This window comes from Meles meles, chromosome 17 (genome assembly GCF_922984935.1).
Source record: "Meles meles chromosome 17, mMelMel3.1 paternal haplotype, whole genome shotgun sequence".
In the NCBI taxonomy this organism is placed as follows: Eukaryota; Metazoa; Chordata; class Mammalia; order Carnivora; family Mustelidae; genus Meles; species Meles meles.
The window spans coordinates 2,675,028-2,739,630 of record NC_060082.1 but is presented as its reverse complement, the minus strand read 5'-3'; the positions used below and the strand labels follow the sequence as shown (position 1 = coordinate 2,739,630).

The following is a 64,603-nucleotide window of genomic DNA, read 5'->3' as shown; positions in this document are numbered from 1 at the left end:
GTAGGTGCTTTTAGCAGTTCGATGACAGTCTCCAAAGCTGCAAACAACACGAATATCCCCAAACTGGCAAACAGATCAATCTAATGGACAAATGCCATAGGACGGACTCCCGCCCGGCGCTAAAGAGAAAGACAGGGCTCCTGGTCTCTGTGACTGCAGTGTCCCGCACAGGGACAGCTCGCCCGCTGTGGCTGGGGCGTCAGGAGGGCGGACTGCGGGGCTCCCCACGAAGGGGGCAGGGGAGCTCTTGGCGACAATGGAATGTTCTCTCTCGACTGTGCCGCTGGCGATTACGTGAGTGTGTGTATTTGCCAGGACTCAGACTACGCCCTAAAAAGATGCACACGACTCGGTGAAGCTTACGGGGACCCCTTGCCCTTGCTGTGCCCTTGCTGGGTCCTCCTCCCCCGGAGCTTTGCAGGGCTCGTCCCGGCACTGCGTTCAAGTCTCTGTCCAGAAGGCACTTCCGGAGAGAGCCTAGCTCCGGCCCTGTGCCCGTGCCCCCCAGCGCAGCGGTCCGCACGCCACCGCTCACTGTCCCTTCACACGACTTCCAGGCTCTTCACTGTCTTATCGCGGTGTGACCTCCCGTCACGGCGGCTCGTTTCCTCGTCCTCTCCTCCGAGTACGGCGCGGAGACCCCTTGGGTAATGCGTAGACCGTGCTCGGCGGAGTACAGCTTATCGCGGAGCTGGCCGCGGGGACGGAAGTCCTTCAGTCGAGGCTCCACCCGGACCGTCATGCGAGTCTGTCACCCGTCCTGTTGGGGGTGACGCCAGGCCACACTCACCTTTACTAAAATGACACGTGGCCCCGGGGGTGACCTAAGCAGGTCTCTCTTCTCTTCCAGCGGGAGGACCACACACATCGCAAGGGCTCAGCCCAAGCCAGGTCATGTTGTTCTGAGTGTCCAGGTCCAGAGGAGTTGCTAGGAAACCCCGGGAAGGACAGGGCAGGTGCGGGGCAGGCCGGCATGCTGCTGTGGCCAACTTCCTGTGATGAGGGGCCCGTCCTGGCCACTGAGAGCTCAGCCCAGCCGAGGGGGGGAGGGGGCGCTGGGGGTCTCCTGATTGTTGTCCCGCCTGGTGGCAGCCCAGAAGCCCCAGAGCTCTTTCCGTCCAGGCTCGGCCTCCGTGCACACCCCACACCACACACACTGGGGACGCCTCCAGTGACAGATAAGAACTCTGGTCCCAGAAAGTTGACAGCCTGCCCTTCAGGCAGTTGTGGTCCCAGGCTGGGTGGGGGAGGGGGTGTCTGTGTTGGGAGACAGACGGTGGGATCCAGCACTCCGACTGGCCCCAGGGTCGCCCAGGGTGTGTGTGGACATCCTGAGACTTGAGGTCAAAACACGCAATACTCCGGGGTCTACTGCTTCACATTTCTTCTGGTTTCTTGTCTGCGATTAAGGTCGCACGTCAAGATCGTAAGGTCGTGTGTTGAGAAATGCTGAGAAAATCACGGGGGAGCCGAATGGCGGTGACCCCGGAGGCCCAGGAGAAGGCCCCGCCAATTCCTCCCAGTCTTTTGGGGTGAAGCCAGAGCCCCGTCCCCACAGCCTGCTGGCAGCCGCGGGTTCCCTTCGCCTGTCAGCTAACAGAGGCGGGCAGCTGGTAAAACGTTACCGCACGTGTGTCCGTGAGGACGTTTCCAGAAGAAACCAGCGCCCGGGTCAGGAAACTGTGTAACAATCCCCCTCCCAGGGCAGGTGGCATCTGCCGATGGGTTGAGGCCACAGTAGAACAAAATGGTGGCGGAAAGGCGGATCCACCCCTGCCTGAGCGGGCGGTCCGCCTTCTCCCCGGGGGACGGCAGCTTCTCGGGTCCTCTCCCACCGTCCAGCGGGTGCTGCTACGGGACTCCTTCCTCATGCCGGGAAAGAGCCTGGTGTCCTCCGTCCTCTTCCAACAAAACAAACATTCTAAGGGATTTCTGCACTTTTTATGAACACCTAAACCCAGCATAGCGCTTTTGTTGTGGTAATTCCTGTCTTTCGCACCTGAGCTCTCTCTCTCCGGCAGTGGATAAGTACACCCGGGACCTGGCCACAGCCTCCCCTCCCCGTCCTCCCTCGGCCCCGTAGGCCGCTCCCCCGGGGCCGGCTGTCTGTGAGGTTTTCGAGAAAACTCTCAGCTGCCTGTAACCTCAGCTATACCTGCAGTTCTCGAATTTTGTCACCTGCCGATTTCCTGCCCCTAGTCTATACCCCTGATCAAAACCCAGGAAAATCCTGAAAGAGGCCCAGAAATCGGTAAGCACAGGGGAGCTAGGTCCAAGGTCAGGGTCCAGGGAGGAGGAACCCCATCTTTAAGTGGCTCATGAAAGCTCCCTTTAGGGAGTGGAGAGTAAGCCAGACCCTGTGGGGAAGGCTGGTGGGACCACCAGACACTCTGCAGACCCTCCGTCCACCCTGGGGCTGGGGCCACGCTCATGAGGTCACCGGCTTCAGAAGGAAAGGGCTCTCCAGTTTCTGTCCTTCACACAAGGCCCTTGAGAGCCAGGAGCCCTGTGTGGTGGGGACGGATTGAACTGGCCACCAGCACCAGGATGCAGAGACACAGCAGGGGTAAGGCTCACACGGTCCACAGGAGGAGGCACGTGGCGGCAGCGTGGCCAGTGCGTGAGGCAGGCCGTCAGGGTCCCAGAGGCAGGCTCTGTCACCAACAAGGTTTTCTAGAAGGGTCAGCAACACTAAGCACACAACGGAGCCCCAGAGCAAGAATTTTCTCGCAACAAGTGCTAAATGAGAGGCAGCTTGACAAAAATGCACGCCAAGCAAATACGTAACAGTTGAAACTGCCCATTTCAAAGCCTGGCTCTGGGTCACTGAGCCCCTGACAGACGCAGACAGTGCCCCTCTCACAGGCACCTGTCTCCCCGGGCCCTCGTCAACCTGCCCACCGCTGTCCGTCTCGGAGAGAGGCCTTGCAAAAGACAAACCAAAAACTGAAACGAAAGCATGAAGACCTAATCATCAAATGCCGCCACGTGGACTTGGAGACGGCCAGCGCCACGGCCCCGGGCCCTGCTGGGGTGGGCTGGGGACACCAGCTCGGACCCTCCAGGGCCCGTTAAGGGTGAGCCTCTTAGGGAAAGGTAATGACCATTTTCCCAAAGGCAATGTCAACCTTTTGATACTGTATGTCACAGTTTCTGAAGTTCCACCGGCTCCCCACTTGGAGGCAGAGACTTTCATGGTGTATTTCTAGGGTAATTCTACATTTTATTCTTTGGGAAAAGCTGTTCTCACAGGACTGCCGACCTAGGTAATACAGTGAGTTCTCTCAAACCGAAAACCCTGAAGACAAATGACAGGACGTGGCCTCAGCCTGACAAATGAATTTGGGGACGCTTCAGTCCACGGAGAATGAACTCCTTCTGTCCCCACAGCCAGACCGCTGCTCCGGTCTGGCCAGCTACACGTCATTGCAGAAGAGCCCTTGGGAACGAGAGAGAAAGGTGGGAAGAGGATGGGCTGGGCCGTGGTATCATGAATCCGCATCTGTGGGGACATCAGCTCGCCTCGGCACCAGGGAGGTTGCCGCTGTCCCAGCAGGTGCACGATCTACCCCCCTGTTCCGCTCCGTCTGTGAGCACTCAGCAACGGAGCACGCCCGTGTCAGCGGGAAAGGAGGGGTATAACAGGACTGAGCAACAGGGACTCACTGTCAAAGCCCACAGAGAGAGCCACTGGGTAGGGTGGAGGCAGGAGGCTCTGTGTTCCTCACCCTGGCCTCTCCCTGGTCCTCAGGACAACTGTCCATGTGGTGACAATCTTGCCCCTGCCGTGTCCCCACGGAAAAGCTGGGTCCAGAGCCCTTCAGAGGGAACATGCATGGTTTCCTTCCAGCTGGGGCAGGAGGGGCACAGAGTTCAGGAGGCAGCGTCCCCTCCTGGAGTCTCCTGTTTTGTCAGTCATGGTGGTGAAAAGGGGACGTGGTTGTAACAGGTTAGAGTTCCCTTAAAGCAAGGCACACATCCATTTCTTTACCTCGTCTGGGTCGGAGTGCCAGTGCCCAGGCTCAAGATGAGGAAGGCTGTCAGAGCATGAGTGCAATTTCCAGACGTGAAGCCAGAGTGCTCTCGCCCCCTGACATCACTGGACATTGCCTACCCCTGGGGGACCCCAAGCCCCGTTCACCCTAGGGCCAGCTTCCGATGGCGGCTGGGAACCTGGGCCCATCTCGGCCCCTCCTCACAGGCACCCTGAGAATCTGCTCAGACGCTGGTTAAACACTTCTGCCCGCAGGGCGCTCATTACCTTAAACATCGGACCGGAGTGTCCAGCCAAGCTGTCTGCATTGAGAGACCGCTATAATCCTTAGCAATGCCTTCCTGGAAACGTCCCCTAAAAGGCACACGATGCCCACTTCTCTCTGTATAATTGCTGGCAGCTGGAGAGCCACAGTGCGCCACAGATGGAGCAGGGAACAGGGGAGACGAGGGGCTGCTGACTCCATCCCCAGAGGGCTGACTGTATCCAGGAGGCGAGGAAGGTTTCAAGGGACCGCTCTGTGGGGCCGCAGTTCCACCTCATGCCACTGGGTGTCGCTGACGGTCCGGGCACAGACCACAGCGCCGGGCTCTCAGGTGCTCTCTAAATTCCCCAGCCCACCAGGAACTCAGTTTTGAGTTATAATAACTTTATTGCCACATTACCCCAAGGTGTGCAAATACAAAATTCGTACACATTATGCTTCTCTAATAACAACAAAAGCTTAAGGTATAAAATTGGAAACAGCAACACAATTCAAGCTAATGTTAATTTGATGTGCGTGATGTTCTCCGCTGGAAATAAGACGGTGATTCGGAATTTAATGGGACTCACGGGCATTCGTGTTTTCTGGTCCACTGGTTACATTGACTATAAACATCATCCACTACAAGTCATTTTTTAAATGTAGAGTTGACTCATTTTAAACCGTCTACTGGTTCTGCGAGGACCCGCTAAATCCGAGAACACAAGCTCACACTAACCCAGTTCATTCCTCTCCCACTTTACGTGCCCTCGCCGTACAGATCCACCAAAATGCTGATTAGCTTCGTGGTACTCTCCAGAGAGAGTGATATAAGGACTACTAATGCCTTCCTCCTGCTCTGCAGCCAACGAGATCTGGTCAGACCTTGGCGAGCAGGAACTACCAGGTCCCTCCCTCCTGCCTGCTCCCCCTCGAGGTGTGGCCTGGACCTAGATGTTCTACTGCTTTGCCCCTCTCGTGGCAGCCCTTGTGGTCTCAGGGCCCCACCGCAGACACCTCCACCAGCCTTTGCGCGAGAGACCACTGACCTCGGAACCGTGACCGGCTGCAGCTGGTGTCACCTATGAGGCCAAACATCTGGGTTCCCCTCCCAGCTGGGCTCAGCTCGGCTGTGCAGCCTCAGCTCTGGACCTCCTGATGCAGGGTCTGAAAGGAGCCTTTGCAGAAGACCATCGAATGCTGGACAACAACTGGGAAGCTGGGGGTTCATGAGGGCACCTCTGTCCCCTAGCCTCTGAAGTTAAGGTGGGAGAGGTGCCCCATCAGCTCACCTGAGCAACCAGTTCCTTCCTGTAGTGCTCCTGTACATGACAAGACATGCGAGGGTGTGGGTGGGCACCTGCTGAGAACAATTCCCAAAGAGCCCACTGTGGCTTCGACCTTGCTGCCGCTGCTCTGCTGTGGTTGGTCTCTGCCCGGACACCAATAAGCATCTCAAGCGTGGGGAACTCTTGATTCTAGATGACACAACTCTTAGCTCTATGGAAGCTTAGATACCCAGCTGTGATTTTGCTTTGGTAAAAAATAAAGAAGTAAATTGTGCAACTTCTGCAAAGCTCTTCATCCTCACCCAACAATTTCTCCCAGAAAGGTTTGCAGAAACCCATGTTTGCCAGCACGTTTTTCTCCAGGCTCTGCTCCTAGAGATAATACAATGGTGCCAGTACCCCAGGACCACCCAAAAATGAAAGGACACACACATATCCAAGGGGCACTGTTGTCACCGTGGGACAGAGCCAGCTCAGAAGGCCGGACCACTGGCCTGAGATGCAGGTGTTCCTAGCATATTCAGAGCAAATCCACAGAGAGTAAACGTGCATTGTTTCCCATCTAAACCCACCTGTTACAACAACTGAGTGGCCACACAGACATCCACATCTGGCCCCACTACATGGTCCTAAAAGGAAGATCCCAACTGAAAGGGGAGGCACAGTTTCACTCATAATATCCAAATGCAAACAGCACACCAGACTGTCCCCGCTCAAACCCAAGAAGTAAAAATCCTCAATGAGTCTAATACAGAGATGTAGGAAAGTTATTTTTTTTCTCTGGGAAACACAAGAAAATCTTGTTTATGCTTAAAATTGGTGACTTCTACCGTATGTATTTCACATCTCAATAAAAAAGTCACCCATGAGAAATGAACGCTGCTCTCCCCTGCCTCAGCGCCCTTCCCGTGCCCATCCCTCTGCCAGCTCCGCATAGCTGGACTGGCCTCCCGAGTCCTCTGCTTGGTGGCGGACCATTTGCTCTTCGTAATGAAGGACGGGTGCTTCTGTTTCTTTAATCCGTGGGTCTCTCTTCAGACGGACGCTCCGTGAGTGGCTGTCAGCTCATCACTGGATGAGTCCTGGACCTTCCACTTAGCGGAGGATGGCTCGCTTCTGGGTCAGTCCCCACCACAGTCTGATGGCCCTGGAGCTCGGGGCTTCTAAGCCAGTCTCAGGGACCCGCAAATTCTGTTTGCCTTGAAGGACGTGTATGTTTACACATTTATTCGAATGTACACCGTGAGCCAGCCACCGTCACAATCCAGATGGAGAACACTTCCATCACTCCCCAAAGGGTGGCTTTTTCAGTCAATCCCCTTCCCTCTGGCTCCGCCTGGATTTGGGCAACACGGGTCTGCTTTTTGACACTATAATCTAGTCTTGTCTAGAAATTTATGTAAATGGAGTGACCAGGCCTGACTCCTTCCACTGAGCACAGTGCCAGGGAGAGCCCCCCACGCTTCTGGGTGTGTTCATGGCTCAGTAACACTGCACCATAGCGAAGTTATCCATTCACCATGGACAGACCTTGGTTCCCGATCTGGGCCGTTATGAAACAGACACGAGGATCATGCGTGTCCTTGTGTGGGCACATTTGCTTGGGGCTGGGACGAGAGTGAGGCAAGGAGAGCACTGGGGACAGAATTTAAGGAGGCACCCAGCCTCGGGGCACTGCAAGAGCAGCTCTGGGGGAGTGAATTTCCCTCCCTGGGCACGTCTCGTCTCATACAGTCTCAACCCTCGGCTTTTATCTCTTCAGGAATGGGACTGTGACGTCCACAACCGAGATTGAGATGTTGGGTCATACAGTCAATGTATATTTAAAATTATATGAAACTGCCCGACCAGTCCCCAGAATGCACACACCACTTCTAGAACCTTCTGCAACGCATGGGAATTCTGGTGTCTGCACCTGCTCACCAACACATGGGGCTGTTCCAGTCTTCCCGTGCTGGCCCTCGTAGGTCTGTGCAGCCGTATCTCACTGTGATCTTAATCCTCGTTTCCCCAGTGATTCCTGATGCTAAGCACTTTTCCACATTTCAAGTAACTTGTCCACCCCTCAGCTGAAGTGTTTGCTCACATCATTTGCTCACTTTTGAGAGCCTAGTCCTCCTACCTCGTCTTACTCAGAGAGTTCTCCATAGAAGTCATGCATCGGACCCATGTTTTGCAAATATTTTCTCTGGTTCTGCATCCTCCCTTATGATGTCCTTTCTTGGTTTGAGTAAGTCATGTGCTAGTCATAGTTTCCTGGGAGTTTAATTCATAGTGTTGAATTTTGTCAGATGCTTTCTCTGGGCTTATTGAGATGATTAAAGGTAACACAGGGAAATACACTACACGATTGTGAGGGTTCAGCCAGCCCTGCCTTCCTGGCATGAACCCCACTTGCTCAGAATCTAGTATTCATTTTATATATTGCAGAACCCAATTTGCTGATATTTTGGTGAGGAAGTTGGTGTCTGTGTTCATGAGGAATACTGGTTAGTTACCTTATTTTCTTGTTTTATCTTTGTTTGGTATCTAAATCATGTTAGCCTGATACAATGAGTTAGACAGTGTTTCTCTTCTATTTTCTCAAGACACCTTTACAGAATTGGTGGTTATTCTGCTTTTTGTATTGAGTGGACTCCACCAAGGAAGCCACATGGGCCTAAAATTTTCTTTGTGTGAAGATTTTTAACCATAGACTTAACTTCTTTAACAGATATAGGGCTACTCAAATGATCTATTTCTTCCTCTGTAAGCTTTGCTAATTCGTGTCTTTCAAGGAACTAGTCTATATCACCAACGTCATCAAATTTATTGATAAGGGTTGTTTGTGATATTTCCTTATTGTTGCTTTGATGTGTGTTGTATCTGTAGCAATGTTCTCTCTCTTCTGATGTTGATAATTTGTGTCCTCTCTCCATTTTCTCCTTATTGTTTAGCTGGATGTTTAATGTTTTTTATTACATTTTTAAAGAATCAGTACTTGATTTTGTGGATTTTTCCTCCACTGTTTTTCTCTACTTTGTATTTCATTGACTTCAGTTCTTTTCTGTATTGTTTTCTTTATTCTGCTTACTTTGGATCTACTTTGCTCTTGTTTTTCTAACTTGTTAAGGTAAAAGCTTAGAAGATGAAACTTTTTTACTCTCTTAAATCAGCAGGTGATACTAGACTGTTTCAGCTACATCCCCAAATTTTTAATATTAAGATTTAATTATTGTTTCTTTATTGTTACATACTTCAAAAATATTTTTAACTTCCTCAGTGATTTCTTCTTTGACCCCATAGGTCATCAAAGTTTGTTGTCTAATTTCCAGATATTTGGGGGCTTTTAAAAAGATGTTTTGCATTTTTGACTTCTAACTTAATTATGTTGTGGTCAAAAAACATTTCTGTAATGTTTAAGTGTTTCAAAAACTATTGCAGTTTGTTTTATGGCTGAGAATATGGTCTATCTTGATGAGCATTTTATATGTGCCCTTGGAAGGTCATGTTCTGTAAATGTCATGTTCTGTAAATGTCAGTTAAGTCTAAGATGTCGGCATGCCAATCAGATCACCTATATTCTTACTGACTTTTTAGTATCTAATTGTGCTATTCATTTATGGAAAAGATGTATCAGAGTTTGCAAAATAGTGCCATTTTTTGCTTTAAACAATCATGACTTTTAAAAATTCAGGAGAAAGAAACCAAAATTATGTATAATCTTTTGTATGTATTTACATTTTTACCATTTCCCGTGTCTTCGGTTGTTCCTGCTGATCTGAGTTATCCTCTTGAGTCATTTCCCCTCAGACTGCTGGAGTCTCTGGAATTAACGTGTGAAGATAGGCTGGCATCAAATTTCCCTCCTCTTGTTTATCTAAAAATGTCTTTAGCCTTTTGTTTTTGAAGGAGTTCTTGCAAATTTTTTAGATTTCAAATGACTTTTTTTTCCCTTCAGTACTTCGTATAATCATTCCCATGTCTTTATGTGTGTATAATTTCTGATGAAAAGTCAGCTGTTATCACTGATCCCTTGTAGGCACCATGTAATTTTCCTGTGGCTGCTGGCCACAGCTCTCTCCTCTGGTTTTGCACAGTTCAACTATAATGTGACGAAGGGCCATCTTCTTGGAGCTTCCTGGATTTGAAAATTACCGTTTTCCATCAAATTTTGGACAAGTTTGAGTCTCTTTTTTATTTCTTCAAATATGTTTGCTGCCTTTTTGTCCCTTTTTTTCTGGTATTCCAATCACACATACGTTGGATTTATTCATACTGCACCATAGGTCCTTGAGGCTCTGTTCAGTTTTATTCAGTGTTCATTCTCACTTTCACTGAAGAGGAGCAGTCTTTATTGGTCTATCTTTTAGTTAATGAATTCTCTCTTTTGTTGTGCCTAATATGCTTATAAACAAATCAAAAAATATTTTTAATTTCAGTTATTGTACTTTTGAATTCCAGAATTTCCACCTTAATTCTTTTTTTTTTTTACAATTTCTACTTTTCCATTGAGAAACTCTGTGAGTTCATTCATCGATAGCATATTTTCCTTCCATTCTTTGAATATATTTGTAATTTCATTTAAAATTTTTGTCTGCTAAATCAAACATCTGAGCCCCTTTGAAATTTTATAGGTTGTGTTTTTTCACTGAATGTGTATCACATTTACTGTTTCTTTGCACGTACTTCTGGGGGGGAAAGTCTAGTCATTGTAAATAATGTATCATAGCATTTTTGGATTCTGTCATGGTCTTCTGAAGGTGATTGCTCTTCTAATAGGCAGTTAATTTGCTTAACTTGAGACTGGATGTGTTGTTACCCATGCAGTATACAGCTGCCCAGTATCTGCTCTTATGACTTCTCACTGTTGCTTTTTTAGCCTAGAAGACTAGGTGAGTCTGCAAAATGGGCGGCCAGTCAGGAATCAAGCTGAGATGGCTTCGCCCTCTCCTTGGTTTTCTTATGTTTGGCTATCCCCCTATTTTTGCCAGTGTCTCTGCCAGATTTAGATTCTGTTCTTTAACATTTCAAGCCTGTCTGGCTTCAGCTTTTTACCATCAAACTACACACCATTAGGGAATAAATTCAGTAAACAAAACAAATAAACAAACAAACAAAACACCTCACAGGTCTGGTTCTTCAAGGCTCTGTCTGTCCATAGAATGTCTCTCTCTGCTGTATGCCTGTTTTATTTTCCCCAAGGTCCCTACGGTCTCCTCCTCATGTGTATACTTGAGCTGCCAACCAAGAGTTGTAGAGACTTTATTTTCTGCATTTGGATCTCAATCCCTCTAGATTCTTACATGTCAATTTTTTCCTTTAAATTTGGAAACCCTGAACTCTGGCCTCTGGTACCTTTGGCTGGCAAGACTGTGCTGTCTCTCAATGCTGTGTTCCATAACCAGAGCTGGGGAAGAGGTGGCAAGGGGGAGGGCCAGGCAGTGCCATTAGCTACAGTCATCCCTTCCAATCTTTCACAACTGCCCAGCCAAAGTTCCTGGTCAGGGGCTCTGAAAAGGCAGAAACACAGAGAATCCAGGTAAATCTGCTGCCAAAACATAAGGGGTCTCCCCTGCTCTTCCTCCTGCTGCTGCCCCTGATGCCCCTGCCCTTTGCTGAGTGGCCTTGTGAAGTGGTGACCTCCTCTCCTCACCCCAGTTTGGAGCTCTCTGTGTGTTCTGTTCTCAAAGCTGAGCTGAGTAGGAGCAGGAGAGGAGCTTCTGGTACCTGTGACTGCTAAGTGACCTGTCCTTTCTCCCAAACTAGAAACTTCTAGAAAATTAAGTTCTGGACTATGTGGACTAGGCCCCTTTTTGGATAGATTCAGCTTAAGTTTGGATCTGTAGGGAACTAGCTGTAAGACATTGGGCATTACTTAATCTTCCAACCTTCAGTTTTTTCCTAATATCCTATAATAATGTCTGCCTATTTAGAACCGTATTAAAGTTTAAATGGAAGAAAAGCAATCAGCCTAGAGTCTGGCACATGGCAATGCTCAAGAAATTTGATCTCCTACTACAATTATGTTGAAGATAAAGTTGGATGCATCGGACCATGAAGCACTGTCTTACATCAAACTCTGGCACCGTCCTGGCTGGGGAGGCTAGATTGGACAATCTACATAACCTGCCACAGCTTCAGTTTTTCTGAAAATACAAATGACGTCACCCACCTCATACAAGGTGCAAGGACAAGATGACACAATACATACAAAACACTTGAAATGGGGCTTGGTACATAACGAGACCTAATAAATGTTAACCTATTGTTAATGTTAGTCCTCCCAAAACTCTGCAAGGCTTTATCATCCCATTTTATTGCTGAGGAGACAAAGATCTAAAAATTGAGAAACTAGTCCCAGGCTACAGGCAGTCACCAGTGAGCCAAGACTTCCATGAAGAGCAAACACACTGGTCCACACTGCCTTCCTCGACCGCAGGAGGACACACAGCTGTCTGGTTCCACAGCCCTCGGTGCCTGCAGGATAATACTTCCTACAGTGGGACTTGCCCTGCAGTGACTCCCTCCAGGGCGACTGCCCTGTCTTACTCCTCCCTCAAGAACCAGCGCCTGAAATCAGCCCGGCCCCTGGAAGCTGCAGTTGACCTGAAATGAAACAAGGTGCAGGGGTTGGAGCTCCAGAGGATGTAGGGCTTCCTGTGACCTGTGTCCCGGGTGTCAGAGGAGAGAGGCAAAGATGACTCCACTCCAGGGACCGAGTCTGGACCAGCAGGAGGGAGACGGGGCTGACGGTACAGAAGGGAAGTTGGGAGAAGCTGCTGGCTTGGGTCAGAGAGGAAAGTGGGGGAAGGGACACGCAAAGGTCAGGTTGAGACAGGTGGTGATGGAGAGACAAGGACCACTTACCTAGGCTTCTGGGCTGTGAAAATCCACTGATGGCTCCCTCCCCCGAACCCGTGGACTGGCTCGTGACCTGGCCTCAAGGTCCCTGCCCTGGACTTGCTCCTACAGGAGAGACCTGAGACACACCCAGGAAACCACAGTACTTAGGACATGTGCACAGCCACCTATCAACATCCAGGAAAGGAAAGGGAGTCCGGTCACTGTGAGGATGAGGAGCTCTGGATGAGGGGGTGCGAGGGCTCTATTTGGAGAGCTTCCTGGTGAAGGAGGGGGAGGGAGAGGCTAGCTTTGGCCAGGATGGGGCAGCTGGCTGCCAAGGAGGAGGAGAGAATCAAGGGATAATAGTCTTTGAAGGAAGATGAGGCTTCCTGCCTGAGGCTGGGATGCTGGGCCTGGACCCCTCAGCTGTCCATGGGAGTTACTGGAGGAAGAGACCATCACAGCTGTCCTGAGGGGCCCCAGAACGAGATCTCCAGGGAAACAGGACAAGAATAACCATTGCAGTGCACCCTTCCAGCTCAGCTGCCTTCTCTCCTTGTGGGGGCTTTTCCTTCTGCCTTGAGGACACCCACGGCCTCCTCCCTCCATCCTTCAACTCTGCACCGGGCAGACTTGGGGAGGAGGGACCACCAGCTCCCAGGGATGGGTGCTGGCTGGCCCCGCCAGTTGTCCACGCCCTCACCTTGGCCCATCGTCACGATCCCTTCCTCCTCTCTCTTCCCCCGGCATTGTCTGGCCTGACAGACAAGTCAGGCATCCCTGCCTATGTCCCAGTCCCCACCGTCCCCTCCTCCCAGCTCTGACCCTCTCCCCACAGCTGGCCGGGAGTCATATCACCCTGATGTGTAGGAAGAGAAAGCCTGGATGGGGCCCCCTCTCTCTCCCTCTTGGGCTGCTGGCCCTGGGCTATCCCCAGTAACTCCCAGGATGCTCTCCGAACTCCTACCCCGCCCCTCCACCTGGTGCACCTCAGCTCCACCCTCTGCCCCAACCCCTGGTCAGCTCCCTGGTCCAGGCCAGGCCAGCTGTGAGTCCCTGGGGGACAGGGGCAGTTCTGTCTCTGGGATTTCCCCAGCCTGCACCAGCAGGAAGTCTGCATGGAGAGAGAAACCTTATTCTTGGCTTCAGGCCAAAGTTCAGACCGGGAGCCTGTTGCCCTGGTCAGCCGGGGACTCCCAGTGACCTCTACTCTTCAGGTCCAGGGGGGTGAGGCCTCAGGAGCCCAGAGAGCAAGGTCAGGTGTGGGGCAAGAGAGAGAATGAGGTGCTGGAGGGCATGGGACCCCATGCTGACCTCCACCCCATCCCCCTGTCCTGTCTGACCCTGCCCTCAGCTGTCCAGCAGGGGGGTGGGGGCTCTGTGGTCTGCCTCTGCTCTCCCAGCATGCTCTGGGATCCACGTGTGTGCTTCAGGTGGGTGTAGCCAGAGCCCAGAGTATAAACAAGGCCTGTATGGCAGCACCACCTTCCCCACCCTCAAGGGAACCCCTGTGTCCCTAGAGCAGAGCAGGTAGGTGGGCATCCTCCACTTGGGTCCTATCCTGAGGCACCCAGGATTTAGGGGCAGGAAAGGACCTGGCAGCTGGACCAGTTTCACCTGGTCCCCTGAATTTAGCTGGATATCTACCAAACCATTCTGAAGACTCATGATATCAGCCTGAGACATAAGAGTATATATCTGGATCTCCACAAGGAGAAAAGTGACTGCTTTTTGCAAGGGAGGACATGCGGAGTCATGAATCTGCATGGAGATATTGGAAGATAAACAGAAGGGGGAGGGAGCCTCCATAAGTGGGATCCCAGAAAGTTATATAACACAGGAGCGCACTCTAAGAACCCTCAGAAATCTGCTCTAGGAGGGACATCCCTCTCTAAAAGGGGCTCTGGAGAAGAAAAAGCAGGATTCTAGGTAGAGCACTGTGGTCTCAGGATACGAGGGACCACAGAGCAAAAGACGTTTCCAAAGTGGTAGAAAGCCCAAGCAGTGGAGCCAGGAAACAGGTTATGGTCAGTGAGCCCAGGAAGAGATTCTCAGCTTGGATCTCCATAGACAACAAACAGGGCCAGTTGATAACTGCTCTTTCCTTGAACTGCCTGGAAAAAATCTGGAAACTGTGCCCCACAAAGGGCAAAAACCTGCCATGGCAGAAAACCAGAGAGGGCTTTAGAGCAGTGCCCAGACATGATCCAGGAACTCTGGGTGCATGGGAGCCAGTGGTAGCTCAAGGCTTTAGAATCACAAAGGGTAGCAGCACCCCGGGCTCCTGGGACTGCCTCTGAGAGAGTTGCTGTGGACACACACCACGGGAGGCTGCAGTTTTCAGCAGTGTGTGCAGAAGTAGAGACTGTATGTCCTGGAAGGTTAATTAAAAGGCAGACTTTGAATTTTCTGCTCTGTGCAAGAGGTTTCATTGCAGCCACTTTTGCTCTGATCCTCTAAAGAGGAGAGGAAAGCAACAAGGGAACAAAAACCACACAGAAGACCAGTTTCCACTGAGCCCATACCCCAGACAGGGGGTGGGGCAACTCCGCACACACAGGGCTACTTGAGAAACCTCATGCAGGCCCCTCCCCAGAAGACAGGCTAGAAGAAGAGCTGGACGACGATCCTGTGGACACTGTAAGACTGTAAAATCCCAATGCCAGGGGAAAACTATATATTGAGCTCCAGGTGTGGCCTCACAACTTATTGATTTTTCAGATAAATTTTTCCTTTTCTTTTTTTTTCTTATTCTTTACTTTTTCTCCTTTTTTTCCTTTCCGCCTTCTCATTTCAACTAGATGTTTATTATATCAACTTGTGTTTTCTACTAGCTTTTTAACTTGTATTTTTTCACTGCTATATTTTTATACATATATACATTATTGTAGTCCTTTTCTCACTCTTCAATTATATATATATATTAGATATAGATATAGATATAGGTATAGGTATAGGTATAGATATATATGTAAGTATTATTTTTCTTGTAATTTTGGGATGTAGCATCCTCTAACACAGAGACCAAAATATACCCAGGAACAACTGAAACACCCTGGTTTGTCCACACTGAGAGATTATAGCCTCACTTTTACTCCCCCCTCTTTTTTTAATTTTTAAAATTTTATTCTTGTTCTTCATTTTGGCTTTGTTTTGGGGGGTTTTTTGTGTTTTGTTTTTTGTTTGTTTGTTTGTTTGTTTGTTTGTTATGATGGTGGCTTCTGAGCACTTGGGATTTTGCTAGGGTGCATCTTGCTTGGGTTGTGGTTGATATTTTGGACTCTGCTTATTCATTCAACCAACCCTCAACAGAATGACTAGGAGTAAGAGCTCTCAACAAAGAAACAGAAACAGAGACAATGTCCTCTGCCACAGAACTAATGGATATTAATATAAGCAAGATGTCAGAGATAGAATTCAGAACAGCAATCATAAAGTCAATAGTTAGGCTTGAAAAAAAAAAACATTAATGACAGTACAGAATCTCTAAGGGCAGAAATTAGATCTAATCAGGCCAAATTTTAAAATGCTGTGAATGAGACTCAGTCCAAACTGGATACTCTAACATCCAGGGTAGAGGAGGCAAAAAAGAGAATTAGTTATCTAGAAGATAAGCTGATTGGTAGGAAGGAAGTCGAGGAAAACAGACATAGGCTACTAGTAGCACATGAGAAAAGGATTGGAGAGATTAATGATACCATGAAACATTCCAGTATCAGAATTATTGGGATCCTTGAGGAGCTAGAGAGAGAGATCTAGAGGGTATATTTCAACAAAACATAGCCCAGAACTTCCCTAATCTGGGGAACGAAACAAGTATTTGAGTCCACAAGGCAGTAAGGACACCTCCCAAATTAATAAAAATACATCAACACCCAAGCATATAACAATGAAGCTTGCAAATTTTATAGCCAAAGGAGGTATCCTGAGAATTGCCAGGAAGAGGAAGTTCCTTACTTATGGAGGGATGAATATCAGAATAACATTAGACCTGTCCACAGAAACCTGCCAAACCAGAAAGGGTGTCACGACATATTCAGGGTGTTAAATGAAAAGAACATGCAGCCAAGAATACTTTATCCAGCAAGACTTTCATTCAGAATAGATAGAGAGATGAAGAGCTTTCAGAATGGGCAGAAACTGAAAGAATATGCAACCACTAAGCCAGCCCTGCAAGAAATATTAAGGGGAATTATTTAAGTGAAGAGAGAACCCAAGAGTCACATAAATCAGAAAGAAACAAAGAGAATCTATAGAAGCAAGAACTTTATAGGCAACAAAATTTATAGGCAAAAAAAAGACGCTAAATCTGTATCTTTCAATAGTTACTCTGAATGTGAATCAACTGAATGCTCCCATGAAAAGACACAAGGTTTCAGACTGGATAAAAAAACAGGACCCATCCATATGCTATCTACAAAAGACTCATTTTGAATCTAAAGACACCTCCATATTGAAAGTGAGGGGATGGAGAACCATTTACCATGCTAATGGACCTCAAAAGAAAGCTGGGGTTGCAATATTCATATCAGACAATTAGATTTCAAACCAAAGAGATGTAGAGGGACACTATATCATACTTAAAGGGTCTATCCAACAAGAAGATCTAACAATTGTAAGTATCTATGCCCCTACACAGGAGCAGCCAATTATATAAACCAATTAATAAAGAAACATATTAATAATAAAGAAAAATATTAATAAAGGTACATTAATAGTAGGAGACCTCAACACTCCACTTGCAGCAATGGACAGATCATCTAAGCAGAAGATCAACAAAGGAACAAGAGCTTTGAAGGGCACATTAGACCAGACAGACTTTGAAGATGTATACAGAATATTACATCCTAAAACAACAGAATATTCATTCATCTCAAATGCACACAGAACTTTCTCCAGAATACACCACATACTGGATCACAAATCAGGTCTCAACCAATACTAAAAGACTGAGATTGTTGCCTGTATATTTTCAGATCACAATGCTGTGAAACTGGAACCCAACCACAAGAAGAAATTTGGTAGGAACTCAACCACATGGATGTTAAAGAGCACCCTGCTAAAGAATGATTGGGTCAACCAGGAAATTAAATAACTTAAACAATTCATTGAAATTAATGAGAACAAAAACACATCAGTTCAAAACCTATGGGATACTATAAAGACAGTCCTAAGAGGGAAATAGATAACCATCCAAGCATCTCTCAAAAAATTAGAAAAATTCCAAATGCACAAGCTAACCTTACACCTAAAGGACCTGGAGAAAGAACAGCAAATAAAATCTAAACCAAGTGGGAGAAAAGAAATAATAAGATTAGAGGATAAATTAATGAAATAGATACCAGAAAAATAGTAGAACAGACCAATGAAACTAGAAGCTGTTTCTTTCAAAGTATTAATAAGATCAATGTTTTTCTGGCCAAACTTATCCAAAAGAAAAGGGAAAGGACCCAAATTAATAAAATCATGAATGAAAGGGGAAAGATCACAACAAACACTAAGGAAATAGAAACAATTATCAGAAATTATTACCAGAAACTATATGCCAACCAATAAAGCAATCTAGAAGAAATAGATGCATTCCTGGAAACTTATAAACTACCAAGACTGAAACAGGAAGAAATAGACAATCTGACGACCAATAAGCAGTAAGGAAATTGAAACGGTGATCAAAAACTCCCCCAAAAAACAAGAGTCTAGAGCCAGGAGAATTCTACCAAACTTTTAAAGAAGAAAAAATACCTATTATACTGAAGCTGTTTCCCAAAAAAAATAGAAATAGAAGGAAAACCAAACCTGGAGACACCATGATGCCTGACTTCAAGCTTTATTACAAAGCTATACTCCTCAAGACAACATAGTATTGGCATAAAAACAGACATATAAATCAATGGAAGAGAATAGAGAGCCCAGAAATGGGCCCTCAGCTCTATTGTCAAGTAATCTTTGACAAAGCAGGAAAGATATTCAACAGAAACAATACAGTCTCTTCAGTAAATGGTGCTGGGAAAATTGGCAACCCACATGCAGAAAAATGAACCTGGACCATTCTCTTACACCATACACAAATATAAACTCAAAATGCATGAAAGACCTCAATTTGATACAGGAATCCGTCAAAATCCTAGAGGAGAACATAATCAGTAACCTCTTCAACATCTGCCACAGCAACTTCTTTCAAGACACATCTCCAAAGGTAAGGGAAATAAAAGCAAAAATGAACATTTGGGACTTCAGCAAGATCAAAAGCTTCTGCCCAGCAAAGGAAACAGTCAAAAAAAAAAAAAACAAAGAGGCAATCCACAGAATGGAAAAAGATATTTACAAATGACATATCAGATAAAGGGCTGGTATCCAAGACCTATAAAGAACTTCTCAAACTCAACACCCAAAAAAACAAATAATCAAGTCAAAAAATGGGCAGAAGACATGAACAGACATTTTCCAGAGAAGACGTACAAATGGCTAACAGACACATGAGAAAATGTTCAATATCACTAGCCATCAGGGAAACACAAATCAAAGTCCCAATGAGATACCATGTTATACCAGTTAGAATGGCCAAAAGTAACAAGACAGAAAGCAAAAATTTAGCGAAATTTGTTCGCTAAAGGGAAACTCTCTTACACTGTTGGTAGGAATACAAGCTGGTGCAGCCACTCTGGAGGACAATATGGAGGTTCCTCAAAAAGTTGAAAATAGAGCTACCCTATGACTCAGCAATTGCACTGCTGGGTATTTATCCCAAAAGTGTAGTGAAAAGAAAGGGCACATGCACCCCACTATTCATAGCAGCAATGTCCAAAATAGCCACACTGTAGAAGAAGTGATTTATCCTATAAAAAATGAACAGATAAAGAAGATGTGGTCCATACATACAATGAAATATTATTCACCCATCAGAAAGGATGAATACCTACTATTTACGTCAACATGGATGGAACTGGAAGGGATTCTGCTAAGTGAAGTAAGTCAAGCAGAGATACACAATTATCATATGGTTTCGCTCATATGTGGAACATAACAAATATCACAGAGGACATTAGGGGAAGGGAGGGAAAACTGGATAGGAAGAAATCAAAGAGGGAGACAGACCAGGAGACACTCTGGACTCCAGGAAACAAACTGAGGGTTACAGGAGGGAGGGGTGGGGGATGGGTAGCCAGGTGACGGGTATCAAGGATGGCTTATGTTGTGATGACCACTGGGTTTTATATACAACTGATGAATCACTGAACACTGCATCAGAAACTAATGATGTACTCTATGCTGGCCAACGGCACGTAATAAAAATAAAAATAACCCAAAGATATTAGGATATTACCAATTAGACAAAAATTATCCAAATATTGTATAATGAAAAATCTTTCCTATGAATTTTTAAATATTTCTCTATATAAACTTGATGACAATAATATGCTAATATAGAGTGGTTCATTTCACTGTCCTTTCTTACCCCCTTGGAAGTTGTTAAAAATGCATTTAAAAAAATAAAATATGACCCAAGTTAAAAAAAAAAGAAGCTGAACCCTGAGCCCAGCCTCACCCTGTGGGGTCCCCACCAGCCTGCAGCGGGTCCTGCATTGGGGCCTGCCAGGGCAGGGGTGAGGCAGATGCTCACTGGGGTGGTCGGTGGGGGATGGGAGCAGCAGCCTTCTCTGGCAGGACCTCGGAACCAGGCGGTGGGAGGCCGAGGAGCAGAGCTCAAGCAGGCGCGGCTCTGAGCCGGGACTGGGTCTAGATCACCTTCCAGGGATGAGACCAGACAGAGCCTGAGGCCCTTTGTCTGCGGTGATGCCCGTGGGAGGAATCCTAGGTTGCTTCAGGTGTGGTCAGTTACCCGCATCGGAGCTGAGTGTCCAGAGGAGAGTTGTCCCAGGTCCACCCCAAAGCTTCTGGAAGCAGAGTCGTCCTCCCATCCAGCAAACGTCCTTCTGCACCCACTCCCTGAAGGGCCAGTGTGACAGCTGAGGACACAGGATGGAACGTGTGTCCTTGGCCTCAGGGGCCTGGATTTCCTACGAGGCTCCAGACTGCCCCCCAGCAGGACTGGGACCCACAGTCAGGGAGGAAGGAGGTGTTGGTCCTGCGAGTGCTGTCCACGTTCATGATGCCCACGGGGCCTGGGACACGTGCTCCGTGAAGACATGAGCCTCAGCGCCCTGCACACAGCAGGCACTCAATAAATGTGCATGGCCTGAAAGACGCCAGGAGCACCTGCTCAGGGAATCATGGAGACCAGATGTCCCAGCCCAGAGGGTGTGTTCAGACTCAGAGAGAATTGTTACAGCAGCAGAGTGTGGTCTCTGCTTTAGGATATGGGTCCAACTGCTTCAAAGTCCAAATTCAGTGACACCCTGTACAGCCGTCAATGTCGATTCTCCCCCAGGTCGGGGTGGTGGCCCTGCTATGTGGCTCCAATCCGGGGAGCAGGTTCCTTGAGATCTGTCCACCCTGCAGAGTGGGGACAGGGACCTGTCTCCCCTCCTCACTCGATCCACAGGAAAGGAGCCCAGGAAGAGAAAGGAAGGATGAGCTGTGGGATCCTTACCATTCTGGGGTGGGCCAAGGCCAGCTCCATGGGGTCTAGAGAATCAGGGAAAGATTCTGACCCCAGGACGGCATCTCAGTGAGGGAGGAGTCCTTCCATCCCTGTTTGGGGACCAATGGCAGCATTCGGTGTGGAGTTCTGTGGCTCTGAGGGTCACGGGGAGGAGGACCCCAGGCCCGACCTGGGACGGAGCCACTGTCCCGAATGGTGATAGTGGCAAGGGCAGGACTCTGCTCCCACATCAATCCCAGGTGGGACACCAGCTTCTTGGTCCGGTTTTTCTCGGATTGCTGTGTCTGATACCAGGCCAGGGGCATCCCGCGATGCTCAGACCCCCACCCCCGGCTGCAAGATCGGGACACACATCCCTCAGTCATCCCATATTTGCTCCAGCGCCTGCGGGAAGTAGTGCATTTCTTGTTCCTCACCTGTCCCTTCCCACCCGATGGTCACACCGAGATCACAGGTTCCCTGGGGTTCATGGGGTTGGTCTCCTGTGGGGGAAGAATCCAGTGTCCACGTCGGAAAAGACGTGATTCACACTGACATGTCCTCACTGGACGTGGGCTTCAGGCTCCTGTGTGGAAATGCCAACAGGCCCTGGTTGAGGGAAGGAGTGTCTCCCTCAGGGGCTACCTGTCCCCAAGGCCAGTCCTGCATCTCTGAAAGGAAATGAGGGAAAGGGAAAGGCAGAAAGGAAGCCCCTGGGAACCTGGTCTAGTAGGAAAGCAAGCACATTCCTGATGCATGACATCTCTCCCCAAGGGCATTCTGGAGTCTCCTGGAGCACGAGTGAGCTCACCGACACACACAGGCTCAGGACTCGCCCAGTGACTCCAGCAGCAGCTCCCCATCTTCACTGTGCTGAGAGCTCAGGACTCTGGACCATCCATCCCTGTGTCCAGGGACACGCAGGGAAGGTGTGGGGAAGAGAGTCAGCCTCACCATGTCCGAGAGCCCGAGCTCCCTCAGCCCTGAATGGACTCCCTGTACCTCCAGGAGGGTGTCCAGCCCGAAGCCCAAGGTCAGCACAGAACCAATACTGCCCAGCACGTGTCCTCAAGCTCAAGGTCTTCAGCTCTCTGCCGACCACAGAGCTGTGTCCAGACAGGAAGGAAGTTTCCAGAAGAGCCTGAGTTTGGGAGAAAGCACTGCCACCCTGAGCTCTCAGGGTCTGCCCAGCAAGCCCCCTTTGTGGGGGGAGACCCTGAGAATGGCTGGGGGAGGAATCCTTGGGCTCCTGGGCTGACAGTGGACCCCAGACGGGGCAACCTTTACTGCAGATGAATAAGCTGGCATTTTACTTTGTGTGTCGTTCCTGACAGCATTGCGTCAGCACGAGCGTCACCACGTGTCTGCACGTTGGTGAAGATTATCGTAATTCCCAGCATGGAACAGAGTCCTGAGCACAAGACAGGACTTTGAGAGTCTCCCCTTGGGGCTGCAGGACCCTGCGGGGACTTGGGCAACATCCCTGAACTCAGGGGGAGAAGGCGAGGCCACAGAGGACCCACAGTTACACCAGGCAGGAAGGAGGTGATTACAGGGGTGTGGGAATAGGGGCGGGAAGGGGGTCAAGGGAGAGGAGGAGGGCAACCAGCACTAACAGAGGGTCGATCTGAAGGCATGGGATCGTGATCAATGGGTTACATACACATGAGGTCTCTAACCCTAACCCCAGGTCACACTACGCATCCCAACACCCGCGCCCTGATGGCCGCCCCCACGCACCGACCAGGCAGTTTATGGCCTCGCAGACCCCATGGTCTGGGTTCTCACGGGTTCCCTGCTCTTCTCCCATCTTGCTCCCCTCAAATCCAGGATCCCCGCAGCCCCCACGTCCACATGGTCGGGCTCCGGCTCAGCGCTCTCCCCAAGGATGCAGGTGCAGGGGGGCACACTGTGTCTGCAGGAGCTGACGGGGGAGGGGGTGGCCCCACATTTATTCCGAGCTCCCGGAGCACCTGCCATGCTGGCCGATCCCGTGTACAGATGAGGCCGAGGTTCGCCCGTCCACAGGGGACCAGCATCACGGTGGAAGCAGGAAGGGCAACTGACTGTGTGTCTTCCCGGAGCCGGGGAGCCGGCACACTGGGCTCCCAGAGACGGACCCGCTGTGCGCCCTCAGCATGGCCAGGCCGCTGGGAGGGAGCCGGGGAGCCACCCGAACCTGAACCCCGCAGACTGGTTGGTGGGGGGCAGGCGAGGAGCAAGGAGCCCCACTCTGCTTACCGAAGGCGGGTTCAGAATCAAGGTGGGAAAGAAGTGGGGTCCCAGCTGCTCTCCAGAGCCCTGCGGAGGCGGCCACACTCCAGACGGAAATCCCACGCACAGCGAGCTTCCCTGCTGCTTCCCGGGAGCCTGCTGGCCTGGCTGATGAGGCCGGAGCTGGTGTCGGGGGCCAGGCTGTGTGAAAACCACGTCCTGCCCGAGGACACAGCAGGCTCCCCGCAGACAGGGGCGAGCTGGAGGTGGCCCTGGCCGCCAGGTGCTGGTCTCATGCCTCCTTCCCAGCTCCGTGGCCCGGGGTGCAGGGGGTCCTGTGAACAGAGCCACAGGTGGGTGTGTCTGCCCCGTGGGGACCGGGGATGCTAGAGGCGGCGCTCCTGTTGCTGAAGAGCCCCCAGGAGCACTTAGCAGCACCCGCTGCCTGGGGGCCCAGGAGGAGCAGGGGGATGGGTCAGGGCCCCCTGGGAACCCACAGCTCACAGCGTCCACCTCCAGCTCACTCCAGGGCCGCAGTCCTTGAAGGGCGCACAGATGCTGGTCAGGTTCAAGTGCTTGTGCTCACTGTCTTCTTGGGTCTGAGAGCAGATACCGGAGTCTGAGCCGGACAATGTGCCTGCCTTTGTTTCCGCTAGACAGCAAGACGCTGGCATGGATGTGCCTTTGGACCCAACTCCTGTTGGGCTGAGCCTGGTCCTCAAGCTCTGGGTCACTGCCCAGGACAGGATAAATCATGCCCTTACCTGGTGACAGCGTACCTGACTGCTCAGGGCTCCAGGAGAAGAGAACAGCTCCCTGCCTTCCCCAGCAGCTCTGTGGGGCCCTCGGGTGGAGTGTCTGTCTCAGGGTGGGGGCCGGGTGAGTAGGTTGCCTGGGAAGCCACTGCGGGCTCAGGGACAACAGCATATGGTCACTGCGGCCGCCCGAGGACCATGTGTGCTCAGTAAACAAGTGTGAAGGGACAGCACAGATGGCTGCCACGTCCAGTTTAGCAGAAGACTGCTGGTCTCCCCCACAGGTATATGAGCCCCCACTGTCCTCATGGGGAAGGTTGGGACAGAGGGAGACAACAACGTCCCCTCTCAGATTGCACCTGCACCAGCCTGACACCAGGACCACCTGCCTTCGCTGAGCACAGGACCCCAGACCCCATCAGCAGGGGGAGGGCAGGAGCCAGTGTGGGGCGGGATAGGAGAGGCTGCTGGGGCACCGTGAGCTGCCTGTGGAGGGGTCAGCAGACAGGTGCCGTGGACGACAGGAGGGAAGGGTCTTACCCCAGGGAGCGGAGTCATGTGGGCAGGCTGGGACCATGGGGCGCCCTCTCTCAGGTCTCTGAGGGTCAGGGCTGGATGCTTCTGAATGGGAGCTATTTCCCAGTTATCTCCTGCTGGGGATTCCCCTCCTGGGTCCCATGGAGGGGCTCATTCTCAGGGACGCAGGTGGGGATCCCTCTGGGGCAGAGTGGTGTGTCTGAGCCCCTGGTGTGGGCAGAGACTGGTGCAGGTTTGGTGCTTTGTCGTCCCCAGCCCACAGAAGAGAGATGCTGAGGACTGTCCAGGCCAGAACCCGGGAGACCAGGGATAAAGGAAGCCCAGAGGAGGGACAGACTGGTCAGTTGGGTGGGGGCCCCCAGGAAGCTGGGCTGGCAGAGCCCTGCAGGGGCGCTGGACCTGGTCCAGGCAGGAGCCTTCTCCGCACCCATGGGCCTCCCCAGGTTCAGAGGAGATGGCGTTGGAATGACTGATGGGAGGTTAAGAGCAAGGGAAGGTGTCCGGGAAGCCAGACCGCCAGACCCCCAGGAGGACAACATTCATGCCCCAGCAAGGAGGGCGGTTTTCACCAGTCTCTCCAGGCTCACAGTCTCTGAGGGTCCTGGTCCCTCCTGGGAGACCAGCCTGGGCTGCTTCTCAGGTCAGCAGCCTGTGGGTCTGAGCCGCACGGGTGGTGCTGGCCCGGGAGTGACTCAGCCAGTGCAGGGGTGGCTGTGGTCGGCAAAGGGCCGCTGTGGACCTCAGAGGCTGCAGACGCCGCCACAGGCTTCTGTCCTCTGCCTGCGGGTGTGAGACAGGAGAGAGGCTGCCCTGGGTCAGGCCTGGCCTCCCTCCCCCTCAGTGTGCCTTCTCTAGGTGTGCAAAGCACTCAATTCTGGAAAGACCAGTGGCCTAAGAGTTCTGAGACCTGGGCCAGGCTCCACCCAGGCCTGGTGTCCAGACCAGGAGCTCATCAGGTCACCTATGGGTCCTGAATTTGCTCATCTGTGACATGGACAGTAACCCTGACCACTGCCCCACACAGGAAACAAGCTTGGGAACCACAGAGACCTGGACACACAGAGGACTGGTGACCTGAGCTGTCTTGCTGCACAGGGCAGCAGGAGGGGACAGAGATCAGTGTCTGCAGGTGTAGAAAGTCCTGGGGCTGCCCCAGCATGGAGTGTGTGCAGGCTGACCCTCCGGGGTCCCGGCCTGCAGCTGCTGGGGCTCCCTCATGGGCCCTGTGCCCCACCCGAAGGTGGGGTTTGCACAAGCAAACAGTTCTCACCCTGAGACGGCTCGCCCAGGGCTGTAGGGACGGGGACAGGAGCACAGCCGACTTGGTCCCCATCACCCTGAAGGGACCAGGGAATGAGCTAACCAGATCTGGACTCCATCCGAGGACTTTCTCCCCACAAGGCTCAGGGACGACCCATGGAAGGGATCTCCCATCACTGGGAGGGGGAAACAAGGCAGTGCCGAGGACTCTCTGGTCTGAGGGGCGCAGAGCAGTTCCGGGGGAGCCCAGACTGGATGCGGTGATCGCTGGAGGCCACACACTGGGATGGGACAGCGGCGGTGACGCGAGATTTCCCAGAGTTCCTTGTTGGGAGTCAAGACCCTGACTCTTGCTCTGCTGGGTGACCTCTGGCAGGAGGACCAAACCCTTAGGTCTCGGGCCTCACATCCATAAAATGAGTTCAACAGCCAACAGGCTGACCGCCTAGAGTGCGGAGCCCCGGGCCAGTCCTGGGGATCCAGCCTGAGGATCTGAGGGTCTGAGCAGCTGAGGGGGAGCCCAGGGGGCAGGGAAAGGGGCACCAGCCAAGGGTTAGTGTTGGAGCTTCTCCCCTAGGGCCCATGGGAGGTTTGGGTTCTCAGGTTATAGGAACCCCTCTGGGGAAGAGTAGGATGGACATGACCCTGTGCACATGGCCGTGAATCTGAGGCCGATGAGCCTGTGGCCAGAGGCGCGTGTCCCTGTCCAGCCCTGCTTGTGTGTGATCACGGCCCCAGACTGGCAGAGCCTCACAGGGCAGGGGGGCTGTGGGGCTGCTCCTGTGGGGGTGGACTTTGTCCTGTGTGGGGGGCAGGGCCGGCCCTAGGCTGCAGACAGAGCCCTGGGGACCAGCAGTGGGGACATGCCGTGTGTGCACTGGGGTGTGGGGGAGAAACTTCCCAGGAGTGTTTTGTTCTCAGGCTCCTAACTTCTCACCGTGACACCTGACAGTGAGGTTCCTAGAAAATCAGAAAGAAGATGTGACTCGTGAAATGGTGTAAAGACAGAGGACAGGCCCAAAGCAGGAGAGGCCCTGTGTCCTTGGATCTAGGAGATGACTCTGTGCCTGGCCATTGGCTGACACTGGCGAGCAGGGCGGCCGGGGCTGAGTGGGAGCCCAGGGACAGAGGTCAGGGGTCCTAGGGGTGCAGGCTGGGGAGGGGAGACCACCAGGCTGGTTGTGAGCACCGGGCCTCCTAGAGGGCGGCTGTTCCACATTTACTCTACAGTTATCTCCTGAGGCCCCTGCGGGTGCTGAGCTAACAGGAGAGATGGGAATGGTTTAATCAAGACTGGCCAGCTGTGTCCCAGGAACTAACAGTCAGACCCGCCCTTGTGGTGGGGAGGGGTGTTAGAGCTCTTCTCAGTGAAGCTGTTCCTCACAGGCCCAGGCAGAGCCAGCAGGGAAGAAGCTGGCAATGGGCGCCTGCTCAGAAGACCCTCACCTGTGCGGGGCCTCCTGGCTCCTGCGATTCACCAGCCTCCTCCTCAGTGAGTGGCCCGGGCCCCCTGGGAGGGAGGCCGCCGGGTGGGCAGGGAGGCAGGAGCTCCCGGGCTGGCTGAGGTCTGTGCTGAAGAACCAGACAGAGCAGCTCCGTGATGATGGAGCACACGCGGTGCGCTGGGTTAGAGCCCCCGGGGGGGACAAAGGGAACAAAGGGAGCTTTGGGCTGAGGCCAGGCTGGGAACCCTGACCCGGCTGCCTGGCTGCCTAGAAGGGAATCCCCTCCCCCTCCCAGGGTGGGGGTGAGACCCCGGAGTCTCCTGGGGAGAGGATGGAGGAGACAGAGAAGGGGCTGCAGGGGACCCGGGGTGGGGACGGACATCCCCCCCCCCCCCCCCGCCGCCACCGTGCACAGGGACCCGCAGCCTCTGCAGCTGCTGTGTGCAGGAGGAGCCGACCCCGAGTCCCCATCTGAGCTGGAGGGGCCGCGCTAGTCTGGCTCCTTGGGCAAGCTGAGGCCCCGAATCCAGGGACATTCTGTTTGCAAAGGAAGGAAAGGAGCCTCCAGAATTCAAGGGTCTGCACCACCTGCTGTGTGTAGGGGTGAGCCGGGAACAGGAGACTGCTGACCTGGGCTCTGAGTCGGGGTGAGCTGAGGCGGGCAGGAGAGAAGCAGAGAGGGCTCCAGAAAGGCAACTGTAGCACTGTGTTAAGCGGAGTCCCACTTTCTGGTTCTTACTTCATGGGAGACCGTGTGCTTCTGTGTAACACATTAAATAAGAACAAAGGAGAAAACACTAAGATCCCCAGAACTGTGAATTCTGAGGAGGGGAGGGGAGGCTGTTACTGTCTATAATGTTTGGTTCGAGTGAAACAGCCCTCCCTGGGCTGCAGGGATTCCAGGACGTTTCTGGAATCAGAGGACATTTGCAAACAGGGTCTTTCCTCATTAGAAAATGAGCCTGGCACGGCGCGGAGACCACGTTAACAGGTACCGTCCTGTCTGCGTGTGGGCTTTCTCCACTTTCCCTGTTTTACTGAGCTGGAGACATGCGGGAAGTTACACGGTGTCGTCGGTGAACATCGAGGTTGGAAGATTGAGAAAGAAAGCAAAGAAGGCAGGGAGGGAGGGAGGGAATGAAGGAAGGAAAACAGAGAAATTGACAAAATTTTATATTGACGGTGGGAAGTTAAGTTTCATCTAATTTAAATAAACTCAGACTCTCTTGCTCACACCCACCCCGCCCCTGACCTTCTGTCCCTCCTTGGGGTCAGCACCTTCTGCAGATCTGAGCACTGTCGTGTCTTCCTCCCGTCCTGAGTGGGCTTCCAGCTTCTGGGCCGCTCCTCCCCCACAGCCTGAGGACTGAGCCTCCTCTCTCCCGGGTTCCCCCCTTTCCAGCAGGTGCCGGTGAACCCTCAGGTAGCCCCGCGTCCCTGCCCTGCCAAAGCCCGCCAAGTACTTGAGTCTTCTCTCCCGGGACAATAGCTGGGGGGTGAGACCCCAGACCTGCTCAGAGTCCACTGACCAGACAGCAGTACTGGGTGGGAGGAGCCCTGTGCAGGGCAGGGGGAGCCTGGAGATGGCAGGAGGAGGGCAGGGGGAGGGGAGGGAAGAGCAGGGGGAGGGCAGGATGAGTGCTGTCAGGCAACTCACTGCAGAGGAAGCACTGGACTGGAGGAGAGGGAGTCCGGCTGCAGGTATGGCTCTGCTCTGGGTGACGTAGACCAGTCCCCCCACCCAAAGGATCCCTCATCTGTGAAAGGTCCCCTCAAAGGCCCTCCAGCTGTGACATCCTGGGAATCTGGGTCTCCCCCTGGACAGGACTGTCCTGTGGCTTCTCCAAGGCTTCTGCTCCATGTCTTCCTCCTGTCCTGTCCTCATCCTGTGTCCTGACGGGGATGGACAGCCGGGGAGCCTGCTTCAGCCCCTTCAGAACCCAGAGCCCAGGACCACCTGTGGTCACCTCCTCCCCCCTCCAAGGAGGAAAGGATACATCTTCGAGGCTCCCTGTAGCCCTCAGACCCTCTGCTGTCTCTGTCTCTGCTCCTGAGCGGGGTCTGCCAAGCTCCCGCCCCGGTGTGTGGACCCCGGTGTGCACCCGCTCAGGACAGCGAGCTGCCACAGGGGCGGGTGGGGGGGGGGTGTCAAGCAGCCCCTCAGGAACAGCCTGGAAGGAGCCACACAGCTGCTGCCCGTGGTCGGCAGAAACAACAGCGTCCGTGTTGCTGTCCCCTGGGTGGACCACTCTGACCCATGCGGGGGCCACTGAGAGGACAATGTGGGCTCAGAATTCCTGGGGAGCAGCCCGTGGGCAGGTACCGCCCTGGGGACAGATCTGCTGTCCCTCGGGAGCCCCGGGCACCGTCCCCCGGTCAGAACAAGGCGGCTTCTCTGTGGTTGGCGTCCTGTGTGCACCACACTCTGCATATTTGCACACGAGATGGGCCGTGGCCATGGACTGGGTGGGGACACGGGTGTGACAGGACACTGTTGTTCTTCCATGAATTCATGAGGAAACCCCGTCCCAGGAAGAGACAAAGTCCAGCCCTCTCCAGGCCACCAGGAAGCCCGATCGATCGACATAGATGTCCTGTGTGTGCACGGGTTCATCGTGTTTGTGGCCGACAGAGAGAAGACTCATGTCCTTCATGGTGCTGACTCTTGGGAGGACGTGCCCCCCTGAACTTCTGCTTGACTCAGCCCAGAATCCATAGGACAGCGTTGAATGAGCCCAGAATACTGTCCAGTCACGAGATGACGCCCTGAGGAGAGGGGACAGGCGCACACCTAGCGCAGGCGGGATAGACACTGTTGTCCCCCGCGCGTGGGAGAAGGACTTCTGGTCCTCCCTCCATCTCCACCACTCTGCCCAGCAGCTCGGGGGGCTCAGCCACCTGGGGACAGGGATGGGACAGGGGCCACGGAAGCCAGCTGCTGTGGACAAGCCAGGAGTGTCATCTCGGTCAGGAAGGCCCCGGCAGGACTTCGACTCCCCGTGGCCACCTATGGGATCGCACCCTGGACATCTGTGTCCCAGGGCCCATCCCTGATCCCAGGAGAAGCCCCCGAGAGGGGCAGCTGGGGGAGAGACATGGGCTCCAAACTGAGCCTGGAAAGGCCAGGCTGATCCCGGAGCGCTTGTCAAGAACCATCGTGGCGGTGAGAGCAGCTCACAGGGATGGGAACGCCTTCCTCTCCTGACATCCTAGCGCTCATTCTGGGGGCAGCACGGCTAGTACGTCCCCATCCCAGAGGGAAGGCCGAAAGCAGGGGGGCCACGTGACTGCTCCCATCCACTCGCTCAAGGGGACAGAGGACCTGGTCTCAGGCCTCCCAGACCCTCCCCTCCAGGCTGCCGACCGCCCGGCTGCGCCAGACCTCCCGGTCTGAGACCCAAGCACGGTCCCTATGTCAGACTCACAGCGGAACACTGAAGCAAGAAGGTTCCAGAAGGAAAGAAGAGAGAATTAGGGGCACACTTTGATGTGGGGGCTGATCTGTTTATGTGAGCGATAATCCGGGAAGCCTTACAGGGTCCGCACGTGTAACTGCGTGAGGACCGCGGCAGGGCCATTAGTCCGAGACAAGACTGAGATGCAAACCCGGCACTGTTTGTGTTATTTTTTAGGAAACAGGCTAATCTTTTCAATATAGAACTAGCTCCGAGGTGCTAAAAAGAGAAACACAGGCACGGGCCGAGGCCAGGAGCAGACGGCTCACGGTGGCCAGAGGACATCGACAGCCGTGGGACGTGGTGACCGGGTTCGTGTACAGAGAAATGCTCGTTAGAATATGAGGTCACAGCACTTTCTCTTATCAATTTAGCAAAGATCTGAAAGTTCAGTCACCATGTGTTGGTGGGAACCTCAGCAATGTTGGGGGAGAGCTGCTGGGGTCGCTCTCAGGGGGGCGATGAGCAGGGTCGGTCAGAGGCTGAGATTGAGCTGACTTCGGCCGATTAGACCCCCCATGTGTCATCCCAGTGTCTGCAGAGCCGTGCGTGCCGTCCACACAGAAGCCCTGGCTTGCTGGCAGGCGCAGCGAGCTCACCAGACGGTCATCATCTCCCCCATATTTTCTCGTCCCTGGCAGTGGGCCAGGCCGGGTGACGAGTGCGGCCAACAAGCACGAGCAGAGATCCGGCTATTTCTAGATGGCGAGAGACACCCCTAGGGGCGATTCCATGGTCTGTGTCCCTGCTGCGGCCCCTGTGGCAGCTACCAGGGCAGGGAGCCCGTGCGGCAGACCTTCCCTCAGTCCGGGGAGCTCCCCTGTCCTCAGGCCTGGGGCTCCTGGACGTGCGAGAGACAGCAGCCCAGCGTTGCCGAGCCTGACTATGGGCCTGCTCTGGAAGGGGACAGGGCACCACCGTCAGCGCCTCCGTGGTCACCTGCGGGGGGTCACCTGCCGCCCCTCAGTGCCTGGACACACATCAGGTGTGGGCTCCCAGCTTGTGTGGATCAGGACCCAGGGGACGACGGCTGGGTCCTTAGGTGCACTGGGACGGACATCAGGTCTGGGCTGGGGCTGTCTGGAGCTCAAGGGTTGCCCATGACCCACCCAGGAGGCTGGGCAGCCAGGCTCCCGCAGGCACTTGACGACAGGGTGCACGTCCTGTGGCTGCGGGATGGAAGCCTCACTCCTCCCTGGTTGCTGGCCAGAGGCTGCCCTCCGTTCCTCCCCATGAGGGTCTCTCCACGGGGCCGCCCACAATACGGCGGCAGGCTTCATCACAGCGAGCAGGAGACAGGGTCACAGTAAAATGGGGTCACACTCCTGTCAGAAGTGCTGTCCCTGAGGGCCGTCCATCACGTTAGCAGCGCTCTGCTCCTTAGACGGGAGTCCCCAGAAGCGACCCCCTCCAGGGACAGCTCGCACAGTCTGTGGGCATGGGGGTTTCTGCAGCCCCGTGAGAACCGGCCTCCTGCAGAAATGCACTCACTGTGGCCCCCAAAATGGGCTCCTGCTTCAAATCCAAACTCCCCTGGCATTCACCGTCTCGCTGTCAGGGGTCAGGACACTGCAGGTGAGCAAGTTCCCCTGACCTGTTCAAGGGGACGCTCCCCTGGGACCAGGAGGGATTCCAGCCTCGCCCCAAACTTATGACACTCTCCTGCCTTCCCAGACTCCAGGGGGCACATGGGATGGATTTCAGGAAGATGGTTCTAGGGTTTCCTCCTTTATTCCTAATGAAAACCACCCATGTTTCCTGTGTCCTATGCCCTAGGTGTCTGCAGCGCTGTGACCCAGAGTCCTGGAGCCCGTGAGTCTGCCGTGGATGATTCTGGAATCCCTGTTACTCTGAAGAGGATTCAAGGAACTTCTGTGCTGTTTCATGTGGTCAGAAATCCAGAATTATCTTCAGGGGCTGAACTGGAGAATATGTCTTGGGGCATCGTATCCAGATCAAAATACATAGTCATGCTGCACGTGTTTCCGGGGAGAGATGTTCCACAATGGGCCAACTTCCAGGACAAGTTGGAGAATAGGGTCCATGTACCCAATGAAACGAGCCTGCAGATTGACAACCTGACACTTGAGGACAGTGGGCTGTACCGGGCTCGAGTTAGATTAACTACAGGAATACAACATGACCAGGATTTCAACCTGACGGTCTACGGTACTTGGCGGCCCCTCCCCCAGTCCCACAGCTGACCCCCTCCCGCTGTCCCCGGGAGTGTCCATGCACCCTGCTTGCAGGATTCCTTCCAGACCACAGGTTTCGGACTCGATCTTCTCCCCAGAAAATAGATGCTATGAGGTCACCACAAATGCAGGCAGAGCTGAGACTCACACCAGGGATAAATCACGTCTGTGCTTCAGGAAGGAACACAGAATGGTGGGAAACAGGGATTTTGCCATAACACTCATTGTCCCCATAGGACTTGGAGTCCTTAGCGAGACTCTTACTGTCTAGTGCTGCTGTAACAGGTGACAACACCTCAGTGGCTGACCACACCCCCCCGGGGTCCTCCTGGGCTGTAGGGCAGGAGTCAGACCCCAGAGCCTCTGCCATGAGGTCCAGGTGTCGGCAGGGCTGTGCTCCTCTCTGGAGGCTCCGGAGTAGTGGCACCAGTATCCCATGGCTTCTGGCCCCTTCCTCCCCCTTCACAGGTGGCACAGGTGGGATGAGTCCCTCTGGTACCGTGTCCCTCCCACCTCGTCTCCTGCCTCCTCCCACTTGTGAGGACCCTGTGATCACATGGGGCTTGTCCAGGGATTTCAGACCATCTCTAGTTTATAGTCAACTTGTTTTCAACCTCATTTCCCCTTTGCCATGGAACCTAAGATACCTTCAGGCTCTAAGGGTCAGCACGTGGCCATGGTTGGGGGACACTTTTCACTTCGAAGGATCTGGAATCCTGCCTGTGATTTTCCCCACCTCATCCCCTTGTCCTTCTCAGGCCAGCCCGAGACAGCTCACTCACAGACTCCAGGGTCCAGCTCTGAACCTCCACGGATGGAGGAGAATTCAGAGGGTAATCCTTCCTTAGACCCTCAGGGAGCAGCTCGCTCTCCCTGCACCCCTCCCCCCTGCACAGGGAGACGTCCTGCTCCAGAGAGAGGGAGGATGTCACAGTCAGGTCTGGGAGATTCTGAAAACTGTCAGTCTGTCCCTTGTCTTCCTGGGTGGACCGAAGCTCAGTGCCTATCCCAGCCACACTCGTGGTGGCCATCTTAGGTGTTTCCAGTGTGTTCTGCCTCACCCCTGCTTTCTCTCCTGGTGGGAGCTTGGGGTTTATCTCTGGGTTCCCAGAGCGGGCTAGTGGGGAACCATCTGAGCAGGAAAAGCTAGACCAGAGCCTGAATGAGAATGAATCTTGTCCCAGACTTCTCCTTCTTCTAGGGGACACCCCACACTGTCTCAGACTTACTGGATTATGAGTGGGGGAATCCAGCAACTATTTTCTCGTGGGAGATTTGTGAAATGTGCTCAGTCTAGTAAATCACATAGAGCTGAACTCAGTTGCTCCCTTTCCTATGGGTACCTGCTGGATATTTGGGTCAATTCTCTGTGATTCATAAAATGCAATCACTGTCCTTAGGGGGAGGAAGCCAGAGTGTCAGGGAGAATCTGAAGAGAAGGCAGGAGCTGTGATGTTCTCCACTCACTGAGACTCTGTCCTCTTGTCCCTCCCGCCCCAGAGTCTGTGCCTCCTCCCCAGATCTGGACCTCAATTTTGTCAGTCACACAGGGCTGGTGCAATGTCATTGCGGAGTGTAACACCACAGGAACCAGGGAGGACCTGCTGGTATCCTGGGAGAGCCAGGGCCTCCCCAGGGAGCTGGAGCAGAGACCGGTCCCAGGACCATCCCCCAACCCCTGGACCCTGGCTGTGAACCTGCCCCTGAGCCAGCCCAGCCCCAGCCTCACCTGTGTGGTCAGCAACCAGGTGGACCAGAGAACTGCCACCCTGGACCTTGGGGACATCTGTAGCCTCGGTGAGTGCACCCGCCAGAGGGCAGAGTCTAAACCAGAGCTAAGCGAGCTCTGGGTATGCGTCCGTGGCTTCTGTCCCCCATGTTTATGTCACCCCCTGCCACCTGGTCACCCCATCCAGGACTCTGGCAGACACATCCCACCTGCTTCTGCCCTTTGTTGTCCCTCCTGTGCTGCTCTCCAGCCCTCACCCCTGCTGGTCCGGGCAGTACCCCGCAGGTACCTCTCTCTGCCCTCATCCATCATCCCGAGTGTGTCCAGGGTGGTTTTCAGGAAAAGCAAGTTGGGGGTATCTGTGATCTGTGTAATCTGAGGGGTCTGGGCCAGTGACTTCTGCAGGATTCAGGGCTCGGGGCTCCTCTGCCGGTTTTTGGTCTCACGGACACACGTCACACCCACCTGCTCGCCTACAGTCCCGATGTGTCCCGCTCTCCTCTGCTGCCAGCCTCTGCTCAGGCCCCTCCCTCTGCCCTCAGCCCTTGCAAGTCAGGAGTCCTCCACTCCCCACTTATTCCCATCCAGGGACCCCTCCCTGCAGCTGGCTCTGGGGGCCTGTGACCCGGGCAGTCCCACAGGGTCTTGTGCTGGGGCAGTCTCAGCATGAAGAGAGTTTGCACAGGGGCTCCTCAGCCTTGATGACTTAGGGTCCTGCAGGAGCTGCTGATGTCCTGCCCTCACACATCGTCTCCTCTAAGGAGTGGTCAGTGGCCCCACACTGGGAGCTGATGCTCTGGCCCAGGATTAGTGTCCTGTGCAGTCTGAACCCCTGGAGGGCAGGGGACATGTCTGTTGTTCCGTTGAATACCTGTCCCAGCCTCAGCCTCGGACACTTTGCTCACAGTCAGGGTGTCCCTGAATGAATGAATGACCTGGTTCCCTGTGAGCCACCTCTCCCTCCACCCCCTCTTCCACCAGCTGCTGGGGACCTGTTGCCTAATATCCCTGATCCCAGAGGAACCTCATGGCTGAGGGAACCACTGGGCCCTCTGGAAAGAGGCTCCTGCCTCCCTCTCAGTCTCCCACCCAGCTCCCCCTGCCTGACCAACTGTCCCAGTGGATGCTGACAGCTCCCAGGGCTGGAGAGTAGTCACAGCCATTCCTGGTCATGGCTCTCCTTCCTGGGATGCCTCACCCACCCTGAATATTGGACAATCTCCTACATCTCCCTCAAGACCAGGTTTGCCCATCACCTCCTCCAGGAGGCCCTCCCTGATGACCTGGGTAAAAGCTGTAAGCCCTAGTGTCCTGGAATGGCTCTGGCTGGCTGCCTTTAGCATGTTTTCAGGCCTCCCTTGGCTGAGGAGCACCTCAAGGGCGGGCACCATTTCCTGCTCCTCTCAGCACCCCGGCCCCAAGCAGGAGCTCAGGAACTGGCTGAGTGAGAGCCCCTGCCCTGCTCCTCCCTCTCAAGCTTCTGATCAGGTCCCTTCAGAGTCTCCATGTGCCTGGCAATGGGCGTCCTCAGTTCCCTGTTGCCTCAACCTTCATCACTCTCTGTGCGATGGAAACAGATGCGCAAGGACAGACCAGTGCTGCCCACTTGCCCGGTATCCTGGCGTCTGTTGCGGTCCTGCTGCTGCTGATCCTCGGAGCTGGGATTTACCTTTGGAAGAGACGTGGGAAAAAGAAGAACGTGGAGCCCGGGAGAGGCAGGTTGCACTTTCCTTCCTGTACCCAGACACCTCCCTCAACTACTGGACTCTGGGCTCTTTTTCTCCTGCATTTTCTGGCTTAGGAAATGTCCCTGCAGGAAGCTGGCAGGTGTGACCACGGTCATGGGGGTCATGGAAGGGGAGGGTACAGGTTTCCAGGCTGAGACTCAAGCTCCATCTGTGTGTGATTCAGGGACAGGATCACAGGAGGAGCCCAGGGACCATGATGGTGGCAGCCACTATGCAGAACTGAGCCAGCAGGAGTCTGGAGACCAAAGGGACAAGGTGAGGCTGGGGGGGGAGGCGGCCTGGGTTCTCCCTAGTCCCTCTGTGCCTGGGTGTGGGCCTGTCGATCCCCGTCATCTGCAGGCTTTTGTCTCCAGGCCTCTGTAACCCTTTCCAGGCAACACAGTATTAACTAAGGACATTCTCCTGGGGTCCATGCAGTGCTGGGCACTGGGGGAGGTCATGTCAGCAGCCCTGGGTCTGTGGGGGCCCCTCTGCGTCCCTCAGCTGTTCCAGGAACCCTCTGTCTGCATTCCAGGGTAGGGGAGAACCACATCTAGAAGAGGAGAACTCTCTCACTACTGTCTACAGTGAGGTCCACAGGCCAGGCCAGGACATGACCGTGATTTAACTAGAAGAAGCAGGAGAATCCCGCCCCGGGGACACCTGTCTCCTGAGCATGACGCCCGCAGCTCTGGTCCTGTCTCTTCCACCTCCGACAGCTCTGAGCAGGGACTGGATGGGTCCAGCAGTTCTTTCTGTGCTAAATCCTCGTGCACAAGCCCCCGTGAGACACACACAGTGGTAGATCAGGGAAACTGAGTAAATAAATTGATCCAAACCTGTTCCAGGACCACTTAGCCTCTGCTACGTGACAACCTTAGATGGTCCCCACTGTCCCCACATCTGTATGACACCAAACTGCCTTGCAGAACCTCAGCCTCTGGGGCAAACCATGGAGAATCACAACATCCCCCCGGACCCGTCTTGAGCACCCCCGGCCGTCAGTCCTGCGCTGAGAGCTCTTTACAGACAACGTGAACTCGTAATCGTCCCTGCTTGCTGAGGGCAGGCTCTGTGACCCGCACTGTTCGGACATTCTGCTCGCTGCTAACTCACTGGGTCCTCGTGGACTCTCTGTGCGGTGGGGATCCTTGTGCCCACTTTACAGACCAGTAGAAGGAGCCAGAAAGGCCGACTCTCCAGGCCACATGGATGGGAGCATCAGAGTCAGGACTCAGCCCAGGGAACGGAGCTCCAGGCCCGTCTCTCCAGGCCTCGGCTGGCTGTCCCTCATCCTGCCCAACCTCCTTCTGTCCTGTCCTGCTGGCCAACGCTCTGGCCTCCTACTGCTCAGGACAAGGCAGAAGTTTCTAGTTCCTGACAGTGAGCTTTAACTGACTGCACAGAGTGACACCCGCGTGCCCCTCTCTGCTGTCCCCACGCAGGATGCGGAGCTCCTCGGGGCTCAGTGAGGACTTTTCCCTGCACTTCAGGTCCCTTCTCTGGGGACATGTCGTCTCCTGCATGCCTCTCTCTGGCTCATCCCCCTGACCCTGCCGGCTCCTTCCCTGCAGTCCTCACTCGGTCCCCGTGCTGCCCCTGCTCCACACCTGAGCCCGCACCTTGGCCTCACCTCACGGGGACCCCTAGAGCACCAGGAGGGGACCCCCATGTGACACCGTTGATGCCCCTTTCCGGCTCCAACCCGCTCTCCTCGTGTTCCCTGACGGTCAGTCCCCTGGAACCCGGGCCCACCTCCGTCCTCCCAGACTCTCCGCTGTCCCCCCAGGGCTGCTCTTCGCTCACAGGGCGGTGCTTCCCAGGGTTTGGGCAGGACCCTTCCCATCCCCCGTGTCCTTGTCTCTCTGAGGCCCCTGTTCCTGGGGTTCAGGGACCAGTCACACCACTGATGCCCAGGGAAATGTCCCCGACCACGCCCTTTGCTCAGCCCCATCACTAAACCCCAGCCCCACTAGCCACACCCCTGCCCCCATGTCCTCCTCGGCCCTCTCCCCGCAGGGTCACGTCCCCCACGTCCCTTTCTGTAATACCAGGAACCTGGTGAGAAAGAGCAGGAGCTCCTCTCCCACAGGAAGGGAAGCAGAAGCTGTGGTCACGTGTGTAATCAGGCAATAACAGCGCAGGAGTGTGTGGGGGCCGTGGGAGCTGTTCACCGGATCCAGGGAAATATTGTAAGTTCCCCCCTGGGTAAGGGACACATTTTCTCTCCTCCCATGCTCTACCACCATTCCCCCAGGTGACAACGCCAAATGCTGTTGGCCCGAATTAGTAATTCAAGGAAGACAAAGTGGGTCTCAAATGCCCTTTCCTCTCCATCTCGCAGCTGACCTGGAGATCCACTGGAAGCAGGTAGATAACCTCCAATCAGAGGGAAGTAGAGAAGCTTCTCATCCCCAAACCTCACTGTCTGCACAGGAGCACACACACACACACACACATGCACACAAACACACAGCAGCGCACACACACAGAAACACACACACACACAGAAACACAGACACACACAGACCAGCCTCCAGCCGTGCAGCTGTCTGGTCAGAACCAGGGCTGACCCAGAAACACGCAGATCACAGTAGCAAGGAGGACTCGAAGTGTCTGAGAACATTGTCCCATCTGGGTCGCTGGCGGAGCAGGGCTGTGTCCCTGAATCGTGCGGTCCGTTTCTGAGCTCAGCTCTGTTCCCTCCGGGGTCCCTACAGCTCACCCTTGCTGGTGGGCAGGGAGCAGGGAGACACCACGTCCCGGGCACTGGGAAGCAGGAACTCCAGCAGGTGGTGATGTTGTCATTAGCCACACAGCACACGGTGGGTGACAGACGTTGGACATGATTCCTATCCTTAGTGCAGTCCGGACAGTGAGGGGGTGAGGACAGGAGGTGAGTGCACGAGGCCATGATACCCCCCACAGAGCCACACGGGGCTCCCTGCCCTCTGCACCCCATCCCACTCTCTCACCCATTCCGTGGGCCTAGACTGGATGAATGTCCGTGTCTGCAGAGCACTCGGGAGCCTCAGTGCGCTCCCGGGACCCAGAGCACTGACCTCTAAATCCATGTTAGTCCCCCTCCTGCTCCTGGCAGCACCCCCTGGGCCCCTGAGCTTTAGGCATGAGGACCGTGTGCAAGGACGGATGTGCACCTGCTGCGGTCCTGCAGGGGAACCTCTTGCTTCCCTGTCACCAGGTCCCCGCAGAGGAAGGAAAAGAACAAGGAGCAGCTTTTCCTGTGCCCCTTTTCTGGCTGCCCCTGCTGGCCTGAGGCTTCCTGCTACCTTAAGGGTCAGCCAGACCTGGCTCTGCCCACAGCCTGCTTGGAGCTGGACCAGAGCAGTTGGGGACGACCAGCCTGGGAGGACACGGACATTTGGTTCTAGACGATGCACAGAAAATTGTTTAAACCCAAGCTGATCCATTCTGGATATTAAAAGACCTTTTCATTTCCCTTTTTAAATCTGAGCAAAGAGGCTGAAAAACCCATGTCAGGTGTGGATCTGGTACATTGCTGGGGGCTGCAGGTGGGACCGGGAGATGAAAGGGACGAGCAACCAGTAGCCGTGAGAAGCTGTGGGAGCTGCTCTGGACGTCCGACAACGAGGGTCTTGTTTTTAGAGACTCAGGGTGTCCCTTGGAGCCAGTTCGGGGCTTGAACTCACGAGCTGAGATCAGGACCTGACCTGACATCAAGAGTCAGACTCTCAACCGACTGAGCGACCCAGGGGCCCGACTGTCATTTACTTGAGTTGTGGAGCTCAAACTGCACCGACTCTGTGTTTCAGGTTGTTGGGGGCCCCATGCCCGGAGTGGGGCTTGATCGCATGACCTTGGGATTGAGACTCACATGGTCCGTGGACTGAGGTAGCCAGGCACCCCCTCTAGTTACTTCGGATTTTATCTAGATGTGGGGGCTATCGTGAGACTCTGGGCTTTATAAACACTGTCTCGAGATGGAGCTGATTTGTGTCTGTGTCAGCACGCCACCCGTCTGGCCAGTCCTGCCTCGCCCTCTGTGGCTGCTGGTCCCCTGTCGGTGACTTCATAGCCTGCGTTACGGCGCTCAGGTCCTCGGCGCACGTGTGTCATTCAGCGCATAACCTGGGACTCGGGAGGTGGATTATGTCCCAGGTCAGGGATCATCGCCTCTGCGGCTGTTCCTCAGCCCTGTCCTCCGCGGTGCCGTTCGGAGAAGGGCTTAGGACTCATGTTGGGGATTCTTTTCTTGCTCTTTCTTTTCTGAGATTTCCCTGTATCTTTTGGCTACGTAGAGCCCTAGCTAGAAACCCGGGGCTCTCCTGGTGTGATAGCTACACTTCTTCCCACCGACCCCTCCTCCCCCGTCCTCCCCGTGTCCTGGGATAGACTAGACCAGACTCCCCCAAGGTGAGAGGACTGAGAGGAACCAGAAGACACAAGGATTCTTCTCACGCTCTGTTGGCCACGGGGCTCCTTTCTTCCTTCCCACTTCTCTCTGGGGCCATAGATGCTCTGCAGGTGTCTCTCAGGCTTCATGGGACGCTGAACTCAGAGGCTAGCCACGGGGCCAGGCAGGCAGTAAGGAGCCCGGGAATTGCTCCCCACACTCTCTGGCTCACCAGGACCATCTTTCTTGGTTCTCTCTGAGGTTATGATCTGTGTTCTGGCTACGTAGGTTGGGGATTTGGCCCATCAAGGTGTCAAACCAGGAAGGAAAACAGGAAAAGAAAATCCCCTGAAACTCACATCCATCCTGGGTCTCACTGGTTCTTACTTCCGCCTTCTCCAATCCGTAGGCTGCCCACTTTTCAGAGTCCTCATATACTTGCTTGTTGCTTTGTCCAAGGTTTTTGTTGTAATCATTGGGAGAAATGGGCATTAATAAGCCACTGTAGTTGACTTGCCCCAATCCTTAAATTTATTTTCTGAGAATCACAAAATTCATTTGTTTCAGAAATTTGGAAAAACCAGAAAAGCTTAGAAAAGTTTTAGAGAAATTACCTGTAATTGCACTATCTAGTAATAAACCGTTTTAACTTTTTCCTCTAATTTTTTTCTCTGCATCTTTTAGTACGATGAACACCATAATGGAGATGATCTTTTCTTTTACCTGGTATTTCTGTAGAACTGAATCTGTATCACAGTATGTTTGCACTGTGTACCTTCATGAAACCTGCATCTCTCGCGCGTGCACGCATCACACACTTAATCGTACCCTTGGTATCAGACATACAGTTTGTGTCACTGTGACCATCTTTGTGTACACTTTATGTCTGACAACTTTTCCAAACTTTTAACATCACAATTCCTGTCAGTGGAAATCAGTGTCTCCTTTTCTGTCTGAAATAATATTTAATTAGTTTTTGAAGTCTGAACCAAAGTGCTTGTATATAATTATCTTCTTATAACGATTTCCAAAATGATATTGTTTTTGATGGAGGACCTAGTGGGTTTGGGGGTGTTGAACGTTAGAGTTCATGGTCGGAAAACCTGATTAAAGAAAATGTTACAAGTTTTCAATCCTTGAAGGAATGAATGAGTAGGTTAGTTAATTTGGATTTTTATCTTTGAGGAGAAAATGGAATGGTCATGAAAAATGATGTTAATATATGGCCGGCATGGTTTTGTATCTGTCTCAAGTGTGTGTTTTTACAGAAATAAGGTCCACATTAGAAATACAGAAATGAAATAGGAATGACTGAGAAAATAAATAAACAAATCTGTATTACATCCTGACTAGTGTCCGATAGGTGCCTTCCCTCCCTGTGGGCCTTATATCCTGTAGTCTTGGCGACCTCACTTATGAGTCCCAAAAATTTTCTGTAAATTCCCTGGGATATTCTATGCAAACAAACCTATAAAGAGTGTCCATGATGAACTCTGAGTAAAGCAGACTGCCCTCTACGGTGTGGGTGGGCCTCGCCACATCAGTTGAAGGCCTCAGCAAGAGCAAAGACTGACCTCCCATGAGCAAAGGAGTATTCTAACAGCAGACAGCCATCGGACTGGAACTGGGGTATTATCTCATCCTTGTGTCTCCTCTGATGACGTTGGACTTGAACCCCAGCAGCAGATCTGCCTCTCAGCCTGGCTCACCCTCCCCGCAGACCTGACTCACCAGCCTCTATAACAGTGTAAGCCATTCCTTACAGCACATCTCTCTGGATCTATAAGCATCCTAGACTGCTGGTTCCTGCAGAATCCTGACTACTATTCACAGCACATCTTTTCCTATCTCCTTCCTGCTAACCCATCTCCATCAGCCCAGATGGGAATGGCAGTTCCGGAGTGACCTGGGCCCTTCAGTCCTGTGTCCAGTCTCCTGTCTCAGAAGCACCCATATGAGTGCTCCTTGACCTTCCTCTGCCTGTTCCTGTTCCTACCCCATCCCAGCACCCACACTGAATGGCCCCACAGAAACCACATCACCTGCTCTCCACACTGGGCTTCGGTTTCCCCATCGGCTGATTTTCCTGAGATCGTCTCTCTCACCCTCACTTCTTCCTTCCTCTTTTCCCACTGTCAGTGACTGTCCCAGTGTGTGTCCTGCTTCCATGTTCTCGCAGGGATACACCACCCTGTGGGGACTCCCAGGACACCTTCTGTCCTAGGGAGACCTCAGCAGGTGCATGGACATCGCACCCCGACCTGGATGCAGAGGGAGGACAGGTGTGGGGGAGGAACCGAGCAGTGATGCCTGGACCTCAGCTGCGCTGGGATCATAGCTGCTAGCATCGTGTCTCAGTCCATCTGCCCTCATGCTGACCTCCCATGGGGATTCCATCACCAAGATGTGACCAAAGGGAAGGAAGTAGCAGACATACTACACGTCCGGGTATGCAGAAGAGCATCAGAAAATCTACTGTAAATCCCATGATAATCCAGGGTCTGGACATTATGGTGAAAGTTCTGGAGGCCCATTCATTTGGGGAAGCATCAGCATATAACTTCAAAATTGTCTCATGTCTAGTGAGTAGATGTGACCTGGGTCTGGATAGTCTTGGACTCCATGTGGGGCAGTGAGTTCCCTTCCCAAACCCTGATGCTCCAGGTCAGCCACTTCCTGGGAGGGGCAGATCGGAGGGGCAGCTCTGGGGTGGGCGTTGGCAGGGCTCAGGAGGCAGGTGTGAGGGAGGGAGGTGGGCAGCAGGGGGATTGCTGGTCTCCACATCCTGATTTCTCCAGAGTCTTGTAGCATTGAGAGAGAGGAAGGGGAGGCCAGGGCCTGTCCGGGAAGCCCTCACATTCCGCAGGACGGGGAAACCACCCTCAAACCTCTCTTAGGGACGGCAGGTCTTTGTCCTGCTCCGGGGGCCAAGGCTGAGATCACCAGCAGCTCAGAGTCTCACTTTCCAGAGTCCTGCTTTGTCGGGAGAGCTCTGTCGACAGTCTCGGGCCCTGTGTGCACCCCTCCCCACCCCGCAGCGTGCTTGTGTCCCGGCTCCCAGCTGAGGAGAGCATGAGCATAAGTGAGGGGCCAGGACAGCCTCCCAAGGCCCCTGCATTCGGGACAACTGGGCCGTGACACTGTCTGCGGGGGGTTGGGGGCAGGGGAAGGGAACCTTCTCTTCCTTTCTGGGGTGACCTTTCCTAAAGCTGTTTCCAGGCTCTTGTGGTGGGAGGGGTCTCCTGCAAGACGCCTCATGTGAACCAGGCCCTGACTTGGGGTCCTGGACCTGCCCCTGTCCCCACAGCTCTTCACAGCGCAGAGAGGGGCTGAGCTCTGCAGTTAGACTCACTGGGTCACTCATTCAGCTTCTGCCTATGTTGATGGGCAGATTCTGGCTGTGGTCACAGGGAGTTCGCTCACAACCCCCCCCCCCCCCGCCCTCCACACAGATGGGGACACTGAGGGAACGTTTATAAAAGCTCAGGTCCCTCTCGCCCATCAGTGAGAGAAATCACACCACCACCGTCGCTACCCAAGCCAACGGCGGGAGCACAGGATGTGCAGAGAGAGACGGATCAGGTGCAGGAGCCCGAGAGATGGTCGTCCTTTGCAGGTCAACCACAAATGCAAATCAAACATTCTGGCCTCCCTGTTTGCCTGTCAAATGAACACAGCTGTGTCTGTGGTGTTGGGAGTCCAGAGTGCAGTGACAGGGCGGGGACAGGCTCTCTCCTGTCTTATGGCCAATGTCCCTACCTAAGTGTTCAGCCCTGGGGCAGCCTTAGGAAAGACCTGACCCCAGCCCTGAGCTCCAGGTGCCTGTGGGGGAACCTGTGCGAGCAGCGCCCCCTGGTGGAAGGAGCTGCAGTGACAGCCGCCTGCACCCAGGTCTCCCAGCCCCACCTTGCTGGGCCATGGGGGGCTGGTCTGTTCTGAACACTTGAAGGGAGGACAGCACGGCCCTGCCCCAGGCCCAGGCCAACTCTGCTCCCACCAGAGCCAGGTCTGAAAAGGGCTGTTCAGAAGCCAAGTTCTATCCCGATGCCTCCCACGTCCCCTGGTCCAGCAGTGGGTGGGTTATGGGGCAGACTCCGAGGCCCTTCTGGCTCTGGCATCCTGGGATTCTAGGTCAGGATGGACGTGATCGGGCCCCCGTTACCTCTCCGGCCTCCATCTCTTACGTGTCTTGCCTGGGCTCATAGATGCTCCAGCCACTCTGACCTCCTGCTCCTGGAACAGTCCAGGCAGGTCCCACCTGAGGATCATTCCACGGGCTGTCACCTGGGCCACAAAAGCAATTCCCCCAGATGTCCACGGTCACTCCTCACCTCCTTCCAGTCTTTTCTCAGAAGTCTCCTTCTTGGGGAACCTGTTCTGACCTCCTGGTGTAACCGGAAACCATACTCCCGGGTGCTAAGCCTCCCGCCTCTGTCATCCAGAGCCCTGCTCGCTGTATGTACTATGGTTCCCGCGCATGGCCTTTCCCCATGGAGGAGGGGAGAAGGCAGGGAGGAAGGCAGAGGGGTTGCTGGGTGCACTTGTGTGTGCGTGTGTGTGTGTGTGAGTGTGAGCACCTGGAGTGGGGTGGCGCACAGTAGGATCTCCTGCACTGTTTGTGGAAGGATCGAGTCCACCATCGGAGAGGGTCGGGATCGGCGGCTGACAGGTCCCCCTAAACAGCTCACACTCAGTGCACGGTTGGGGTTGTGTTACTGTGTCCATACAGGGGTTCAGGGAAAGGAGCCCGTGGCCCAGGAGCTGCCCTGTGGGGACAGCAAGAAGGGGCAGAGGGCACGTGGGAGAACTCAGCACAGCTCGGCCGCTGTCACTCAGCGTGTCCACACACGGGCTCCCAATTGACCCTCATCAGTGATTCTCGGTGGGATCCAGGGAGCATCAGCTGTGAGAGATGCTCCTCAACACGGGGTGGGGGGCCAAGGTCAGATGAATATGGAAACATGACAACCACATCCCTCCTGCTCCAGGGAACATCAGTTTTATCCTTTAGTCTGAGATTCACAACACGTATGACCATGGGGTTCAGCTTCCTTCTTCCTTTTTTGGAGCAAAAGCTCTATGGAAGTCCTGCAAGTTACCATCAGAACCATCGCCTACTCTAGGAAATGTCCACTAGAAGAGGAAGCTGAACCCTGAGCCCAGCACCCAGCACTGTGGGGTCCCCGCCAGCCTGCAGCGGGTCCTGCATCGGGGCCTGGGTCTGGGCCTGCTGGGGCAGGGGTGAGGCAGGTGCTCACTGGGGTGGTCGGTGGGGGATGGGAGCAGCAGCCTTCTCTGGCAGGACCTCTGGGAACCAGGCGGTGGGAGGCCGAGGAGCAGAGCTCAAGCAGGCGCGGCTCTGAGCCGGGACTGGGTCGAGATCACCTTCCGGGGATGAGACCAGACAGAGCCTGAGGCCCTTTATCTGTGGTGATGCCCGTGGGAGGAATCCTAGGTTGCTTCGGGTACGGTCAGTTACCCGCATCGGGTTTTAGTGTCCAGAGGAGAGTTGTCCCAGGTCCACCCCAAAGCTTCTGGAAGCAGAGTCGTCCTCCCATCCAGCAAACGTCCTTCTGCACCCACTCCCTGAAGGGCCCGTGTGACAGCTGAGGACACAGGATGGAACGTGTGTCCTTGGCCTCAGGGGCCTGGATTTCCTACGAGGCCCCAGAATGGCCCCCAGCAGAACTGGGACCCACAGTCAGGGAGGAGGGAGCTGTTGGTCCTGCGAGTGCTGTCCACATTCATGATGCCCACAAGGACTGGGACACGTACTCCGTGAAGACATGAGCCTCAGCGCCCTGCACACAGCAGGCGCTCAATAAATGTGCACAGCCTGAAAGACGCCAGGAGCACCTGCTCAGAGAATCATGGAGACCAGATGTCCCAGGACCACAGGGTGTGTTCAGACCCACAGAGAGAATTGTTACAGCAGCAGAGTGTGGCCTCTGCTTTAGGACGTGGGTCCAACTGCTTCAAGGTCCAGATTCAGCGACACCCTGTACAGCCGTCAGTGTCGATTCTCCCCCAGGTCAGGGTGGGGGCCCTGCTCTGTGGCTCAGATCCTGGGAAGCAGGTCCCCCGAGATCTGTCCACCCTGCAGAGTGGGGACAGGGACCTGCCTCCCCTCCTCACTCGATCCACAGGCAGGGGTCCCAGGAGGAGAAGGGAGGGATGAGCTGTGGGATCCTTACCATGCTGGGTGGACTGAGGCCAGCTCCCATGGGGTCTGGAGAATCAGGGGCAGATTCTGACCCCAGGACGGCATCTCAGGGAGGGAGGGGAACTTCCATCCCTGTGTCGGAAGGTCTTGTGGGTTTGGGCACAAACGACAGCATCCGGTGTGGGGTCCCGTGGCTCTGAGGATCATGGGATGGAAGACCCTAGGCCCAAGCCAGGACAGAGCTGCTGTCCTGAATGGTGACAGTGGCAAGGGCAGGGTTCTGCTCCCACAAACCCCAGGTGGGATTCGTCCTCCCTGGTCCAGATTTTCTCAGCTTGCTGTGTCTGACGTCAGGGCAGTGGGGAGCCTTCGGGCTCTACGGACCCCCCACCAGGCCTGCAAGCTGGGGACACATGTCCCTCAGTCATTCCATATTTGTCCCAGCGCCTGCAGGAAGTAGTTCATTTCTTTTTTTTTTTTTTTAACATATAATGAATTATTTGCTTCAAGGGTACAGGTCTGTGAATCATCAGTCTTACACAATTCACAGCACTCACCATAGAACAGAACCTCCCCAATGTCCATCACCCAGCCACCCTGTCTCTCCCCCTCCACTCCCCAGCAACCCTCAGTTTGTTTCCTGAGATTACAAGTCTCTCAAGGTTTGTCTCCCTTTCTGGTTTTGTCTTGTTTCATTTTTCCCTCCCTTCCCCTGTGATCCTCTGGCTTGTTTCTCAATTTCTTCATATCAGTGAGATCAAATGACAATGGGATTTTTCTGATTGACTTATTTCACTTAGCATAATACCCTCTAGTTCCACCCATGTCATTAAATGGCAAGATCTCGGTCTTTTGATGGATGCATAATATTCCATTGTATATAAACACCAAATGTTCTGTATCCAGTCATCTGATGATGGACATCTAGGTTCTCTCCATAGTTTGGCTATTGTGGACATTGCTGCTATAAACATTCGGGTACTCGTGCCCCTTCGGATCAGTACATTTGTATCTTTATGTTAAATACCCAGTAGTGCAATTGCTGGTCACAGGGTAGTTCTATTTTCAACTTTTTGAGGAACCTCCATGCTGTCATCCAGAGTGGCCGCGCCAGCTTGCATTCCCACCAACAGTGCAGGAGGGTTCCCGTTTCTCTGAATGCTATTCAACATCAGTCGTTTCGTGACTTGTTAATTTTAGCCATTCTGATTGGCGTGAGTTTGTATCTCATTGTGGTTTTGATTTGTATTTCCCTGATGCCGAGTGACGTGGAGCACTTTTTCATGTGTCTGTTGGCCATCTGGATGTCTTCTTTGCAGAAATGTCTGTTCATGTCCTCTGCCCATTTCTTGATTGGATTGTTTGTTCTTTATGTGTTGCGTTTGATAACTTCTTTATAGATTTTGGATACTAGCCCTTTATCTGACGTGTCATTTGCAAATACCTTCTCCCATTCTGTCGGTTGTCTTTTGGTTTTGTGGACTGTTTCCTTGGCTGCACAAAAGCTTTTGAGCCTGATGAAGTCCCAATAGTTCATTTTTGCACTTGCTTCCCTTGCCTTCGTCAGAATTTCTAGGAAGAAGTTGGGGTGGCTGAGGTCAAAGAAGTTGCTGCCTGTGTTCTCCTCAAGGATTTTGATGGATTCGTATTTCACATTGAGGTCCTTCATCTATTTTGAGTCTATTTTTGTGTGTGGTGTAAGGAAATTGTCCAGTTTCATTTTTCTGCATGTGGCTGTCCAATTTTCCCAACACCACTTGTTGAAGAGACTGTCTTTATTCCACTGGGTATTCCTTCCTTCTTTGTTGAAGATGAGTTGACCATGAAGTTCAGGAACATTTCTGGGCTCTCTATTTCATTTCATTGATCTATGTGTCTGTTTTTTTGCCAGTACCATGCTGTCTTGATGATGACAGCTTTGTAATAGAACTTGAAGTCTGGAATTATGATGCCCTAATTTTCTGTTCAACATTCCTCTGGCTATTCAGGGTTTTTCCTGAGTCCACATAAATTTTAGGATTATTTGTCTGTATTTTTTTAGAAAGTTGATGGTATTTTGATAAGGATGGCATTAAAAGTGTAGATTGCTTTAGGTAGCTAGACGTTTTCACAAGATATTTCTTCCAACCCATGAGCATGGAATGTCTTTCCATTTCTTTCTGTCTTCCTCAATGTCTTTCATGAGTATTCTATAGTTTTCTGAGTACAGATTCTTTGCCTCTTTGGTTAGGGTTAATCCTGGGTATCTTATGGCTTTTGGATACAATTGTAAATGGGACTGACTCCTTAATTTCTCTTTCTTCTGTCTTATTATTAGTGTATAGAAATGCAGCTGATTTCTGTGCATTGAGTTTATATCCTGATATTTTATTGGATTCCTGTATGAGTTCTAGCAGTTTTGGGGTTTTCCACATAAAGTATCATTTTCCACATAAAGTATCCTTTGGGTTTTTCACACAAAGTATCATATCATCTGCAAAGAGTGAGAGTTTGACTTCTTTGCTGATTCGGATGCCTTTTATTTCTTTTTGTTGTCTGACCGCTGACACTAGGACTTCTACTGTGTTGAATGGCAGTGTTGATAGTGGACATCCCTGTCGTGTTCCTGCCCTTAGGGGAAAGGCTCTCAGGATTTCTCCATTGAGAATGGTATTCGCTGAGGGTTTTTCATAGATGGCTTTGATGATACTGCAGTATGTAGCCTCTGTGCCTACACTGTGAAGAGTCTGATCAGGAACGGATGCTGCATTTTGTCAAGTACTTTTTCTGCATCTACTAAGAGGTACTAGTAGTGAATTTCTTGTTCCTCACCGGTCCCTTTCCATCCGACGGCCACCCGTCCCTTCCCTCCTGACGGCCACCCAAGATCACTGATTCGCTAGGGTTCATGGCATTGCTCTCTGGTGGGGGAAGAATCCATTGTCCATGTCAGCAAGGACATTCTGATTCATACTGATGTGTCTTCACTGGGTGTGGGCTCCAGACTCTTGTGTGAAAATGCAGACAGGCCCTGGTTGAGGGAGGGAGTTTCTCTCTCAGGGGCTGCCTGTCCCCAGGGTCACTCCTGCTTCTCTGAAAGAAAATGAGGGGGAGGGGGGAGGGCTGTGCTCCTGGGAACCTGGAAAGGAAAGCAAGCACGTTCCTGATGCACAACATCTCTCCCCCCAAGGGCATTCTGGAGTCTCCTGGAGCACGGGTGAGCTCACCGCCTTGCACAGGCTCAGGGACTCGCCCAGGGACTCCTGCAGCAGCTCCCCATCTCCATGTGCTGAGAGCTCAGGACTCAGGGCCCTCCAGGCCTGTGTCCAGGGACATGCAGGGAAGGCGTGGGGAAGAGAGATTCAGCCTCACCATGTCTGGTCCGAGAGTCCACGCCTCCCCCATCACAGACGGAGTCCCTGCATCTCCAGGAGGGTGTCCAGCTGGAAGCCCAAGGTCAGCACAGAAGCCACATGACCAGCCCATGTCCTCCGGCTCAAGGTCATCAGCTCTCTGTCCATGAGGGAGTTGTGTCCAGGCAGGATGGAAGTTTCCAGAAGAGCCCGAGTGTGGGAAAAGCAATCCCACCCTGAGCTGGGCTGGAGGTCTGGCCTCTGTGTGACTCAGCCAGTGCAGGCAGCGGCTGTGGTTGGCAAAAGTCCCGCTGTGGACCTCAGAGCCTGCAAGATGCAACCACAGGCTTATTTCCTCTGCCTGCGGGTGTGAGAAAGGAGGAGGCTGCTGGGGGCTCCATCCTAGGCCCTACACCCCACCCCCAAGCTGGAGTTTGCACAAGCAAATAGTTCTTACACTGACAGGACTCACTCAGGGCTGTAATGACTTGGACGGGGTAACAGACTTGGTCCCCGTCACCCTGAAGGGACCAGGGGATGAGCTGCCCAGATCTGGACTCTATCTGAGGAGTCTCTTCCCACAAGGCTCAGGGACGGCCCGAGGAAGGGATCTCCCATCACTGGGTGGGAGCTGGGGAACAAGGCAGTGCTAAGGGCTCTCTGGTCTGAGGGGCGCAGAGCAGTTCCGGGGAGCCCAGACTGGATGCGGCGATCGCTGGAGACCACACACTGGGATGGGACAGCGGCGGTGACGCGGGATTTCCCAGAGTTCCTTGTTGGGAGTCAAGACCCTGACTCTTGCTCTGCTGGGTGACCTCTGGCAGGAGGACCAGACCCTTAGGACTCGGGTCTCACATCCATAAAATGGGTTCAACAGCCAACAGGCTGACCGCCTAGAGTGCGGGGCCCTGGGCCAGTCCTGGGGATCCAGCCTGAGGATCTGAGGGTCTGAGCAGCTGAGGGGGAGCCCAGCGGGCGGGGAAAGGGGCACCAGCCGGGGGTTAGTGATGGAGCCGCTCCCCTAGGGCCCACGGGAGACCAGGGTTCTTGACGTTATGGGAACCCATGGGGAAGTGGAGGCCTGGCCTGACCCTCCGTACGTGGCTGTGAGTCTGAGGCCGCTGAGCCTGTGGCCAGAGGTGCGTGTCCCTCTCCAGCCCTGCCTGTGTGTGAGCCCGGTCCAGTCCTGGCAGAGCCTCACAGGGCAGGGAGGCTGTGGGGCCGCTCCTGTGGGGGTGGGCTTGGTCCTTCGTATGGGGCAGGGCTAGCCCTAGGCTGCAGACAGAGCCCTGGGGACCAGCAGTGGGGACATGCCCGTGTGTGCCCTGGGGTGTGGGGGTGACACTTCCCAGGAGGCTTTGTTCTCGGGCTCCTAGCTTCTCACCGTGACACCTGACAGTGAGGTTCCTAGAAAATCAGAAAGGAAATGTGACTCGTGAGATGGTATAAAGACAGAGGACAGGCCCAAAGCAGGAGAGGCCCCGTGTCCTTGGCTCTAGGAAGGGTCTCTGGGCCTGGCCATCGGCTGGCCTTGGCCAGCAGGAAGCCGCAGGCTGAGTGGGAGCCCCGGGACACAGATCAAGGGCTGTAGAGGTGCAGGGTCCTAGGCTGCGTAGGGTCGACTCCCAGGCTGGTTGTGAGCACAGGGACGGGTTCTCTCCAGCACCGGGCCTCCTCGAGGGCGGCTGTTCCCACATTTTCTCTACAGTTATCTCCTGAGGCCCCTGCGGGTGCTGAGCTAACATGAGAGATGGGAGTGGGTGACTCTAGGCTGGACAGTGAGTTCCCAGAACTGACAGTCAGCCCCGCCCCTGGGGTGCGGAGAAGTCTTAGGGCTCTTGTGAGTGAAGAAGCTTTCCTCCTCCTCTTACGTCTGTATTCTGGATGTTTCCTTGAAGCAGAATAGGTCCACGCTGAGCCAGCAGGGAAGTGGCCGGCCATGGGCGCCTGCTCAGAAGACCCCCACCTGTGCGGGGCCTCGTGGCTCCTGCGACTCACCAGCCTCCTCCTCAGTGAGTGGCCCGGGCCCCCTGGGAGGGAGGCCGCCGGGTGGGCAGGGAGGCAGGAGCTCCCGGGCTGGCTGAGGTCTGTGCTGAAGAATTAGAAGACCAGCTCCGTGATGACGGAGCACACGCGGTGAGCTGGGTTAGAGCCCCGAGGGGGACAGAGGGAACAAAGGGAGCTTTGGGCTGAGGCCAGGCTGGGAACCCTGACCCGGCTGCCTGGCAGCATGAAGGGAATCCCGCCCCCCCCCCCAGGGCGGTGAGGCCGGGAGACCCCAGAGCCTCCTGGGGAGCAGATGGAGGAGACACAGGGGCGGCTGCAGGGGACCCAGGGTGGGGACGGACATCCCCCCTCCACCCACTCCCCCGCCACCACCGTGCACAGGGACCGGCAGCCTCTGCAGCCGCTGTGTGCAGGAGGGGCCGACCCAGAGCCCCTGTCTGAGCTGGAGGGGCCGCGCTAGTCTGGCTCCTTGGGGAAGATGAGGCCCCGAATCCAGTGACATTCTGTTTGCAAAGGATGGAAAGGATCCCCCAGAATTCAAGGGTCTGCGCCCACCTGCTGTGTGTAAGGGTGAGCCGGGAACGGGAGACTGCTCACCTGATCTGGGTGGGGGTGACCTAGGCGTCAGGACGGAAGCAGAGGTGGTCCCAAAAGGGAACTGAATGGCTGTTGTAAGGAGAGCCCCATTTTCCGGTTCTTACTTCCTCAGAGACCATCTGCTTCTGTGTAATAACTTAAGTAAGAACAAAGGAGACATTACTAAGCTCTTGAAGTTCTGAATTCTGCAGCCACCATGGAAAGCTGTTATTGTCTGTAATGTTTGCTGTGAACACACCAGCCCCTCCGTGCCTGCAGGAGCCTAGGGAATTTCTGGGATCCCAGGATGTTTGCAAACAGGGAGATAAATCATGAGAAAATGAGTTTTGTAAGGCTTGGAGACCATTTTTAGAGGGTAACTTTCTATCAACAATTGTGCGCTTTCAACTGTTATCAATATTATTTAAATGGAGACATATGGGAAATTACACAGTTTCCTCCATAAATGTCTAGGTTGGAAGATTATGTAAGAGAGAAAGGAACTAAGGGAGGGCTGGAGGGAAGAAAGAGAGAGACAAAATATGATGTTGACGGTTGAAAGTCAAATTTCATCTGATTTAAATAAACTCGGACTCTCTTGCTCACACCCACCCCGCCCCTGACCTTATGTCCCTCTTTGGGGTCAGCATCTTCTGCAGATCTGAGCACTGTCGTGTCTTCCTCCCATCCTGAGTGGGCTTCCAGCTTCTGGGCTGCTCCTCCCCTGCAGCCTGAGGGCTGAGCCTCCTCTCTCCCGGGCTCCCCCTTTCCAGCAGGTGCCGGTGAACCCTCAGGTAGCCCCACGTCCCCGCCCTGCCAAAGCCCGCTGAGTATTTTTGTCCCCTCTCCAGGGACAGTAGCTGGAGGTGAGACCCCAGACCTGCTCAGACCTACTGACCAGACCGCAGTGCTAGGAGGAGGGAGCCCTGCGCAGGGCACGTGCAGGGCAGGAGGAGGGCAGGGGGAGGGTGCATGGCAGGTTTCTACAGGAGCCACAGAGCTAGGGGAGAGGGAAGCCGGCTCTAGGTCTGGGTCTGCCCAGGGGGACTCAGACAAGTTTCTCCCCAAGGTAGCCCCTCCTCTGTGAAAGGTCCCCTTGAAGCCCCTCCAGCTGTGACATCCTGGGATGGAGGTCTCCCCCTGGATGGGACTGACCTGTAGCTTCTCTGAGGCCTCTGCTCCGTGTCTCCCTCCTCTGCTGTCCGCGTCCTGTGTCCTGACGGGGACAGAGTTGGGGAGCCTGCTTGGCCCCTTCAGAAATCAGAGCCCAGGACCACCTGTGGTCACCTCCTCTGGCCTCCAAGGAGGGGTGAGCGGATGCATCTTGAGGCTCCCTTCAGCCCTCGGGCCTCTGCTGTCTGTGTCCCTGCTCCTGAGCAGGGTCTGCCGAGCTCCAGCCCCAGTGTGTGGACCGCAGATGTGGACCCCAGTGTGCAGGGCCCACTCAGGACAGCGAACTGCCGCAGGATGGGAGGGAGGCACGGATCAGCTGCTCAGGAACAGCCTGGCCAGAGCCACACAGGTGCTGCCCGTGGTTGGCAGAAACGCCAGCGTCCGTGTCCCTGTCCCCTGGGATGGACCCCTCTGACCCACACAGGGGCACTGAGAGCGACTGTGTGGGCTCAGAATTCCTGGGGAGCAGCCGCGGGCAGGTGCCGCCCTGGGGACGGATCTACTGTCCCTCAGGGAACCCCGGGCACCGTCCCCTTGTTGGAACAAGGACGGATTCTCTGACTCCGGGTCGGCGTCCTGTGTGCACCACACTCTGCGTATTTGCACACGAGATGGGCAGTGGCCGTGGACGGCCTGGGGACGCGGGTGTGACGGGACACTGTTGTTCTGTGCATTAATTCATGAGGAGCCGCCAGGCTCATTCACAGGAGGAATGTTCCTTAAAGATAATGTGACATAATTTTCTCTTATCAGCCTGGCGAAGGCCAGAAAGTTTGATCACCGTGTGCCGGTGGGAACCTCAGCATCACTGGGGGGAGAGCCGCTGGGGTCGCTCTCAGGAGGCGATGAGCAGCGTCGGTCAGAGGCTGAGATGGAGCTGCCTTTGGTCTTAGACCCACTAGTGGGTTATCCCAGTGTCCACACACCCACGGGAACGGTCTACACCACCAAGTGTGATGTACGCACACCCACGTGGGGCGCAGATACACTCCCTGTGGTGTGTACACTCCTGTGTGATGGACACGCTCACATCTCTTTCCTGTGGTTCCCATGCGGGAGCTCCAGGCTTATACCCTTTAGGAAATAGCCCGGGGCTGCTCACCCAGTGAAGGGAGGATCTAGAACGTGACCCCAGGTGTGTCTCACCCCAGAGCTCACACCCTGTGACCTGCTGGCCAGGAGCCTAGGCAAGACCCCAGGAGCCTTCACCGGGTCCACGTGGGGTGGGGGCTGCAATTCCTGGGCTCCTGCCTCAGGGTCCTGGGGCTGCCGAAACAGGACAGTGTAAACCCTTAAACAACACAATCTTTTTATCTCCTGGTTCTGGAGGCTGCGAGCCCAAAATCCAGGTTTTGGCCAATTCGCTTTCTGAAGAGAGGGATGCAGCACTGTGCTGTGGGGACCCATGGCACTTGTGTCCCGACGTGCTAGAGGGACTGGGGGACAGTGTGGCTGTGCCCGGCTCAGTGGAGCCTGTGGGAGCCGTGTCAGGACCTCACCGTCCTTGGCTGTTGGCCAGAGGCTGCCCTCCGTCCCTCCCCATGGGGGTCTCTCCACGGGGCCGCCCACAACACGGCGGCGGACTCAGAGCGAGCAGGAAACAGGGTGAAAACGAGATGGGGTCACACTCCTGTCAAACCTGTGGTCTCTGAGAGCCGTCCACCACGTTAGCGGCACTCTGTTCCTCAGAGGGGAGCCCGGGGGGGCAAACTCCCTCAAGGAGCAGAGTTTACACGGCCCATGGGCATGAGGGGTCTCTGCAGCCCCGTGAGAACCTGCCTCCTGCAGAAATGATCTCACTGTGGCCCCAAAATGTACTCGTGCTTCAGATCCGAGACCTCCTGACGTTCATCCTCTCGCTGTCAGGGGTCAGGACACTGCAGGTGAGCAAGTTCCCGTGACCTGCTCAAGGGGACGCTCCCCTGGGACCAGGAGGGATTCCAGCCTCGCCCCAAACTTATGACACTCTCCTGCCTTCCCAGACTCCAGGGGGCACATGGGATGGATTTCAGGAAGATGGTTCTAGGGTTTCCTCCTTTATTCCTAATGAAAACCACCCATGTTTCCTGTGTCCTATGCCCTAGGTGTCTGCAGCGCTGTGACCCAGAGTCCTGGAGCCCGTGAGTCTGCCGTGGACGATTCTGGAATTCCTGTTCCACTGAAAGGGATTCAAGGAGATTCTGTGTTCTTTCACACAATCAGAAATCGAGAAATATCTTCAGGAGCCGAGCTGGAGAATATTATTTGGGCCATTAAAACTGGATCAATCTACACAACCATACTCCAAGTTAGTCCCAGGGGAGATGTTACACGATGGGTCAACTTCCAAGACAAGTTCGAGAAGAGGGTCCATGTGTTCAACACAAGGACCCTGAGGTTTGACAACCTGACCCTTGAGGACAGTGGACTGTACCGCGCTCAAGTTCAATTAACTACAGGAAGACAATATGACCAGGATTTCCACCTGACGGTCTACGGTATGTGGCGGCCCCTCCCCCAGTCCCACAGCTAAAGCCCTTCCTCAGTCCCTCACAGTCTCCGAGAGCCCCGCTTGCAGGATTCCTTCCAGACTGCAGCCTTCGGACTCGATCTTCTCCCAGAAATTCGACGCTGTGAGGTCACCACAAATGCAGGCAGAGCTGAGACTCACACCGGGGATAAATCACGTCTGTGCTTCAGGAGGGAACATGGAATGGGAGGAAATGGGGATTTTGCCATAACACTCATTGTCCCCATAGGACTCGGGGTCCTTAGTGAGACTCTTACTGTCCTGTGCTGCTGTAGCAGGTGACTGAACCTCAGTGACTGACCACACCCCCCGGGGTCCTCCTGGGCTGTAGGGCAGGAGTCAAACCCCAGAGCCTCTGCCATAAGGTCCAGGTGTCGGCAGGGCTGTGCTCCTTTCTGGAAGCTCCAGGGAGAATCCACTTCTGTTCCTGTCCCCCCTTCTAGGGGCATCGACATCCCCTGGCTTCTGGCCCTTCCTCCCCCTTCACAGGTGGCAATGGTGGGATGAGTCCCTCTGACACCGTGTCCCTCCCACCTCGTCTCCTGCCTCCTCCCACTTGTGAGGACCCTGTGATCACATGGGGCTTGTCCAGGGAGTTCAGACCATCTCTAGTTTATAGTCAGCTTGTTTTCAACCTAATTTTCCTTGGCCATGGAACCTAAGACATCTTCAGGCTCTAAGGGCCAGCGTGTGGCCTTGGTTGGGGGACACTCGTCACCTAGCAGGATCTGGAATCCCCCGTGTGGTTCTCCCCACCCCGTCCCCTCGTCCTTCTCAGCCCAGCCCGAGTCAGCTCACTCACAGACTCCATGGTCCAGCTCTGAACCTCCACGGATGGAGGGGAAGTTCACAGGGTAACCCCTCCTCAGACCCTCAGGGAGCAGCTCTCTCTCCCTGTACCCCTCCACCTGCCCCCACACAGGGAGACGACCTGCTCCAGAGAGAGAGTGGTCTTTGCAGCCTCACGACCGGAGATTTCCAACTGACTGTCAGTCTGTCCCTTGTCTTCCGGTGTGGACCCCAAGCTCAGGGTACAATCCAACCACAAATCAGGGAGGCCATTCCTAGTGACCTCCTCTGTGGTCAGTCCTGGGGGAGCCTGGGGCTGCTCTCTGGGCTCCCAGAGCTGGGCAGTGGCCGTCCGCACCATGGGCTGTGCCGTCCCAGGAACCATCTAGGCAGGAATATTAGGGCTGGGTCTTGAAACTGGAAAATCCTTCTGTCCCTGATTTCTTCTTCTAAGGGATACTCCATCTTCCTCAAATTATGGGGTTTGGGTAGGTGGGGTTCATATTGTATCTCAGGGCAGATTTGTAAGACGAGCTCAGTCTAGTGAAACCACCTAGAGCTAAACTCAGTGGCTCCTTTCCATTCTAGCCCCTGCTGTGTATTTGGGTCACTTCTCTGTGATCTGTAAAATGCAATCCCTGTCCTTAGGGGGAGGAAACCAGAGCGTCAGGGAGAATCTGAGGAGAATGCAGGAGCTGTGATGTTCTCCACTCACTGAGACTCTGTCCTCTTGTCCCTCCCACCCCAGAGCCTGTGCCCTTTCCCAAGATCCGGGCCACAATTCTGTCCCTCACACCAGGCTGGTGCAATGTCACTTTGGAGTGTGACCTCACGGAAACCAGGGGGGACCTGACGGTGTCCTGTGAGAACAAGGGTCTCCCCAGGGAGCTGGAGCAGAGACCAGACACAGGACCAGCTCTGAACCTGCTCCTGAGCCAGCCCAGCCCCAGCCTCTCTTGTGTGGTCAGCAACCAGGTGGACCAGAAAACTGCCACCCTGGACCTTGGGGACATCTGTAGCCTCAGTGAGTGCACCCGCCAGAGGAGAAGGGCTATCCCGGTTCTCAGGGAACCCAGGGTGAGGGTTCTCGGCTTCTGTCCCCCATGTTTATGTCACCCACTGCCACCTGGTCACCCGATCCAGGACTCTGATGGGCACATCCAACCTGTGTCTGCCCTTCGGTGTCTCTCCCATGCTGCTCTCCAGCCCTCACCCCTGCTGATCCAGGCAGCTCCCAGCAGGTACATCTCCCCACCCTCATCCATCATCCCGAGTATGTCCACGGTGGTTTTCAGGAAAAGCAAGTTGGGGGTGTCCGTGGTCTCTGCCATCTGAGGGGTCTGGGCCAGTGACTCCTGTAGGATTCAGGGATCGAGGCTCCTCTGGCCATTTCTGGTCTCACAGACACACATCACACCCACCTGCTTGCCTGCATTCCCGATGTGTCCCGCTCTCCTCCACTGCCAGCCTCTACTCAGGCCCCTCCCTCTGCCCTCAGCCCTGCTAAGTCAGGAGTCCTCCACTCCCCACTTATTCCCATCCAGGGACCCCTCCCTGCAGCTGGCTCCAGGGGCAGTCTCACAGGGCCGCATGCTGGGAGCAGTCCCAGCATGAAGAGAGTTTGCACAGGGGCTCGTCAGGCTCAGTGGCTCAGGGCCTTGCAGGAGCTGCTGTTGTCCTGCCCTCACACCTCGTCTCCTCTAAGGAGTGGTCCTTGGCCCCACACTGGGAGCTGATGCTCAGGCCCAGGATTAGTCTCCTCTGTAGTGAAACCCTGGAGGGCAGGGGCCACGTCTGCTGCTCCTTTGATGCCTGTCCTAGCCTCGGCCATGGTCCCTTTGCTCACAGTCAGCATGTCCCTGAAGGAATGAATGACGTGGTTCCCCATGAGCCACCTCTCCCTCCACCCCCTCCACCAGCTGCTAGGGACCTGCTGCCTCAGTATCCCTGATCCCAGAGGAAGCTCATGGCTCAGGGACCCACTGGGCCCTCTGGAAACAGGTTCCTGCCTCCCTCTCATCCTCCCACCCAGCTTCCCTTACCGGTCCCTCTCTGGCCTATCCCAGTGGGTGCCGGCAGCTCCCAGGGCTGGGGACTTATCACAGCCATTCCTGGTCATGGCTGTCTGTCCTGGGATGCCTCACCCACCCTGAATATCCAGGAATCTCCTACTCCTCCCTCAAGACCAGGCTTGCCCATCACCTCCTCCAGGAGGCCCTCCATGATGACCTGGGTACAAGCTGTAGCTCTAGTGTCCTGGGATGGCTCTGGCTGGCTGCCCCTGCATGTGCTCAGCCCTCCCCCTTGCTGAGGGGCTCCTCAAGGCAGGCACCATGTCCTGCTCCTCTCAGCACCCCGGCCCCAAGCAGGAGCTCAGGAACTGGCTGAGTGAGAGCCCCTGCCCTGCTCCTCCCTCTCGAGCTTCTGACCAGGTCCCTTCAGAGTCTCCACATGCCTGGCAATGGGCGTCCTCAGTTCCCTGTTGCCTTAACCTTCATCACTCTTTCTGTGCGATGGAAACAGATGCGCAAGGACAGACCAGTGCTGCCCACTTGCCCGGTATCCTGGCGTCTGTTGCGGTCCTGCTGCTGATCCTCGGAGCTGGACTCTACCTTTGGAAGAGACGTGGGGAAAAGAAGAATGTGGAGCCCGGGAGAGGCAGGTTGCACTTTCCTTCCCAAGTCCAGACACCTCCCTCCCCCGCTGAAACTGGGTTCCCTTTCTCCTACATTTTGCTACTCAGGGATTGTCCCTGCAGGCAGCTGGCAAGTGTGGCCATGGCCATGGGGGTCATGGAGTGGGGAGAGTACAGGCTTCCATGCTGAGACTCAAGCTCAGGAAGAACAGGGGAACATGATCATTGCATCCTCTATGCAGAGCTGAGCCAACAGGAGTCTGGAGACCACAGGGACAAGGTGAAGCTGGGGGAGGAGGCAGTCTGGGTTCTCCCAAGTCCCTCTGTGCCTGGGTGTGGGCCTGTCGATCCCAGTCATCTGCAGGCATTAGTCTTCAGACCTCTGTAATCCTTTCCAGACAACACAGTATTAACTAAGAACATTCTACTGCGGTCCATGCAGTGCTGGGTGCTGGGGGAGGTCATGTCAGCAGCACTGGTCTGTAGGGGTCCCTCTGCATCCCTTACCTGATCCAGGAACCGTTTGTGTGCATTGCAGGGTAGGGGAGAACCACATCTAGAAGAGGAGAACTCTCTCACTACTGTCTACAGTGAGGTCCACAGGCCAGGCCAGGCCATGACCATGACTTAATGGGAAGAAGCAGGACAATCCCGCCCCGGGGACACCTGTCTCCTGAGAATGACGCCCGCAGCTCTGGTCCTGTCTCTTCCACCTCCGACGGCTCTGAGCAGGGACTGGATGGACCCAGCAGTTATTTCTGTGCTAAATCCTCGTGCACAAGCCCCCGTGAGACACACACAGTGGTAGATCAGGGAAACTGAGTAAATAAATTGGACCAAACCTGTTCCAAGACCACTCAGCCTCTGCTACATGGCAACCCTAGACGGCCCCCCTGTCCCCCTCATCTGTATGACATCACACTGCCTTGCAGACCCTCAGCCTCTGGGACAAACCGTGGAGAATCACAACATCCCCCCGGACCCGTCTTGAGCACCCCCGGCCGTCAGTCCTGCGCTGAGAGCTCTTTGCAGACAATGTGAACTCGTAATCGTCCGTGCTTGCTGAGGGCGGGCTCTGTGACCCGCACTGTTCGGACAGTCTGCTCGCTGCTAACTCACTGGGTCCTGGTGGACTCTGTGTGCAGTGGGGAACCTTGAGCCCACTTTACAGATCAGTAGAAGGAGCCAGAAAGTCTCCACAGCTGGGAGCGCTGGAGTCAGGACTCAGCCCAGGGAACAGATCTCCAGGCCCGTCTCTCCAGGCCTCGGCTGGCTGTCCCTCATCCTGCCCAACCTCCTTCTGTCCTGTCCTGCTGGCCAACGGTACGGCCTCCTATTACTCAGGACAAGGCAGAAGTTTCTAGTTCCCGACAGTGAGCTTTAACTGACTCACAGAGTGACACCCGCGTCCCCCTCCCTGCTGTCCCCACGTAGGACGCGGAGCTCCTCGGGGCTCAGTGAGGACTTTTCCCTGCACTTCAGGTCCCTTCTCTGGGGACATGTCGTCTCCTGCATGCCTCTCTCTGGCTCATCCCCCTGACCCTGCCGGCTCCTTCCCTGCAGTCCTCACCCGGTCCCCGTGCTGCCCCTGCTCCACACCTGAGCCCGCACCTTGGCTTCACCTCACAGGGACCCCTAGAGCACCAGGAGGGGACCCCCATATGACACCATTGATGCCCCTTTCCAGCTCCAAGCCCCTCTCCTCGTGTTCCCTGATGGTCAGTCCCCTGGGCCCCGGGCCCACCTGCCGTCCTCCCAGACTCTCCGCCGTCCCCCCAGGGCTGCCCTTTGCTCACATGGCTGCTTCCCAGGGTTTGGGCAGGACCCTTCCCATCCCCCGTGTCCTTCTCTCTCTGAGGCCCCTGTTCCTGGGGTTCAGGGACCAGTCACACCGCTGATGCCCAGGGAAGTCTCCCCACCCACACCCTCTGCTGAGCCCCATTGCTGCCCTCCAGACTCATGAGCTACAGCCCCGCCCCTGTGTCCTCCTCGGCCCTCTCCCCGCAGGGTCACGTCCCCCACGTCCCTTTCTGTAATACCAGGAACCTGGTGAGAAAGAGCAGGAGCTCCTCTCCCACAGGAAGGGAAGCAGAAGCTGTGGTCACGTGTGTAATCAGGCAATAACAGCGCAGGAGTGTGTGGGGGCCGTGGGAGCTGTTCACCGGATCCAGGGAAACACTGTAAGTTCCCCCCTGGGTAAGGGACACATTTTCTCTCCTCCCATGCTCTGCCACCATTCCCCCAGGTGACAAAGAAACCCGCTGTTGGCCCGAATTAGTAATTCAAGGAAGACAAAGTGGGTCTCAAATGCCCTTTCCTCTCCATCTCGCAGCTGACCTGGAGATCCACTGGAAACAGGTAGATCCCCTCAGATCAGACAGAAGAAGAGAAGCTTCTCATCCCCAAACCTCAGTGTCTGCACAGGAGCACACACACATACACACACATGCACACAAACACACAGCAGCGCACACACACTCAAACACACACACACACAGAAACACAGACACACACACCAGCCTCCAGCCGTGCAGCTGTCTGGTCAGAACCAGGACTGTCCCACAAACACGCAGATCACAATAGAAAGGAGGACTTGAAGTGTCTGCGAACATTGTCCCATCGGGGTCGCTGGCGGAGCAGGGCTGTGTCCCTGAATCATGTGGTCAGTTTCTGAGCTCAGCTCTGTTCCCTCCGGGGTCCCTACAGCTCATCCTTGCTGGTGGGCGGGGAGCAGGGAGAAACCACGTCCCAGGCACTGGGAAGCAGGAACTCCAGCAGGTGGTGATGTTGTCATTAGCCACACAGCACACGGTGGGTGACAGACGTTGGACATGATTCCTATTCTCAGTGCAGTCCGGACAGTGAGGGGGTGAGGACAGGAGGTAAGTGCACGAGGCCATGGTACCCCCCCACAGAGCCACAGGGGGCTCCCTGCCCCCCGCACCCCGTCCCACTCTCTCACCCATTCCGTGGACCTGGACTGGATGACTGTCCGTGTCTGCAGAGCACTCGGGAGCCTGAGTGCATTCCTGGGACCCGGGGCACAGACCTCTAAATCCATGTTAGTCCCCCTCCTGCTCCTGGCAGCACCCCCTGGGCCCCTGAGCTTTAGGCGTGAGGACCGTGTGCAAGGACGGATGTGCACCTGCTGCGGTCCTGCAGGGGAAACTCTTGCTTCCCTGTCACCAGGTCCCCGCAGAGGAAGGAAAAGAACAAGGAGCAGCTTTTCCTGTGCCCCTTTTCTGGCTGCCCCTGCTGGCCTGAGGCTTCCTGCTACCTTAAGGGTCAGCCAGACCTGGTGCTGCCCACAGCCTCCTTGGAGCTGGACCAGAGCAGTTTGGGACGACCAGCCTGGGAGGACACCACGGACATTCAGTTCTAGACGATGCACAGAAAATTGTTTAAACCCAAGCTGATCCATTCTGGATATTAAAAGACCTTTTCATTTCCTTTTTTAAATCTGAGCAAAGAGGCTGAAAAACCCATGTCAGGTGTGGATCTGGTACATTGCTGGGGGCTGCAGGTGGGACCGGGAGATGAAAGGGATGAGAAACCAGTAACCGTGAGAAGCTGTGGGAGCTGCTCTGGACGTCCGACAATGAGGGTCTTGTTTTTAGAGACTCAGGGTGTCCCTTGGAGCCAGTTCGGGGCTCGAACTCACGAGCTGAGATCAGGACCTGACCTGACATCAAGAGTCAGACTCTCAACCGACTGAGCCACCCAGGGGCCCGACTGTCATTTACTTGAGTTGTGGAGCTCAGACTGCACCAACTCTGTGTTTCAGGTTGTTGGGGGCCCCATGCCCGGAGTGGGGCTTGATCTCATGACCCTGGGATTGAGACTCACATGGTCCATGGACTGAGGCAGCCAGGCACCCCCTCTAGTTACTTCGGATTTTATCTAGATGTGGGGGCTATCGTGAGACTCTGGGCCTTATAAAGACTGTCTCGAGATGGAGCTGATTTGTGTCTGTGTCAGCACGCCTCCCGTCTGGCCAGTCCTGCCTCGCCCTCTGTGGCTGCTGGTCCCCTGTCGGTGACTTCATAGCCTGCGTTACTGCGCCCGGGTCCTCGGCGCACGTGTGTCATTCAGCACATAACCCGGGACTCGGGTGGTGGATTATGTCCCAGGTCAGGTGTGAAAGTCTTTGTGGCTGTTCCCCAGCCCTGTCCTCCGTGGTGCCGTTCGGAGGCGGGCTTAGGATTCATGTTGGGGATCCTTTTCTTGCTCTTTCTTTTCTGAGATTTCCCTGTATCTTTTGGCTACGTGGAGCCCTAGCTAGAAACCCGGGGCTCTCCTGGTGTGATAGCTACACTTCTTCCCACCGACACCTCCTCCCCCGTCCTCCCTGTGTGCTGGGATAGACTACACCAGACTCCCCGGAGGTGAGAGGAGTGAGAGGAAACTGGAAGATGTGAGGATTCTTCTCACGCTCTGTTGGCCACGGGGCTCCTTTCTTCCTTCCCACTTCTTTCCGGGGCCATAGACCTTCTGCAGGTGTCTCTCAGGCTTCCTGGGACGAGAAACTCAGAGGCTAGCCACGGGGCCAGGCAGGCAGTAAGGAGCCCTGGAATTGCTCCCCACACTCTCTGGCTCACTGGGACCTTCTTTCTTGGTTCTCTCTGAAGTTATGCTTTGTGTTCTGGCTATGTCAGCTGGGGACTGGCCCATCAAGGGTTCAAGCCAGAAAGGAACACAGAAAAGGAAAAGCCCCTGAAACTCCCGTCCATCATGGGTCTCACTAAGTTTTGACTTCCTTCCCCCATCCATCGGCTACATTCTTTTCAGAGTCCTCACATACTTGTTTTTTTGTTTTGTACAAGTTTTTGGTTG

General features: G+C 54.3%; 1 protein-coding gene across 3 annotated transcripts; it reads left to right on the top strand.

Annotated features, from left to right (window-relative positions):
* Nucleotides 1-26,997: 26,997 nt before the first annotated feature.
* Nucleotides 26,998-60,824, top strand: LOC123927435 (T-lymphocyte surface antigen Ly-9-like). Of its 3 annotated transcripts, XM_045981998.1 has the most exons (7): nt 26,999-27,152; nt 32,337-32,729; nt 33,514-33,588; nt 34,256-34,552; nt 36,062-36,199; nt 36,396-36,487; nt 36,747-37,061. In XM_045981998.1, the coding sequence occupies exons 1-7, from the start codon at nt 27,080-27,082 to the stop codon at nt 36,837-36,839; spliced, it is 1,161 nt and encodes a 386-aa protein (XP_045837954.1). In that variant the 5' UTR covers nt 26,999-27,079; the 3' UTR covers nt 36,840-37,061. The 3 variants fall into 3 exon arrangements, with proteins under 3 accessions (XP_045837956.1, XP_045837954.1, XP_045837955.1); XM_045982000.1 differs by lacking the exons at nt 36,396-36,487; nt 36,747-37,061 and adding an exon at nt 60,309-60,824 and having other exon boundaries at nt 26,998-27,152; nt 36,062-36,203; XM_045981999.1 differs by lacking the exon at nt 33,514-33,588.
* Nucleotides 60,825-64,603: the final 3,779 nt, after the last annotated feature.

Bases quoted from the DNA above. Each gene is read 5' to 3' on its own strand.
- LOC123927435 (XM_045981998.1), top strand. From the start codon at position 27,080: ATGGGCGCCTGCTCAGAAGACCCTCACCTGTGCGGGGCCTCCTGGCTC. The intron at 33,589-34,255 runs GTAATCCTTCCT...CTCCCGCCCCAG, and splicing joins GATGGAGGAGAATTCAGAGG to AGTCTGTGCCTCCTCCCCAG. The intron at 36,200-36,395 runs GCAGGTTGCACT...TGTGTGATTCAG, and splicing joins GAACGTGGAGCCCGGGAGAG to GGACAGGATCACAGGAGGAG.